Raw genomic sequence first — 71,587 nt, 5'->3', positions numbered from 1 at the left:
AGTGTTCCTCACTAGCAACTGGTGTCTTGCTCTTTGGGTCCCACCCCAAACCAATTTGCTTCATAAGATCGGTAAATTCCCGTTGTCTTCGTTTGAGACGAGCAAGTTTGCTTTGATCAAAATTAATATTTTTTGGCCCAACGACAGACAACTTTTCAGCAATCCTTACATGATCACCGTTTGTGATCCTCCCTCCTCTCAATCTATCCATCAAGATGTCTTCATACAAAATCTCTATCAACAAATCCTTGAACGCATCTGCCCATAAGCTTCCATCCCGGGTCGAATCGATGGTATCATTGTCCATATGGTTCTAATATATGCTCAAATAAAACCAATGATTGCACATGCAGTGAGATGATATACCAATTGTGAGTAATATGAAATCTAGAATGAAGTAGATAAAAAGGTTAGACGGAACAAGGTAAAAAGTTGAAAACCAATAAATTTAAAAATCAACTAACTACATTCATACCTTTCGAGATGATAACCTGGATGTTGAGCGTAAGTAGTAACGCTACAACAAAAAATGGTATAAGTTAGGCCTCCAGCAAAGCAAAAAAAGGGACAAATTTTGTGGCTTCCAAGAGTGTGGATGATATAGAATTTAGGGTGAAACAAAAGAGTTTTAGACTATAAATATAACAAAGGATTGGTTACTTTCATTTCCTTAACAAAGCATACTATGGTTGGAAAGACTTCAACATACCAAATAGATAGGTCTGTGTGGGTCTCGGGATATAACTTTAATTTTTCACAAGTTTATAAGTTTATAAACTCAAGTTTAGAAAATGTCTTGTCTTCTATGAAGATATACAAATGTTTGATGTTTGTATATAATAAAAATGTATAATATAAAAAATCCCAAACGTCCATTTGTTGACAAAGGTTTATGGAAGAGGTGAATCTAATTAAGTAATGATTCAGTTTAGGTCAATGAATTCAACACTTCGGGGCACATACCATAAACCTCTTAAGTAGTTAGGTGAGATGAGACTCCATTATGCATAGAAATAGAGATAATGTATGACAAAGGTAGTTTTATCAATATTTTTATTTGCTTTTGAAAATATTCAGGGGTTTTAGATTGTTTTCAGTTTGTATGAGAAAAATATCTTTTGAGTCGAAAATTGTCTCTGAGTTTAGAGACATGGCCATAATGTAGTATATAGACATGCAAATATTTGAGTCTAACCAGTATTAATAGGAAAATGGCCATGGAGAGAGTTGAATAGACAAGCAGATAAGAATGAAAAGTCTGTATAAAGTGGATGTAGTTTGTACTAATATTGGTGGGGTTTTCAAAGGCCTTAAGGCAAGGGAGCAGATTGGTGATTTGAAGTGCAAGTTGGGAACTACAAGTGAGTTGAGGTGGAAGATAAACATTCTGGGTTATGAGTTGGTGCCTATATCACCTGAGATCTGTTGTTTTTGTGATGAATAATAATCGAGAAGGAATGTGATATTTGCTTAAAGGTCCAATTTGGCAAGACCAAGTTTGCCTTCTACTTTGCATTACAGATTGTTTAGGGATGGCCGAGTAATGCATGTCCCAAGGTTTATTCCTAGAACAGATTGCAGCACATAAGCATAGCACATTTCAAGGCCTCAAAACATCCTATTTGAAATTCCTCAAACTCAGGTCCTCTCTACCAAGCCTTGATCATTGACAATACAGACCTTAACAATACAAAAACTAGCAATCTGCATTTCATGAATATAACCTATTGAAATGAAGCCTAATCATGTGAGCCCTAGACAAATACACCAACATCTGTAAACTACCAACTCCAACGTCTGAAAATTTTTCCAGACACAACACGGATTGACAATAATATTGTATATTTATCTTAGCTTGCAAGAACTTGTCATCCAGTTAAAGGAATTTGAAATATGATGCAAATATACCTGGTAGGAGTGTGTCTTAGGACTCATGGTGGTCGAGTTATGGACGGCCAGACATCTATTGCGACATTTGAGGATGGCGTTACGAGACTTGCACCGGTTCATTGGGGTGCATTCTGTTGGAGTGCAAACTGTGACTTTATACACCATTTTAAGTGGGCAATGAGACAGCTAAAGTCAACAACGACAGTGCGTTATTACAATTTCAAACCACGTGAGCCCACGGATCTCTGTTGAGGTCACCTCTCTTCGTGGTAAGGATGCAGAACAAAGGCTATGGTTTAGGGCCAGAGATTCGGCTGGGTAGGGGTACACATTACACTGCCAATGCACAGGTTAGGGCAAGAGATTCTCCTTGCAGGATGATTTGAGGTTGGAAAGGGTTGGAGCACAGTGCCTGTAAGGGAAAGGGAACACAAACGACGTCAATACAGAGGTTGCAGAGATGCGATTCGGAGGTAAGAGGAGCTGATTTTCACAATCAGGGCACGAAGGAGAAATCGGTTTAAGGGTTTGGGTCGCCACTTGAATCGATGAGATTTTGCTACTACGTGATACATGAACTCATCAATGGATTCATATGTAGTTCATGGGTCGACACATCAATGAATGAGAGTTTCATTATAGATAGAAGGAGGTCGTTGAAAGAGGGAAGAAAGAAGTAATGGTTAGGAAAAAGTACAACCAGAGTAGGGACAACAGCTACTAGCTGTCTGTATATTGTCATGTCTATGAACAATAAAATAAAAATTGAGACACAGATATCTTGGTTGTGTTTTTGCCCAAATGTGCGTTTGGATATTTGATCTCATCTCAAACTTGAAACAGGATAAAAATCTTGGGTTGCGTCCTAGCCCCCAAACCAGACATTATTCACAAAATTTTCATCTCATCTTACTCTTTAGTGGTCATATGTGCGTTTGCTTCAACTGTTCTTTCAGCAACTACAAGCATTCATATGTTTGGTTTACTCAAAAAAATAAAAAATTCAAGAATTATTATTATTATTTTATTTCAACAAGTAAAAAAAAAAAAAACTAGCAAATTAAAATTCCGTGACCAGCATAAAAGTTGGTTAAAATATAAAGTGTTCATTAAAAAAGATAACAAGCTTATGAAATAGTTAAACGGAAAAAAAAAAACATGGTAATACACCTCTAAATTAGGAGTGTGTGGCAGGTCTTTGCCCCTCGCGCCCTAGTGTCTAGCCCTCTCCTGGGGAGGATGGGGTCCCTCGTCTGTCAGGTGCATGTATGCAAGCGGATTACTGCACGCTGTGAAAAGGTAGGGATGGAACCTAGGCTAAGCTCAAGCCTGCTAGGAATTTTCCCATTCGACTTGCATATATATAATTGGATTTATATTGAAACGTTGGGTATCTACAAAATGACATCGTTTTGTTATAGATTTATATATATATATATATATATATTTATATCAAGATAAATCATAATAACATTTATATTAAAACCAAAACAAAACAAAATCTTAACTATAAATACCACTTCTCTCTCCTCTCAAATCTCTACTTCCCAGCCAGTCCTCCTCCCTCCCTTTCAGGCTTTCACGCCTCAGTGCCAAACTGCCAGTGGCCACAATCCTCTATTCTCTCTTATTTCTATTCTTCTCCCTCTTCCATTCTTCTTCTCCTCCTCCTCTAAGCCAGTAGAAAAATTCTCTCTGTTGTCATGGGTCACGACTGGCGTTAGAGACCCACAACTGCGAGTTCTAGCTTTTGTATAGCTCTCCATTGTCGTTACAGATCCATAGCTGGCAACTGCGACCGTGGGTGACGTCATGACGGGTTTGTGAGTTTAATTAATGACCCTATAGCAGCAGCCATGGGCCATACAAATCTACCCACAATCTCTGAAGATTTGTTCACAAAATTGTATGGCCCATGACTATAGTTGTGGCTCGTGGGTTTGACCATATTTGAAGATTTGTGCAATTCGCCGATTAAGACTTGGTTTTGTTTATTTCTTTCCTTTGATCTGTAATTTTGTAAGTTTGTTTTTGTTGGATTTGTGAATTTTTTTATCTGTAAGTTTAGTTTGGTTTTAGTTTGGATTTGTATGATATGTAAGTTTGTAACTTTGCTTTGTACAAATTTGTTGATATTTTTTGTAAAAAAATGTAGTGTTAAGGACGTGTTTCATATGCTTGGGCTAAGTTCATGCGATCACAAAGATAAAGATGAGCTCGATGGTAGTCCGGGGAACCTCTAATGCCAAAGTTAATAGTTCACCTAAGAGAATTGTTGGAGAATAATAGGGTTCAGAGAGATTCATTCGTACATGTATCATGGCCTTTATACGAGCTTTTGGGAGGACATTCTCCTACCTTGTGTTAGGGTTTTGTGTCACGCCTACAATTGCCCCAGCCATAGTCTTTAATGAGGCGTGGCGTCTGAAGTGACGCCATTAATGCAGCGTGGCTTCTCGAGTGGTGTCTTGACAATTGGTAATTATTGTGGTCATTTCTTGTCCCCATCGTCAAATAATAGAGGGTTGCCCATGCTTTCCATTCACTTGCCAGCATGGATCATTCAATGCTGATCATCATAGGTTGGACAACTAGAGGGCCAATCCGTTCCCAACATCTGGACAGGAGCACCTGCTCGAGAAGTGGGGCCATGGCCAGATGGCTGGGGTGGCCCCTTGAGGCGTGGATAACACCCCTACTCCAAATTGTCACACAATTTTCAAATTGCATCATAAAATGGTCTGTCAAAGAATCAAAGACATTACAAGCGACAACTACATACAAACAATATGATTAGGGGTGTAAATTTTAATCGGGAAACAGAATCGGACCGGCCTGAACCAGTGGAACTGGTTCGGTTTTGGACCGGTCCTGGTCCAGAACTGGTTTCCTTAATTTCGAAATTGGTTGGTACCGTTCCGATTTCGGTTCTATACTTTTTAGGACCGGATCGGACTGATTCACTATATTATATATTTTAAATTAATTTTTTAATATTATATATAGATTTTTTAATATTATATATAATATTTTTAATATTATATAAAATTTTTATATGTAATATATAATAGTATAAATTATAATTATATATAACATAATGTTATTATAATTTAATAAATTTATAATATAAAATCTTAATCTTAAACATGAAATTTTATTTGATCATATACTTTAAACATAAAATATATATATTAATAACATTTTATATCAATTTTTTTATAGCAGATTTTTTTTTTTACATAATAGATTTTTTTTATAAAGCAGATTTTTATAAATAGTAACAGACTTTTAATAAAACATATATTTTCAAAACAATTGTTTTTTCTTATAAACATATTTTTTTATGACAAATTTACATTTTATTAAATTTCTGTTCAGAATCTTGGTTACACCAAATCAAGAGGAGAAAATAATTTCTATATGGCAAGTTTATGAAATCAGCACGATTGGCTTATAGTAATCGACAGACTTCTCATTGTCTTTGATAGAGAAGAGAACAAATAGATGGAGAATATTCTATTTAATCAGATGATGAAATTCTTATATTTATAGTTACTATTTAAATGACTTGCCTTTTTACAATATAAACTTTAAAAAACAAGGAAAAACAAAGAGCATGAGTCCTGTAGGCCGTTTAAATTGGTATTAAAATTTTAAAATAGTGAGAAATTTTTGATCCACTCTCCCCCCCCCCCCCCCCCCCCCCCCCCCCCCCCCCTTTTTTTTTTTTAATCACTTTTTGTTTATTGGCAATCATAGCCATGCACTATGCTACAAAAACAGTCTCTTGACATGAAACCCGATAAAGGAAAGTACCGCGGGGTACATATTGATCGATCCTTCGGACGAAACTGAGGGGCAAGCAATGGCCCCAGAAATTGAAGGAAAAAAAAGAGAGAAAGAGAGCCGCAATGTGGAACTACAAATAGGAAACATGTCACTGGTCAGATGTGGTTTCCACTGTGAGGTACAAGCGCACCAGCCACAGAATTCTGGCTAAAGTAATCATGAATTCATGACCCACCATTTGTTTTCTATTTGTTTACTCTGTTTTTTCTTTTCAAATTTGGGAGGCTTGAAAAGAAATCATCTATCACCTTTTCAATCTTTCTTTGGTAGTTCTTATCAAGGCCCCAAAACCGAACACTCGGACATACATTACTCGTCAACTCACAGTTTTAGACTCTGAAAAGAGAGATGGAGATACGAGGAACAACAAATACAACAAAAGAGATCCAAAGGAGAAAGCGAAAGAAGAAACCTTTAGAATAACAAAGAGAGAAACTTGGGTTTTTAATCTTGTGTTATATGTATGTATGATCGCAATCTTCGTTGGTGCGTCTTCTTTTCAGATTTTACAGTCCTCCTCCCCTTTGGGTTTGTGTTTGTTATTGCATCTTTATATGACTGTGAAATCTGAGGAACAGGTTTGATGTCTTGTACCAAGTAGCAATTTTGTGTATTTGATGTTTGCAATCTGTTTGGGAAGTAGTGCAACGGTTGTTATCCTTCTTCTTGTTCTGGTTTAAGATAATGAAAAACTTGACAAAAAATGAATAGTTTTGATGAGCTTTTTTTTTTTTTAATTTATTTTTTATTTTTTTATTATTATTTTTTATTTTTTATAAGTAAAAGTTTTGATGAGCTTATTTAACTGGGGGTTGTTAGTTTAATCTTCTAGGCAATGATGAAACAACCAAGTTTGGAAAAAGATTTTTCTTTTCTTTTCTTACAGTTTCTAACCACCAAAAGCTTCCATAACGAAATTCCAGCAGGAGATGGTTGGATAACTGTTTTTTCCCCGTCAAGGAGATGGGGGGCTCTTTGATTTTATGCTTCGATTTCAATTTTGATTACATTGTTTTTAAACATCATTATGTTGAGAGCATTTAAGAATTTTGTTATTGGTTTAAAGATACTAGACGGGTGTGGCATAGCATGAACCAATACCGATGAAATTTGATTATTACTATTATTAGCAGTTGTATGATGAATTGTTACTTCTAAGGATTATTACCCTTTAGCTTTACATTATAGGATGAACATTCTATTTATAGTTTGTATATCCTTCTTTAAATGTTTTTTAATTAAAAAGTGATAATGAAGATTGCAGATGTATTTCTCATGCTCCCTGTGTTTTATCTATCAATAAAAACTTATGGAGTTCATTTTCTTTTGAATGTTATTCCAGGACAGTGCATTGATGTTTGGAAAACCATGAATGGCACTTTGCTCTTTTTCTTCCGCACATGACTAACATGTTCTTTTCAGATTCTTTTGTTTTTACCAAGTTTAGTTGATGATGATTTTCGGTTTCTGGTCTACACAAGCTGTTGAAGTACCACAGTTGAAATTGGGTGCATTTGGTAAATACACTTGGTAGTCTCCCTTCTAGAGATATATGGATATGAAAACTTATTAGACAAACTTGCATCTTCTATTCATGGGATTAGGGCTGTGAAGTTTTAATTTTCTTTATTGGCAAACATAGATTGGGACTTTATTTTAATCGTTCATTGGGAGTTTAAGGTGGAGTTGGATTCTTATGCATGGATGAAATTAGAATGAGGGAATAACTCATATATTAGTAGGTGGAACAACTGTAAAAGAAGACCATCTTTAATATTCTGGAGAACATTTACTCAACCGTGGAATGGGCTTTCCTCAGATATCCTGTGGCAGTGTTGCCGAGGAAGTAGCAGCATCGCTGAGCGCATTAGTGCAAAATCCTCCAAGAATGATTAGCTTGAGAAGTTGTGACATGAGTGCAATGCATGGAGGAAATATGGGCAACCGAATGCAAGTGGATATTCCAGGTGCTTCTTTTGGAGAGTTCCAAAGGAGAACCATTCCACAGTTTCTAAAGGAATCAGATTGCACAAATATGCATAATGATGATAGATCCAGCATGAGTAAGTTGAAGATTAATTCTATTGAACAAAATAGTTGGTTGTCTAGTATTAATGGACGAAACATTCAGACACTTGTCCCAAGGATTGTTGGTTTTGAATCAAGGACTTTAAATTCTTCTGATAATGTGTTTGATGGAAATAAATATTCTTCTACTGTGGTTAGTATCAAAGATTATCCAAATGAGGCTACTGGGTTGGTAGTTAGGAAGCGTTTAATGTCAACTTTGGATGGAATGTTTTGCCTTGATCAATGTAATGGTGATTCTCCAGACATTAATAGTGGTGCTTATCAGAGTAATTTCACAAGTGGCGATGATCCTGATAATGTTTATATGTTACAAGAACATAAGAGGCCTCATAAAGGTGAGTCTAATTTTATCAATACTCCAATCTGGTCTTTGTCATGTTTCCCACAATTGAAGAATTCATCGGATGATAATTGTGGGGGAGGGTCCATATTTCTTGCTGATGGCCCGTCGCAAGAAAACCGGGAGCAACAGTGTCAACACCATTTTCTGTCATCATCTGAACTTAATTACTTTGGAGAATCAACCAAGGTAAGGTCCAAAACAAGAGAAATAGCCATGCCTCCAACTCCTAAAAATGTATCACCTCCTCTATCTTTGTCTCCCCTTGGCCCAAAACTTCCTGAAATAGTGAAATCTTCAGGTGGATATAAGGACAATATGGCAGTGTTAAATCATGACAAAGAAACTTTGAAGGGCATGGAACAGTCACTTGATGGAACTAGACCAAACCATTTACCTTCCAAGAAAATCAATTTTAGGCTGCCGAGTAAATCATCAGAAGATATCGATAATTTGCAGAAAGAATTTAACTTGTTAATTCCTCGAAATACCAGTGGGATGAGATGGCGTAGGAATCTGGATTCTGACTTCACTTCCCATGTGAAATTGATTAGATCTCTGAGTAGACTGCCAATTAGAAGATCCTTGGTTGGTTCATTTGAGGAATCTTTGTTTTCTGGTCGGTTATTATCCAACAAATTTAGTCAGGTTGGCCTTTGTACATTCAGTCTTGTGATATAAGATCTTATTTCTGCATTTAGAATGATTCACTTGGGTTTAAAACAAGGCATTGCCTGTTTCTAATTTGGTCCCTGTTTTCAACTTATGATTTTCAGAGAATTGATGGTTTCCTTGCTATTATGAATGTCACTGGAGGGAAATGCTCACCAAAATCACTAAAACTTCCATTTGGGGTAACCAGCGTGGATGGAGATAATTGCCTATTGTATTATTCAACAATTGATCTCACTATGAATATTGCAGCAAACAAGTACAGAGGCATTCAGATGAAGAGGAACCTTAGCAATGATGAATCACAAGCAGACAAGAGTCGTCTGCGTATACCTATGAAAGGTCAGATACAACTTGTAAGTGGCTGTTTCATGAAATATTTTGATTATCAAATATTTCATGAAATCTTTCTCATCCCTTCATCATGTATGAATGGAGCAGCTTCTGACCTCGATGTAAAATTACCGCTAACATCAACTATCAGATAGAAATAGTATTTTTGAGAAAAAAAAAAAAAAAACAGTTGGTGCCAAATATTTTTGCTAACAAGACTTCTATTGCCAAGACGAGTGAACACGTAGCTCATATAAGACAATTGCCATTCCTGCTTGAAATTCAGGAAACTCAATGCCTTGAACAAACATAGTCAACTACGTAGTTGTATGTTAATGCACCGATTAGTTGATATATGATGGCAGTATAGCTCAAGAGAAGGTTTTCGCACACTGACAAGCAGGATTTCTTATGTCAGGTTCTCAGCAATCCAGAAAAGACACCTATCCATACCTTCTTTTGTAATTACGACTTGAGTGACATGCCAGCTGGTACCAAGGTGGTTTGCCTTAAAAAAGTCTGCAATCTTTTAATTTTTTTCTATCTGTGTGAGCAATTCTTTTGCATGGTTGATGATGCGATTTCTACTTTATTATTTTTTCATTATCTTTGCATGGTTTAAGACCAACAATATTGAAAAGTAGTTGTGTAGTGATGGTAACAATGATCTTATCAACAAATAAACAAGTACAGTTGATATAGTTGAGGCTCAATCAAACTATGGTTTAGAGTAGAATTTGTGGTGTCAACCTATAGGGATTATCGCTTTACTAATTTCTTCCCTATCATAATGGGAGAGATAATTTTCACGTCGTCAAAGAGTTAAACAATGGGTTTTTTGTGTTGATAAAGAGTTAAAGCAATGAAAATAGACGGCGAGTAATTGATCGAATTGATCGGGTCATATGAGAACAATATGAAAGTCTACCGGTATGTTAGGATGCCTCAACTGCATATCTCAACTTTTGACATACAAATGTATTTGACCTATCTCCTTCGTAAATGATTTCTCCATAATGGCTATGAACAATTGCTCTCATAGTGGCCAAATAAGGTTTAGCTAATCTTATTACTATAAAGTGCCACAACAAGCACAACCCTTGTTTTTAGTTGCCACCATAGGCTTGGAACCCTACACATCACAGTTTTAAATTTCGTACCGTACCGGCCGGTACGGCCGAAATTTTTCGTTTCGGCCGTCCGGCCGGTACAGGTACTATACCTGTTCCGTACCGGCAAAAATACCGGCCGTACCGGCCGGTACCGGTCATATCGGCCTAAATTTCGGCCTGTACCGGCCTATATTTCGGCCGGTACCGGCCGATATTTCGGCTTGTTTTTTTTTTTTTTTTTTTCGTTTTTTCAAACTACAAACTTATTTTTTAACCCTCAATTCAGACTAGACTATTTATAATTTATATATATATGTATTTGTATATAATTTATTTATATATAGACTATTATTTTAGAATATAATTTATATATATATTTATATATATAATTTATTTATAGATCGACTATCCCGAAATATTATCCCGAAACGCTACCCCGAAACGGTACCGGTACCGAAATATTTCGTTCCAGTGCCTTGACCGATACGGTGTCCGGTACGGTATTCAAAACATTGCTACACATACTGCAAGTTAAGCTGGAGGAAGGTGAGGATGCAAGTCATCATGCCCCTTGTGCCTTGGGTGACACAAGTGCTACAATGGCCCTCATCAGGCCTATATGAGATTCTAACAACGTCATGACATGCTGAGCCACTCAAGTCTGTTTGTGGTTCCAAACTCAACTGTGGCAAGTCTATAACCTACATTATATTATATGGTTAAAAATTGGGCCTGATCTTAACTTGCACGTTTCAAACTAAAGCGCATACTTTTGTGGTTGAAAGTCTGAAGTGCCATTTTAGACCAATATGCACCCCTAGAGTTGATTAGAAACTCTGACAGATATGATGTTTGATTTTTGTATACTACTATTTGTTTCTATAATATTTATTCTTAATGATGGATCATTTTTCTTCCATGTTCTTTGAATGAAAGACATTCCTGCGGCAAAAGATCACTCTGTCTCCTTCTACACCAACTTCTGTGTGTAGAAATGAAGGACCTAGAGATCCTAACTTGAAAACTGTTGCCAAGCCCTCTTTGATCCCAAACACTAGTCATACCATGCAGCTTAGTGATGGTGATGCTAACTCAAATGGGTTTGATGTTGTTCATTCAATAAGATCGATGAACCAGAGGATGACAATGATGGAAACTGGGGTTTCTAGTTATTGTGAGCATGTTGCTTCTGAAATGGAAAGCAAAGGAGAGGACTCAGAGGAGAGCAGAGTGGCCTTGCATTGTAGTGGGTTTGACAGTCATCCGTTTGAAAATACTGATAGGGAGGACTACTTTCCATCAAATAAAAGTCACGTAACTGAGAACAAGTCTGCACATGGCCCTCCAAAGATAAATGAGAATGCTTCTGCGGTTCTGCGTTATGCTCTTCACCTCCGCTTTTTATGCTCTTTACCTAAGAAATGTTCAAGGTCAATCCAGAAGTGCAAATCTGATTCCTTACATGAACAAGTAACCACAAATATGGATGTGGAAGGAGGGCGGCGCTTCTACTTGTATAATGATTTAAGGGTGGTCTTTCCACAACGCCATACGGATGCTGATGAGGGCAAGGTAAAACACACAAACACATATTCAATGAATGTATACGAATAAAGCTTGTTGAGTTTCACTTGTTGCATGTTCTTATGACAAGGTGTCGTTTCTGCATTGCAGTTACATGTGGAGTATCATTTTCCTTCAGATCCAAAATACTTCAACATCAACAACTAAAATGCTCAGTGCACTAGATAAGTACTTGTCTGTTGTCCTTGTACATCTTGATTTGGATAAGAAATGCTGGTATACTTTTTGTAATATAATTCAGGGATCTTATCCTTGGGGAAATTTCCCAATTCAATTTAATTTTATAAATGAATTTATTCAGGAATTAGTTGATGTTTCGAAAGAATGCAATGCTCGGAACTTTTAAGATTGTGAGATGATGATGATGAAGTTGAGAGCCATTATGTTCAAATCTATTTATATTTGGATGGCTGCTCATAAAAGTTCCCACTCTTCTTATGGATCTATGCTCATCTTTATCTCTAGTTGGGCATTTTCTCTTGTATGTTTATTGTGTATTCAGATTATACTCTCCGCTTTTTAACACAGTTTGATTGCTCACCTTTTTTTTAAAAAAATATTGTTTCAAAACTTGTAAAATGATGGATTTTTCTTGGAGTTTGAGTCTTCTAAATATGGAGAGCTCGCTTGCTTGCTTGCATGCATAAATGATAAATCCATACCATCAATGCATGAAGGAAAAGGATAAAAGAGTATAATTATAGAAGTAAATGTAGCAGTAGAAAAGATAAAAGGAGAAAAGAAGTTTTCCAAGTATATATATAGATGTGAGTTCCAAATAAAAGAAGGTACTTGTACGTATTAAAGAAAGAAAAGTGCCACCTCAAGCTTTGTAACTTCCACAACAGTGACATTCAATGTAGGTAAGGATTGGATTCTGCCTCCAAACTTGCCGTGTCCTCCTCATTTCACTTGCATCCTTTGCAACTTGCGTGAAGTTCCCTTCGAAAGCAACTATCTTTCATCTGAAAAATTTGAAGAAATCATGTACAATTTGCATACATTCGACCAAATTAGCTGAATGTTTTGAGATATTTGGGCTATCCAATTCTAGAAATAGTTTTGGCAAGAACACTATGACTACATATGATATGAGCGCTTCAAGTTCTGGCTTTACTTTTGGACGATAAAGCTATTAACAGACCAGATTTGGGGCATTAATTACACCCACAACAACAGCAAACTGTCCATAATCGAAGTGATTTGTTAATGTTCTTAAATGAGATTTGTCATATGAATGCATGAGGGACATCCGTTACTCTTTTCAGGTCAACTCCCCATTTACTCACTTCATTTATTGGCTTCCCTTTTCCTTTCAAGGGAAATCAAGAAATAATGAATCCAATCTGCCCAAATTTAAAGCATATTTTTTAAGAACTCATCATATGTCAAACCGTTTAATGCTGTATTTAATCCCTGATAATGCAACATGATCACCATTGTGCATATATATCCCAAGTCCGAGTGGCTCTGCTTCCACTCCAAACAACTTAGCAAAATGGGATTTTATTGAGAACCCCGTACTCTTTCTGCAAGTGAGGTAATCGCTCACATCATCATCGTGTCCTCGAAAGATTCCTACACTCTCTCTTCTATAAATACTCCTATTAACTTCACGCTCTTTCTCTCCATCCTTTCCCGTTTGCTTCATCACTCCTTTCCCTCCACATTTCTTCCCTGCTTCGTCTGTGGTTTCTTGTATCGTATTCTTTGTTTTCTTCGCAAGAATCACACAATGGATGGCTTTGAAGCCAAGTTTCCACAGAACCCAGCTCTCAAAACCCGAAAGATAGTGCTTGGAGGTCAAATTTGCTTGAGAATTTTGGCGATTGCGACTGCACTGGCTGCGACATGGGTGATGCTCACTAGCAAGCAATCGAAAGAGATTATCGGCATCACCTTTTATGCTCGATATAGCTATTCTTCTAATATGAAGTAAGACAAATATAATATTATAAAGAAAGAAAAAAGAGAAAAACGTTAGTTTTGGATGAGGTTGTTTATTTATTTAACCATGTATTTGCAGGTTTTTTGCTTTTGCAAATGCTGTTGCATGTGCCTTCTCTGTGCTGTCCTTGCTGTTTGTTTTATTTTTATGTCGTCCAGGCCTAAGTTCTGCAAACTACTTCTACTTGTTCTTACATGATTTGGTATGGCTGGTGACTGGTGTTGTTGTAAATGCATATAATTTCCATTCACAATTAATTAGAAGAATAATTGGAAATTTTGTTGATTGGTTTTGACAGTTTATGATGTCGTTGGTTCTTGCTGGATGTGCGGCTGCAACAGCAGAGGGATACATCGGACGGTATGGGAACGGCCATGCGGGTTGGTCTCCAATTTGTGATCACTTTGGCAAATTCTGCAACAAAATGACAAGTTCTGTGATACTTTCATACTTGTGTCTCTGTTTCTTACTCATGCTTACAATCCTCTCTGCTAGTAAGTCCAGACAGGTTCAGGTTTTTAATTAGAGAGTTTTAGCGTAGATGGATGATGTGCTATCCCAGGAAGAGGAGATGAAGAGAGAATGACAAAGAGGTGATGCAGGGTGGGATAGACGTATATGAATGAATCTGCTCTTGTATTAAAAACAAGCCCCTTTTAAAATCAATCAATCAATCAATCAACCAACTTCTTCCTTAATTTTTCTGATCTCCTTTTTATTTTCTGTTTGCATCATGTTTCTCTTATTGAGCAAAACAGAAAGATACAGATCTGATAGGTCTTGCAGTTTCAGATAACGAGTTCCTTAAAAGGAAATTAGGATGGATCTATGTGACAGCATACATTAATAATTATAAAAAATTGCAGTAAAAATCTTCATGGAAGTCTATTGAAAGTAGTCACAACACCATGCAATCATGGATGGCCATTGGCTTGCTTTTCGTGTGGCTTCCGGACCACAAGTTTAGCACAGAAGTGCACACTCACGTAACGTAACTAAACACAAGTTTAATTAAATGGTTAAGATGTTTCTGATTCATACATTGTTTTGGAGGGATAACTATACTTGATGCAATTCAATTTATGTCAATTGGATTAGAAAAGTTGAGTGTAATATTTGGTATCTTGAGGATTATTGGGATAAGCTGAAAAGTTGTCTGGATCAATTGGAGTATAGAGTGAGCCATATTTTTTGCGAGGGAAATGCGGTTGCAGATTTTCTTGCTAGACAGGGTGTTGAGGGTTAACTGCGGATTGGTTGGGTGACCGGGTCCCGTTGATCAGTAAATTAAGAGATTTTTTTCACACGGATAGAATTGATTTTCCTTATTTGAGAATTTCCTCATGAGGTTGTGGCTTTGGTTTTATTTCTTGCAATCATTTTGGCAAATTGTACTGTGGCTGGGTATCTAAGAATTTTTGAGGTGTGAGTTTTGGTCCTTTTTGAATATTTGTAACCCCCAAGTTTCGGATTGTAACTACGATTTTCCTCCGCCACAAGTGAGAACTATCAATAAAATTGGGGTACTGTTCTTTTTTTTTTTAAAAAAAAAAAAATCAATTTATGTCAGTTCCATGTCTCAAATCGAGTAATCTTTAATTTAAACACAATGCCAAATGTTGTAGATCATCAAAGCCGATAATTAAAGGGAAAGGTGGGCATTTGCCATTCATTGGTTCAGTTCAATATTCGAAACCCCCAATCTCTGCGTGTGTGTGTGAAAGACCTTCAAAATATCGGAGGATCTAAAGACAAATTTACGAATTGGCAATAGCCCATGTATATATGTGTCATATAATACTCTTTTCTTATTTGAACACTTTGATGCAGGGGATCCAGGTTTTATTATGCTAAGTTAGTAAATTCTACGTTGATAGCATTTGACTACTTTGAGAGGACAGATAAGCGTAAGTATGGCAGAAAAATGTGAAGATTCTTGAATTTGGACAATATTGTGCACGCGTCAATATTTTGATTATAATTTTAGCTACGGATATTAAAATCACGCATATGATCCTAATTTGGAAAACTCTTTTCAGCGCGCACATCGTGTTCATCGCGCTTTGCTTAGCAGTCCCTATTTTGAACCCGAAACCAACCATTTATCCCTCTAAATCATCGATTTAAGTTTTTTTTTCCTTTTATGGTAATGTTTTGTTGTCACTCTTAGAGATGGTTATTATTCTAGTTTGGGCCAAATTTTTTACACAATACTTATTTTATTTTTATGCAATAATTGAGATTTTGACTTTTCATGCAAACTTCTTAGAATCTCGAGTTTCCTTAACTATTTAAACTGGGCTTATGGGCTTCAGAACTAGTTTTTGACTTTTAGGAATAAACCCTAATCTTAGAGTTTTCTTTTTGTTTTGCATCCTTTCTCAATCCCAATCCCAATCCCTAATTTTTGTTGATTAACTAACCGCCATAATAATTCTTATTCTGCCTAGCGCCAGTTGGCATTAGAGCTTTGTTGTTTTCCTAGGGTGATTTACCATCATTTATCATGTATGGTAGTAGAGGTCGTGGGCGGCATGGGCAGGTTCCAAATGAGAAAGCCCCTCATTGCAATTGTAACTTGCAGGCCATGATGATTGCAAATTTGCACAAGCAGATAGCATAATTAACCTAGCATTTAGAGGCGTAAAACCTGGAGGGTTTAAGATATATAATCATGATTTTGACTCCAGTTTTGAGAACCTGTATCATAATCATGCTTTGTTTTGGAGTAACGTGGTAGGGAGGAGCGTTAGGGAGACCTAGGCTTTAGAGTTGATCGACCAGAATTTTCTAGCATTCTGCGCGTTAAGGTCTTCAACAATTTCTTTTGGAGTTTATTTTTTATTACAAGGACATCCCAAATCGTATGAAGGTGAAACCAGTCACCATCAAGTTGAAGGGCTGATCATCTGCCTGGTGGGAGTAATTAAAGCAGTCTCAAAAGCGACAGGACAATGCCAAGATTGGCAATTGGGAGAATATGAAAAAGAAGATGAAGGGTCACTTTTTATCCTTTGGATATACTCAAATCTTATTCCAGTGACTTCACACGTTCAGGTAGGGAGTGAGATCTATTGATGATTATATCGAGGAATCCTATTAGTTGGTGGTTCATAATGATCTTTTTGAGACTGAAGAGCAAATGATGGCATCGTATTTGGGTGACTTGTAGCAGCCTTTGCAAGACGTCCTCAACCTTCACTCTCTATGGATTGTTTCTGAGGCCTATGTAACGACCCGACCCAATAATTCTAAAGTCAGAATATTGATAATTTTTATTAGGCCTAAATTATATTTAATGGGTCATATTGGATAAGCCCGTGAATGATAAATTATTGTGTTTGATTATGAGTTTTAAATAGGCTCAATAACTAGGTTAAATCTCATTTATTATTTATTGAACGAGTTAGAATCATTTTAGAATTTAAAGATCGACCATTAGAAATTTATTTCAATTTAAAATTATCACTGATTGAAGTCACATACGCTGTCTCAGTCACTGCCAATCCTACATTGAATGAACTACTAGATCATGTTTTTAAATTCAAACTCTCTTCTTAGATACCGAGTGTTCAGCATACTAGTGTCACTTCATGTATTAACCGAGTCCAACTTAAACTCATCGGCACCCTCTCCCAAATCTCTCTATAAAGTATAAATATCTCCATTCCATGCATTATTTGGAAAAAACCATAAATGTTCGTTAGTGCAGCGGCCGAACTCAAGATATACAGTCCAGAACCGTGCATATCCCACATTCACCATGCCAAAAGCCGAATGCCTCATTCCACTCACTGCATCCCTCACGTTTTCTATCTCCTTCTAGTTCACGTGATCAATTTCATGCTGGAAATATTGGATTAGCGCTACGAGGTAAGTAGCTTGATCACAAATTAGGATTAACATACGTTAGCTAGTTATATATTATTATTAAAGCTAATTTTTTGGAAGCTAGTGTTTATGTACCACGCATGTCATAATATTTACAAGCACGTCATTCATCATGTTTCATTCTACATATAATAGTTATATATATTGTGCATCTCATGCATCTCACGTTGTATAAGAATTACAAGTTTTCATAAGATCAAGTGTAAGATAAGCTTATAACAGTTAATCAGGTGGATATTTAGATGTATCGTACCAATGCGATTTATAGGTGGATGTGCAAGCCATGGATATAAGTATAGTCCACCAAAGTACGCTCGAATAATATTAGCGGCTCCCCTTGCGACTATGAGATGTAGGGTTGGTGCACAACTTTGCACACATTATTAAATGTGTAGACTAGTATAATAAATAAGATAAGTCAAATAAGCCAAGATAAGTCATGCATAAGCATACATATGAATGATCATGGTTTTAAGTTCTCAGCATTAAATATTTTATGAAAATCCTTATATTAAGTATGTTTACGTTATGATGGATTTCTTATTGAGTTATCGACTCATTTTAGTTGTTTTATGTTTGTAAACTAGCTCAAGTTAGAAGATTTATGAAGGTAGAGCTGTAGGATGAGACTTAGTCCAGGAAGACGTGACAGTGGCCTAGATCATGTTCTTATGGTACAAACTTTGAGAAATTTTAATAAAGGCTTCCACACACTCTCATTGATAATTTTAGTATTTTAATACAAAACGACTCTATTTATTATAAAGAATCTTTGTACTTGGTGTTTCCTTTAGGAAAAAAAAATATTTTTAAGTCAGGTTCAGTAGTAACACTTCGGCTTTCTTGAGAATTTCTAAAAGTGATTTTATTTTTAAACTTGGGGAGTAGGGTGTTACAGCCTACAAGCATGTTTTGGTCATAGAGAAGTAGCAAACTAGGCAACCTGAGCCTAAGAGAGATCAAAACACACGAGGGGTTCATCTGTAGGAGACTTGGCCTACTCTGCAGCCAACACAATGTACGAGTTCGAACGCCACTAATGTTTGATGTTTTAGATGCAAGGATCCCGGTTTGGGGTGTAATCGGTATGGTTTGGTCTCGTTTTGGACATGTTTTAGAATGTAATTAATGTGCACCAGTTTTGAAAATTTAAGAACCGATTACAGACCTATTCACCAACAAAATTAGAACTTCCAACTTTTCTGGTTTCGGTTCGGTCCGGGTTTTCCCATTTTACAAATAAACAAAATCATACTTAAACAAAACTTTAGCAAGTAATTGACCCAAAGTAAGTTTATATTAATAACTTAATATTAATATTCATGTTTAAAATCAAAATTTTATATTATATTAATTTTATGTTATAAAATTAAAATTTATATGTTATATCAAAATTCAAATGTTATATTAAAAGTTTTAAGATTAATTTAGTTTATATCATAATCAAATGTTATATGAATTTTATGTTATAAGATTAATAGCATGAATAATAAAATTTTAAAATTTCATGTTATATTAATTAACAATTTATCATATAATATATAGAAATATAATATAAAAATTATATATAATATACATAAATCATATAAAAATATTTTATATATAATATATAAAATTAAAAAATAATATATATAGGTACTGGTCCGGCTTGATTCGAACCGGTGTACTAAAATTCAAAACGAGAACCGGACCGATTTTCAACTGATTTTGCTAAATAGAAACTGGTTTTGGACCAGACCGATTTGGAACTGGACCAAACATACCAGTTTAGTCTAGTTCATTCTGGTTCACCAATTTTCTAATTTTGTTTACAGCCCTAAGCCCAGCCATCGAGCAACTGATTATAGAAAGTCTGCTAATAAAAAGGATAAAAACCTTATAATTAATGATGATGACATGGAAGACGTTGAGGACATTATAGAACCTATTTATGACGATGTGGATGTTTTGTATGGAGATGGTAATGTGACATTCGTCGTCAACAAAGTTTATTAATTCCCAAAGGTGATTCGAGAGAAGACTAGTTGAGAACCAACATTTTTCACACACTTGTACTATTTCTAAGACTGTGTGCAAACTAATCATCGAAAGTAGTATTTGTGAGAACGTGGTGTCTGAAGAAGCGGTTCAAAAGCTTAAACTCAAAACAAATTTTCACCTGAAGCCATACAAGTTGTCGTCGTTGAAAAAGGGTTGCGAGGTCACAATCAACAAGCGATGTTTGGTCTCTTTCTCAATCGGCTAGAAGTATTTTGATAATGCATGGTGCAAGGTGGTGTCTATAGATGCTTGCACTTACTATTAGGTGGGCTTTGGTAGTATGATTAGAGCATGGTTCATGATAGCTACAAAAACCCATAATCCCTTAGCATCAAAGGGAAAATAGTCATTTTAGCACCTCGTAGGGAGGGAGTTGTTTTGGCTCCAGAGGCTAAAAAGGAAACCAACCTTCTATCTATGGCTAGATTCTAGGAGGAGGCTGAGAAAAAGGGCATGGTGTACGCCTTGATGCTATTTGAAAACTATGGCGGAGCTGATTGTGATTTACCGTCAGAGGTGTGACAAATGTTGTCTAAGTTCACGGATTTAATGTCGAAGGATCTTCCCCCTGGCCTTCCACTTATGAGAGACATACAACATCAAATTGACTTGGTGTCATATCTAGTTTGCCAAACAGGCCAGTGTATCGCCTCAGCCCTAAGAAGTTTGAGGAGTTGCAATGCCAAGTAGTGGAGTTGTTGGAGAAGGGTTACATCCGTGAGAGTATGAGCATGTGTGCAGTTCCTACCCTCTAGGTGCCCAAGAAAGATGGCTCGTGGAGTATGTGTTGTGATAGTGGGGCCATTAATAGAATCAAGATGAAGTATCGATTCCTAATTTTTCGTCTAGATGTCATGTTGGATCAATTGTTAAGCTCTAAGGTATTTTCTAAAATTGACCTTAAAAGCGTGTATCACCAAATCAATATATGCCTTGGAGACGAGTTGAAGATGTCATTCAAAGTGCAACATGGTTTGTATGAGTGGATGGTCATGCCTTTTGGACTGCTCAACACACCTAGTTCGTTTAAGAAGTTTATGCATTATATATTGTGGCCATTTATGGGGAAATTTGTCATTGTTTACTTTAACCACATCCTCATATATAGTCCCACGAGGGAGGCACATATGGAGCACCTCAGAGCTGTCTTTGAGATGTTATGAAAGGAGTGTTTATATGTTAATCAGAATAAGTGTTCATTTTTTACTACTTCTGTCACATTCCTTGGATTTATCGTTTCTGCATATTAGTCCAAAGTAGAAGCCATTTTGGAGTGGCCAACACCCAAGACCCGACACAATGTGTGAAGCTTCCATGGATTAGAATTCGTCTATCGTCAGTCCATTTGAAGTTTTAGTGCTCTGATTGCTCCCATTACATAGTGCCTTAAGGGTCGGACATTCTAGTGGTCTGAAGAAGTAGAGGCCAGTTTCCAGCTGGTCAAACAGAAGATAATAGAAGTACCAGTTTTGGTACTCCCTGATTTTAGAAACAAATTTAGGGTGAATTGCGATGCTTCTAGGATGGGTATTGACGGTGTTCTAAGCCAAGAAGGGTGACCCATTAAATTTTTCAGTGAGAAGTTGTTGGGTTCCAAGAAGAATTACTCCACATATGACTTGGAGGTTTACACATTGTACAGTCCTTGAAGCATTGGTGACACATCTGGTACATGAGTTTATTTTGTTCTTTGAGAGAGCATATTATATGGAAGTTACATGGAAATGGGCATTTTGGGTGAGACAAGACTTTGGCTTTAATCTCAACAGATTACTATTGGCCCAAATTGACCAGTGATGTTGCACATTATGTAGACAAATCTTTTGTATGCCAGAGATTAAATGGTGCCCTTACCAATATTGGGCTTTACATTCTATTACCTGTACCTAAAATCCCTTGGCTTGACGTCAGCATGGATTTTGTCTTGGGCTTGCCCTGATCCCAATGGGCCATGGATTCAATCTTGGTTTTAGTTGATAGGTTTTCCAAGATGACCCATTTTGTAGCCCGCAGAAAGACCATGGACGCTAGGGGTGATACACAGTCAATGTAACACCCCGTATTTTAGTGTATTTTTATTGAAAGATTATTTTTATTAATTCAAAAATTTATTCTCTTGTTTTAAAATTGTCAAATTTATAGTGGGTTTATTTTTATGATTTTTAATTTGTGAAAATTAAATTCGATATGTTTCCTTAATATTAATTATTGTTATGCATTTAAATTGTTCTTCATTTTAAATTAATTGATTGTTGGATTTAATTATTTTATTTTCATTTTATCATTACGTTTAAATTATTTTATTTGACTTGCTGTTTTAAAATCTTTTTCGTTGGATCATTTTTATGACCCAAGATGTGAGGATTGGACCTCATTTCTTTCCCCTTTTTCTTTTCTTCTTCTCTTTTCTTTTTCTTCCTTTTCTTTTCTTCCCTTCTCTCTCCCCGCACGCGAAGGCCTCTCTCTCTTCTCTCCCAGTCTGTTTCTTTTCCTCCACCCAGCCACCGCTGAGCGCCGCCGTGTGCCTCACCGCCCAGCCCACAACCTTCCCTACCCTCCGGCGACCACCCCCTCCAATCTCAACCTCCCTCGCCCCGCCATTTGTCTCCATACCCAACGCGAAGCTGCGGCCTTCCTTGTGCTCCAACGCTGCTGTCGCGCCACCTCCGGCCACCATTTCTTCACCACTTTATCCTCGACCTCCTAGCAACCCAATGCACCCATCCTCAGCCTCAATTTACCACCGGTGAAGCACATTTATGAACATTTTTGTTTTGGACTTTTTGGTCTTCGACCACCTTCTACGCGGCCACCCACGACCAACCACCACCACCATTAACTTCACCGACATCCCTAAGCCCTACCCTACAAATTTCGGGTCTTGATTTGTCCCCATTCAAAAGTGGGTTTTTGAGACCCACGGCCAGAGTGTATTTTGCACTGTTACGTTCCTGAGCTGCCACTTCTTGCACCTCTGTGATCCTTCGAAAATTATTATATAGCATTGTAAGCATTTTTCCAAAGAACTATCGTGATTTAAATATATTTTTGCACTGACTCATTTTATTGTGTTCTGGTTGGTTATGCCGGACTGAGTCCGAGGAGTACGGGAGTCGGATGGATTGGAGGACGGAGTTGTTTGTATGTTTGGTTTGTGTTGTGAGTTGTTGGTTGTTGGATATGGCGTCGTTCATGTACATGGCATATTTGCACGCATGATCATGTTTGTAAAGGAAACTGAATTTTCGTGTAATTGCATTCATGTTCATGTATTTATTGAAAACTGGGTTTTCATGTGTTAAAGAATGGGCTTTGCTAGATACAAGCAAGTTTGTGCACCATATCGTGTACTAATGATTTTTTTTATTTAAAAAAAAATGAAAAAAAAATTTTAAGAGAAGAAGAAAATCTCCTATATCATAAAAATTATTTTTATCTTTAATTCATATCGTTTCGTTAAACATATGTATTATATATCAATATTAGTGCACGAATTGGTGCACAAACTTGCTTGCAATAAGATTTTTCCTTAAAGAATTTTTGGGTGCGTGTGTATGACGACCCCAAGCCGAGATGGAGCATTATCTCAGTGGAGCTCCTTTGGTCACTCGGGAGCGGAATATACTGAGTGACGTCCCTGGGTTATCGCTTAGCAACAACGGGATCGGACGGGATGGTCTCGTGCCGATTCCGTGGCCCTTCTGCTGGTGGGGGCTAGAGGATGCTTGGCCATGAACGCGCTGGGTGTGGAACTGGGCATCACTATGAAGCCAGGAAGTGCAGATGGTCCCTAAGAAAGATTATGGTGCATATGGTAAAATAGATTAATGGGCTATTTTATGGGAAAATGATATTTTGGGTCTGTTGCATATTTCTTCATATGCATGCATGTTGGTTGCATTAATATGTTTTTATCTCGTGGTTATTTGGTTTATACTTACTTCGGGTACCGTTTTATGATAACGCAGATTTTGATGCAGAGGAAGATGAGGGTGAGACTGAGGATTCGGTTTCGCCCGAGGAATGATTGGGATCACTCGTATTTGTTTTGGGACTTAATTATATTTTATTTGGGATGACTGTATAACTCTTTTAATCATTTTACTTATGTTAGTTTGTATAAAAATTCTAGTACTTAGTTGACTTATTTATATTTATCCGCTGCGTTACTTATTGTACACTGTTGTCTGTACATACACTTGGCACTATCGTTGGGATGCGTGACCGTGTTGTCACCATCCTGGCGTCTCAATTCCCCTGTTTCCTTACATGGGGGTCGGGGGCGCCATAGTCAAACCGGATCGAGATTGAGACCGGTTGGTCTCGGTCCATGTTTTAGAGGACCAAAAAGTTTCGGTTCGGTCCTGGTCTAGGGTTTTCCCACCCCGGACTAGACCGAATGAAAAATAAAAATAAAAAATATATTTTATATATATTATTTATATAATAATTGTACAATTTATTATATAATTTTCATCTAACCTATCACTATTAACAATATAAAATTTTAAATATGTTATTAATATTTGTTAATATTCTATCAATTAACTAATATATAATATCAATTAGCTAATTATATAGTAATTATATAAATTAATAATGTAATTTTTATCTAATTTATTATCATTGACCATATAAAATATTTTTTTATTCAGTTAGTTAGATAATCCACATTAATAAATCATTTAATTTTAATTTATTATTTTAAATAATTTTTTTTATTAATTGATTTAAAAAAAGATAAAAAAATAAAAAAATAATTGGGCCGAACCTAATGGACCAATTGGACCTGACCAGATTGATAGCTACCGGTTCAATCCGGTCCCTATGGGTGTTCGGTCCGATCCAAAAAATTGATAGATCGAAAATATTTGGTCCATCACCGGACTGGACCAGACCGGACCGAACCAACCGATTTGCACCCTTTATGGACGCTCCACAGGTTGCCCATCGTTATTTCAACAAGATTGTTTGCCTTCATGGCATTCCTCAGTCCATATGGAACGAAACTAGGAGGTTGCAAATCGTAGCTTGGACAACCTTTTGAGGAGCTTGGCCTGTACTAAGTCGAAGCAGTGGGACTTTGCCTTCTCTCAGGCAGAGTTTGCTTACAACTGATTCAGGAATAAAACTATATAGATGAGGCCATTTTAAATGTGTATAGGCAGAATCCTTCGAGCATACTTGACTTGGCACCCATTCCACGTATTGGCTGGTTGCTTGATTGTAAAGGTAGAGGAGATGGCAGCACACCTTTAGGGAGTACACGACCGAGTCAAGCAAGTAATCCAGAAAAGTAATACTAAGTACAAGCCTCAAGCCGACGGTCACCGTCACCAAGTACTTTTTTATGTTGGAGATTTCATTTGGTTTGTGCTAACCTATGATCATTTTTTTTGTTGGCAATGAAGGATAGGAAGATTGGGCCTTGTGAAGTTCTCCAAAAGATCAATGACAATGCATACAGGTTGCGCCTTTCCGGTCGTCTGAGGACCTTTAATGTATTCAATTAATGTCAAACACCTCAGTCCATGTTTTGTCGACGCTTATGTGAACTCGAGGGTGAGTTCTTTCCAACTTAGAGAGATTGATACAGGAGGATTCGAGTATGATAATGCTGAGTTGACATATTTTATGTTGATAACACTGGACTACCTAAAGATGACAAATTTACAAATATGGTAGAAAAATATGAAGATTCCTTGGATTGGCCAATATTACGCACGTGTCAATATTTTGACCATAACTTTAGCTATTGGTATCATAATCTTTCGTATAACTCCAATTCAAAAGTTCTTTTAGACGCACATGTTGTGTTCACCACTTTACACCTGGTGGTCCTTATTTTGACCCTAAAATCATCATTTTGTCCTTCCGAATCATTGATTTAAGTTATATTTTCCTTTTATGGTAATGTTAGAGACGATTCTTATTTAAGTTTGGGTGAGATTTTTTGCAATATATTTATATTATTTTATTACGTATTTCATTTTTATGCATAATTGGAATTTTGCTTTTTCGAACAAGATTCTCAAAATCTCGAGTTACCTTAGCTATTTAAGCTCGGCTTATGGGTTTTAGAACCAGGTTCTCAAAATCTTAGAGTTTTCTCTCTGTTGTACAGTTTTTCTCAATCTCAAATAATATTCCTAATTTCTATTGATTAACTAGCCGTTGGAATAATCATTATTTAGCCCAACGTCAAACTTCCATATGTGTGTGTGGATTGTCCATGGAGCAAAAAACATGTATACGTATCAAGGAAAGAAATATCGATGTAAACTAAAATCAAGCAAAAGATATATAGCCTGCAGCCAACTAAAAATGGTGAGAATTAAATACAATATTGAAGTGTATAAGTTACATTTCTTCTTCTTCCATCTTCTTCTTCTTTTTCTTTACTCTTTACTTCTTTTTGTGATACAGAAAGTTTCTTATATATACACGCAAGTCTTACAACTAATATATATATAAATATATATATGAACTGCAACAATTATCTGCTTTAATCAAAGAGAACCAAAATGAAATAAAGTGGAACGCAAGTGAAGGGGCCAGGATGGGACTTATGAGGCTGCTTTTATAAAGAAAAAGCTTGGAATAATTCATAAAATTCTCATTGCCAGATGGTCCAGCTATGAATTATCAAAACTTGATCTGATCAGGACTGAGGGTGACACGACCTCAATTAAGTCAAACCGATCGATCGAACGGAAAATAAAAGGTTTTCATGTGATGAAACTCCAAAAGCATTGACAATATATAATATTGTTGCTAGGTGGCCGTTAATACTCCATATATATTGCTTGGTGATCTTAGCATGCAGCTAGCATTCGAATAACGTGCGGGCTCCTAATTTATAAAGTGGTCATCAACTAAAACTAAAAGAACATTAAATATAGGCAATACGTGTCTCTAGCTCGACCATGCATCGATCTCAATTCCTATTATCTTCAAACCTTATAAAGGTCGATCTTGACTTCGTTGAAATTAAGCATTTAGGATCAGATTTTTTTTTCTTGCTGTTGAAATTCGATCGGTCCTAATAAGCTTTTCGGATCTGATATATATATATGCACGTAGTCATTATCAGAATGTCAGCGGGGCATGCAGCCAGGCCAAATGTTCCAATATTTGGATGCCCTAAACAACATGCAATGGACCACTTGTATGGATATATGATCTCTTGGTTACAAGTTAAAAGGCATGTAATCATGTAAATGCATGGACTCGATCGATCAAAGAGTACTATATATATTTTTTATGTAAGTGAAAGAGTACTATATATATATATATATATATATATATATAGATTGGATTTGATAGATTAGCATTTACCAATTTAATTTTCATGAACACGAGGACCAATTAATTAACATGATGATCAAATGGTGAAAATTAAGAGATTTATATATATATATATGCATGCGGATCAGATAAAAAATAGAATGGACTTTACTTATATATATAATTATATATGAGGAACAAGCTGTCCTGCCTGGGTTAAATCAACTGATCCAGTAGTATACTAGTACTACTGGATCAGTGGATTGACCAACATGCATATATATATAAATATATATATAATATGCATGATATATACGTCGTGGGTGGTAATAGATGCATGCAGTAGCAGAGTCTTTTAATTTGCAGCACCTTTTTGACCTTCATGTCTCTGATCATCTTTTCCCAAGTTTCAGAATTACATCCCGTCCATGCAGCAAACAACATGTAGCTAGCTAGAAGGGATCAACACTACTAATAGATGCGCATGCACGTGATGCATGGTTTTGGTCCCTTGTAAATCGATCGGGGGAGAATATATTCTAAATCAACCACGTACACTAGTTATTAGGTACGTCGCAACGAGATGACAAAAATAGAAAGAGACAACCAACCATGTTATCACATTGAGGCGAAATAATTAACAAGTTAAATTGCTTTCTGCTAGTTAGCGATTGGATGGAACCTAATACTCCACTTCTGGACATATGGCTATAAAATGAGGCTTGGGGAATGGAGCATTGGCATCCATCCCAGCAGATCCTGAGGAAGAGGGGTCTTGTATGAAGATCAAAGAGTTGTGTTTGATAGCCAAGGATGACTTGCCTAAATCCACTGTGGGGGTTTTCTAAAGGTCAGATATGTACGTTATATGCAAGTATATATCGTAATATATATGCATAAGTATGTGGGGGTAACTTAAGCCATTGCATGGCTTGTAGGCAGTCTCCTTGGGCTAGTCTGACTGGCTCTTATCTTTCATGCTAGACCTCCACTTCCGGATGGCTAAATGCATGTAGGTCTGGCGATGGAACTAGCACTTAATTATTAGCATCGACCCCATGAATGAGAGGAAGAGAGGTCTTGCATGAAGATCAAAGAGTCATGTTTGATAGCCAAGGATGACTTGCCTACATCCACAGTACTGGGGTTTCATCAACTTGCGATCGAGATAAGAATGAATGAATATTGCTAACTTTTATGTATAGCAAAAAACGTCACGATCTCATCATGACGTGGTTTATAGGCAGTCTCCTTTGGCTAGTCTGAATGACTCTTATCTTTCATGCTAGATCTTCATCTTCCATGTATCGTGCACATTTGGAACCAGTCGAATTAAATCTTTTTTTTGATAATTGAGTGGAACCAGTCGAATTAAATCTTATCCTTTCAAGTAATTCTGTACGTATGTGCTTGAGCATTCAACAAGCTGTTTTCTTAAAACTCGAAGAATATGATGCACAGATCAATTGCTTTGTGCGTACATACGTAGGCTTCGGATTCAATTCATGTAATGATCATCTATTCTTGTATATCCAGCTCACTACAACAAATAAGCTCTTTTGGGACCAAAAGTTTTATCCCAAAATATTGAATTTTCACTACAAGAAAAATGGGTATTTGTGACCAATTATTTGCAACGAGAAGGACTATTTGCGACGAAAACAAACTTATTTTAATAGGAAATAATCATTTTGTTGAAAAATTTGGTCCCAAAATATATTTTAGGACGAAAATAAAGCGTCTCAAAGTCATCCTAATATCACAGTCCCAAAAGGTATTTTGGGACGAAAATCAAAATTCGTCCCAAAAAATACATTTTAGGATGGAATATTTTTGCTAGACCGTTCGATCACGGTCGAACGAAATTTTTTTCTAAGATGATTGAATTTTGTCTCAAGAATTCGTTCAAACAATATGTCTGTTCGAACGGGTATTTCATGGCTGGTCGATCGATACTAATCCATTCGACCAAATAAACATGAAGAAACAGTCGAATGAAAAAATTGATGATTGAACATAAATTATATTAATTTTTATAATTGAATAAGCCGTTCGAACGTGTTTGAACTCTAACTTGTGAGGTTTGAATGGTTGTGTCCGATGTATATATGTTTGAACGTTTGATGATCATTCGAACGGTTAGTATTTTCATAGAGAATACTAATTTAAAACCGAATAGATATTTATATTTAAAAAATACATTACAAATTGTTCAATATAAATAAAACTAATCAATAAGTTAGAACTAAATAAATAAAAGTGTAATAATACTAATAATGTTATTAGTACATAATTTTATAAATCCTACAATTTATGGAAAACATGAAAATCAATTGCTTGGACGCCTGAATTATTGCATAAGCGTCTGCATTTGGAGTTGTATCTCTCTTTGTTGATCTTCTTGCTATTTTATGCGCATCTTCATGTCTGCTTGTTTCATCAATTGAGCTTCTAACTCATGTTATTTTGCAATCAATTCTTCGATCCTAAAATTTGCATTATCTAACGCAATTGCATTAGTACTTGACGTTGACGAAGAGCCTGAAGGCTACACACAGCGACCCAAACCCTTCAAATATTCTGAACGTTGACGTAGAACTTGTGTAAAAATCTCAACATTACTTGTTGATGAATTCTGATCTGATGTAGCTTCAGCACGGAGGGTAACTATTTTATCATACACAACATATAAAATTAATATTGACACAATAATTTAAATATGTTTAATTAAAAAAAATTATAATACTTACGTCATTCTCACGAGCATCATGATGTGTCCACTCTCCATTATTATTAGTATGTGATGCAGCATATAATTTTGTCAAATCATAATTGGTGTCTGACTCTTGCTACAAGAGACGTTGTTAAAATATAAAGTCAATATTAAAAACAAACTATATAGAATAAAAAAATAATACATTACCAATTTCAGAGAAAGGCAATGGAAAGATATTGAGCCTGCATGATGATGAATCTTTAACTTCGATCTATTTGTTTTGTTTATAGAACTTCGCTCCTGCATAGAAGTTGTAAAAATTAGTAAGTGAGAATTATAAATAGGACACATAAAGAATTCATTTAATTTACCTTATGTGATGGATCCTTAAACACGTCGCAATTTTTTTTTCAATTTTCAGGTTAGACATTCTGACAAGGAGGATGACGTGCATCTTCCTTGTTCTCATATTTCTTGTAATGCTCGTGACACATTGCCTTATACTTGCGGAATGTATTACACATCAGCTCATCTACAGTTTTACTCTCCTCTCTCCAACCAAACAATGCTTCTTTATAAGCTCTTCCATATCTTGCGGGACTTTATGCCATGAACTCTTAGCCAAAGGTGCATAAGTCTGTGTAAGAGCACCCACATGTGATGCAAGCCAAGCTGCTCATTGTCCCTGCCTCTGGTATGTTCGTTAGGAATGTTAATCTTAATCTTACTCACTTTACGATATTTATCCAACGTCACGCCTCTAGTAGTGTCTCGTTCGTAACGAGATTGCACTATTATCTCTATAAAATAATATTTAGTTATTTACCTCGTATCAATTATCTTAATTGAAAAAAATGAGTATTAACTATTTACCTTGTTCCATAGACTTAGTATCTAATGGTGAGTTAGACAGAGAGTTAGGAACAAGTAGAGATGCATGGGATGCAAACTTCCTTCCTCTTTGGTAGCATAATTGCGAGATACTGTATAATGTGAACAAAAAATCGGTAAATCATTTGCATCAATTTCATCTGTAAATTCACTCTCATCATCTGCTGATACTTCAGATGACTCAACACTTTGATCAACTGTCGCATTAAATATTTCAGCTTCAATATCTTCCCTATGTAATGGGATCATCTCATATTGGCTCAAGTCTACAAATAAGTTAAAAGCAGGTTGATTTTCTTGGTATGCTTCTTCGCCTCAAGGATAACATCATAAATATTTTTAGGAAAATACTTTTGTACTACTTGTTATTGATTGTCTAACTCAAGATCGTCTAAATAGAATACTTGAGATGCTTGGGAAGCCAAGATAAAATGATCATTTTCATACCTTTTTTTAATGTATTAATACTAAAAAAATATTCATCGCGGCATTTTTCCCTTCAAGGATTACTTAAAATCCCATCAATCACACTTAAATATATAAACCACAAGCTCTTCCACATATCTCATTCCAATTATATCTATGGTAACTCCATAAAAATCAACGTTGTCTCCTAAATATTAAGTGTATTTTAAGTATCCTTAATATCCTAAATATTAAGTGTATTGTAAGTATCCTAATTATTATATTTTTTTAATATTAAGTGCATTTTAACTATCATTGTAAATTCATATTCCAAGTATTACTTATTTTTTAATTATACATTATAGTTATGAATACTTAATTATCTTATAAGTATGTTTTTAGGTCAAGTATTAATAATTTTTATGTTTATTATTGTTAAGTTATTTATAACACAAGTATCACAACTCAGGAGTATAACCGTTTGAATACTTAAATGTCTGTTCGAACAGAATAATTCGTTCGAACGGAAGATTATAGTGTTCGAATGGTTTCAACCCAAAATCCAAACGAGAGTTAGAGAAGAAACACAATCTCAGAAAACTTCACAAACTCATTTTCAGAAAAAACTAAAAATATACAACATATATATTTCGAATAACAACTATATATACAAAACATGACAAACATACAACATATATTCCTACATAATATATATATATATAAACTATAAAATGAATAAACACCTATATTAAAGTATAGATTTCTCCAATAAACACGTACACAATATAAATATAAAAAATAGAATCAATAATTGATTTGGAAATAAAATAAAAAATAAAACCATATATTTAATCAATATAAGTGTGCAACCCTCTTTGTAAGATGATAGAATGAAGGATTGTGTGAAAAAAATGAAGGATTTTAGAGAAAAAATGGAGAAGAGAGGAAAGGAGAATATAGCAAAATGAGGGACTGACGGTGCGCGGAAATGTTTTAAGCTCTAATTTACCGTTCAAACGGAAATAATTGGAGGTCAAACACGAAAAATTTCAGCACGCAAGTTTTCTCACTGCAAAATTTTTTGGCGAACTATTCGAATGGTCATAAAGTACAATTGAACGGTATTCCACAAGTCATTAATTAGCAAGATATTTTCCCACTACTGTAATAAACCGTTCGAATAGTTTTTCATACGTTCAAACGCAAAATATAGCCTTCGAACAATTTATGGATACAATTTGAACGTACGTACCTTAATGTTTAAGTATATTTATTTTTATTATTATACATATTAAATGATAGTATACTATAAAGTATCATATATATTGTACTATACTAAAGTATAAAAGAAAATGTAAGATCATATATATAGTAATTTATACTATACTGTCATATATATAGTATCATATATAGCATAGTAAAGTGTTATAATATATTACTATTATACTATAATAACAATTATATATAATAGTAATTTTCATTTAAAGTATTATACTATCATAGTATATATATATATATATATATATATATATATAATATAATATACTATAATATTATATATATTACAGTATATATAATCTACTATAATAGTATATATATTATACTAAATTATAGTATTAGAAATTTCATTTAAAACAGATACTAATTATAATATACATTTTTACTAAATTTGAAATATATATTGTTCGATCGGTAAATATTACCGTTCGAACTGTTCTTAAAAACAATTTGAATGGTTAAATATAGTGTTCGAACGGTTCTGCACATATAAATTATCGCGGGCAAAGGCATTTCAACGCCGCCATCCCCAACCATTTGAAAATCTAGAGAAAATGTTTGAACGTCCATAAATCGCCACCGTCTACTGCCGTAATCAACACCCACGTCGAACACTCATCCTCCTAAGTGAAGGTATGCTCTTTTTAAGTTATTTTACTGTTTATTTTTATAATTTATAATTTTATAATTTTATTCGTTTTCTCTAGAAAAATTATATTTTTTCATCAATAGGCATCGTAGAACACCACAAATCCACCGTAGGATGTTTAGAAATAAAGTGTAGTATGTATTTTGTCATAGAAACTAACTGAATCGATGTATTTCATGTGTTTTCATGGCCGTTGAATTGATTCAGCCATGGGCAAGCTCGATCTGTTTTCCTTTCAAACGGGTTTAACCTGTCCAATCGAACACTTTTGTGACGTTCGAACGGTTTGAGCCAAACAAGATGTTGTCCGTTCGAATGTTATAGTATCCGTTCGAACGTTACATATATCGTTCGACCAATAATTTTATATTAACTTATTACTGTTCTATCAATTAATTTATTAAATTGCTATTACTATATAATTTTGTGAATATTTTCTCATATTAGATTTTATCATTAATATTGAATATATATTTTATTTTTTAAATTTCAGGTTTATAATAATGTATTATAGGGGCCATAAACGTGACAGATCAGACGAACCTTCCATCTAAACAATTTGAGAATAGACTGTTTCACTAGAACGGCAAGTAAAAATGTCTGATTTTGTGACTATTATAGGATATATGATTTGTTGTGCAGCTGGAGGTGATATAAATATTGCATAAAGATTAGTTACACAAGCATACCTAAGATATTGTACAGTCTATCACTTCAGTCATGTCTAACAATTCAAAGAACTACCATCTGGTGGGACATGCACAAAATTGTATAACTTGCAATAATTTATTTTAATAGATAACGGAACATTAGAATAGTCACCTTACATCTGTACTTCAATTTCTAAGTGAATTCCCCTAGTAAAAAGGATTCCTACTAGTAAACTATTGAATTTAACTATATTCTATATAATTTCTAGATTTTTTAAAAATATATATGATTAAATGTGTAAAAATATATTAATGAGAATAATATATATTATAATTTATTATGACAAAAATTATTTATTCTTTATATATATATATATAAAATAAGATTATATTAATAACTTAATATTAATGTTCATGTTTAGATTAAAATTTTATGTTATATTGGTTTCATATTATAAGATTAAGATTTATAGATTATATCAAATGTTATATTAAAAATTATAAGATTAAAATTTTATTTTATATTAATTAGAAATTTAGCATATAATAGAATATCCAAAACACTCTCTCTTTCTTCCTTGATTTTTCCTTCTACCAAACTCCTTTTACCTTTCTTCCTCCTATGTGAATTTCCTCTCCATTTCTCATGTGTTTATTTTCTCTTCTGTTAGGTTTTATTTTCTTGCATTTTCTCTGATCCCATTGTTGAAGCCCTTGTAAGATTTCAATCATGTCCTCATGTTTTTCACCTCACTATTGTTGTTTCCTTCGCACGAAAATGAGAAAATTGCAAGTTTGAGTTTTAGACAAACCTTCGTCACAGCAACACCACTCGAATCCCTTTGCTTTTAGGTGGTCTTCATCCTTCAACCACATCTCTCGTGAGTTTCAAATCAAAGGTAAGTATGTGACTATTTTTTTATTTTTTTTTTATTTTTTTATTGTGGATTGATTTCGAAGTGGTGTGTGAGGATTTTAACCAAACAAAATCCAAACTCCCTCAAAGATTTTTTCCCCATTTTTAAAGAAATCTCAATTTGAAAATTAAACCCATAAATAGGGCTTGGATTGGTCAATTCAATCCTCTATCTCATTGAATTTTTGATTTGTCAGATTTTTATTTTTTTTTAAGTTGCAAAATTCTCCCTCGCGTTTTCCTCTTACAAATCTGTCGTTGTTTCAGAGGTTTGGATTCGTAGGGAAGGTGGCCAAAATGATAACGATCTTGTATTTGAACGTGTTGACCACCTGCTTTAGCTACGACTTGCTCTTGTTTTCCCCTGACGGCTACAACATGCCCCTCATTTGGTCTTGCCTCATGTTCAACCATCTCCTAACATTATGGGATTAGAAGACCAATGCATTGAGTTTGGCTCACCTACCTCCCCTCCAGCACTAGATAGGCGATTTCACTTCCTTTTAAGGGATAGATCTATGTTCCCTCTTTTACTAGAGTAAAGATTTGTCACTGCTTTCTTTTCCAAGGATACGGAGAGAGCATCAAAAGTTCTATTAAGGTTCTCTAAGTAATCAAGGGGAGGGGATAAAATATCTCAGACCCATAATGGGTTTCCAAGTCCAGCCTAAGGGGGGATCATATCAGGATGGAAGTGGGAGAGGAAGAAAGGAGGGGGCAAAAGGTTGAGAAAAGAAAATGTGTCAGGAGGTAAAATAGGAGATGTGACATAAAGGAGAAGAGATGTGACGTAAAGAGGACAACGGATAGAAGATAAAAGGGAGGGAACTTCATCCAGACTGCTACTTCGACTTTTCCTTCAGGTTTTTCAACCTAGCGACGGGAGCTCCAAAGAGGGGATCTCCATCAAAAAATAGATTTATGATCTCTATTGTACTGCGAGGAAAAGTGAGCATGAGAGACTGTAAAACAATCATATTATAGTAGATTTTTCATCTCCAAACGCCTGTAGATATAGGCATTATGCCAAACTACGTAAATATGTGTGTCTCACTCTCTTGTATTTTTTCTGCATTTATTTTCCATTCACTGTCATAGATGTATGCACCGAACTGCCACCAAAGGCTCCAAACCATCCTAATCGAGGTTTGAATTGTCGTAATAGGCAGGAAATGATTCTTTCTCCCCTTTTGACTTGTTGCGCTATTTTTGGGCATTAACAACAAGTTTAATGCATCATTACCTATTGCAGTTTTCAACTGACCTGAGCTATATTATTGATATTATTGCTCTTCTTTTTCCTTTTTTTTTTTTTTTTGTATTTTTATGTACTGAATTTGTTGTAACGGGATATTTGTTGACACTTTCCATCCACTCCTTTTGTATCTCTCTTTTAGATTAACGAAATATGTGAATGATCGTAAGATTCATGCTTTATGGATCAAGTTGGCTAGCAATAGAAATAATAAATGGCCTATGACTTGATGGTGGATATTTCCCCAAGACGAAGAGGATCTCATCTGAATCTTGTTAGAAAATCGAAGGTAGCAGCTACATAAGATCAAAGACGTGGTGAGGGCATTTTAAGGGTGTAACTTTTTAACCATAACATTACTAATCAAATTTTAAAAAATTATGTGACAACTTACAAACAACCGTACCCGTTACCCTCACTCTAGGTTTGTCATTTTCAACATGATATATAGCAAATTATGAAATTGAGCCTCCATAGATGGCCAGATTTCTACATCGTCAATATATATAGGAAAAATGTGATTTACAATATGACTTGATCAATGTACTGCTACCTACTTACTATATGTGTTGATGGTCTAAAAATCACACAACAGACCGGAATGGGAGAAATAGTCATTCCCAGCCCACTAGGGTAACTTGGGCCTCGATTGGTGTTGTTAGAAGCCCTCGGCAGCTCGCCGGTGCAGTTATACGGTGTCAGTGCATACGTCCATGGCAGTAAAATGCGTAGAGAAAATAAGAAAAGATGGACTCATGGGTTTACGTGGTTCGACATAATGCCTATGTCCATGGGCTTTTGGGGTCCACTATAATATTTTTATTTATAGTCTCTCATGGCCTCTTATGGTCTCTCATTCCTCACTGTATAGTGGAGGCTTCGAATACATTTACTGGAGAAAAATCATTCGTTGGAGTTCCTTGTTCCTAGGTTGAAGGATAGGTCGAAGAGGAAGAAGAAGAATTGAAGAAGAAGAAGAAGATGATCCCCCTGGGAGTCGTCCGGACCCCTTATTTATCTGATTGCTTTTCCCGCGTGTGCCCCAGTAGTGACAAGGTCAAGTTTGTCTTGCGTGTTTGCACAAGGCTCATGCGAGTCTAGGGACTCGGCTTTGTTGAATGGGAGTCGGCGAGTCTAGAGACTTGGTCTTACCCTGCAGCGAGTCTAGGGACTCGACTTCTTCGTGAGTCTAGGGACTCGGATTTGTTGAACGGGGGATCGGCGAGTCTAGAGACTCGACCTTACCCCGCAGCGAGTCTAGGGACCCAATTTCGTGGCGAGTCTAGGGAACAGCTTTGTTAGATGGGGGGTCGGCGATTCTAGGGACTCGGCCTTACCCCGAACGAGTCTAAGGTCCCGACTTCGTGGCCAGTCTAAGGACTCGACTTTGTTGAATGGGAGGTCGGTGAGTCTAGGGACTTGGCCTTACCCAACAACGAGTCTAGGAACCCGACTTCGTGGCAAGTCTAGGGACTCAACTTTGTTGAACGGTGGGTCGATGAGTCTAGAGACTTGGCCTTACCCCGTAGTGAGTCTAGGGATCTGACTTCGTGGTGAGTCTAGAAACTCGATTTTGTTAGATATGAGGTCGGCGAGTCTAGGGACTTGGCCTTACCCCTCAATGAGTCTAGGGATCCAACTTTTTGGCGAGTCTAGAGACTTGACTTTATTAGATGGGGGTTGGCAAGTCTAGGAATTTGGCCTTACCCCGCAGACCGAGTCTAGGGACTCGGCTTTGTCGGAAGGGGGGTTGGCGAGTCTAGGGAGTTGGCCTTACCCCGTAGTGAGTCTGGGGATCTGACTTCTTAGTGAGTCTAGGGACTCGACTTTGTTGAACGCAAGGTCGGCGAGTCTAGAGACTCTGCCTTACCCCGCAACGAGTCTATGGACCCGACTTCGTTGAACGAAGGTGAACGTCGGTGCAAAATTGCTCTGCTAGAGCGCGGGACCACATGACCTATGTTCCACACTAAAGGAAGTAACGAATAAATAAATTCACACAAATTTTGAGAAATAATACTGAGAAGTTTTTAGTTACTGTGATCAATTTTTACTTGACCGACAATTGTTCGTAGCTGTCTGTCGCTTCTCCCTTGTTTGCCCCTATTCCCCTCTTTCTCTCTTTTTTCTCTCTTTTTTTTTAGAGTTTGTGAGCACCATTGCATGGGACATGTAGGTTTGACTCAACGTGGGGTCTGACAAGTCTCGTGCAAACGAGGAACCGTGTCTGAGCAAGTGAGGAATGGTGCGAACCGTGCAGGTGAGCCCGCCCGAGCCCTGCAAATGGGGCACTGTCCAAGCCCTGTACAATAGGGTTTGAGTCCTGTGGAAGTGGGGAGTCTGAGCACTGTGTAGTGGCATCTGAGTCCTGGGCAAGCGGGGAGTCTAAGCACAGTGTAGCGGCGTCCTAGCCTTGTGTAGTTGCGGTGGTTCACCCAAGCTGAGTAGAGTTCATCGGTTCACTCCCTTGCAACGAGTGGTTTGGTCCGAGTCCATGCATGCCTGTTCGCGTAGTCTCATGCGGTTAGTGATCTGGTCTGAGTTGAGGAGAGTTCGCAGGTCTGCTCCCGTTCGGGGAGTGGTCTTTTCCCAGACCATGCAAGTGAATAGTCCGGACATTGTGGTCGAGGAGCTGGGCAAGTGGGCACTGTGCTGAGCCTCATGCAAGTAGTGGGCTCGTCGAGCAAGTGAGATTCCCGAGCTGAGGGGAGCAACATGAACAGCCAGTGGTTCTCGACTGGCGACTGCCGAGTATATGACTTCCAAGCCGGTGACCCCCAAGCAGATGGTTCTGTCCAAGCTGGTGGGCTCCCATGCATGAGCTTCCTGTGTCGCTAGGTCCCATCTAGATTACTCTCAAGCGGGAGGGGCCTTCATGTGCAGAGGAGGTGCCGCTGAATTCTTGGGCTGAGTAGATCCTTGACAGAGGAGTCCCGAGGGGAATGGGCTGTGGAGATACCGAGTTGGTTGGCAACGATGAGGACTCCCAAGCTGGGTGACCGGCGTCCCAGCAGTGGAGTTCCGAGCAAAAGCTTTCTCATGTGGTGTTTCCTAAGTAATGGCTTTTTCTCATGCAGAAGAGGTGCCTGGCCGACGGAGTACGTCACTAGCGATTGAGGTTGCCGACTGGTTAATTAGAGCCCAGTGGTGACCTGGTCAGTAGGTGGGTGCCGTGAGAGGAGGAGAATCGGGTGCACAGCGTCGAGAGCCTGCTTCTTGTTGCTGTGCATGACGCTCCCATCCTCTGTTGACAAAGGATGCTTGTACCGGACATAAGTTATCAGTAGGCCACGCGGTGGTTGCCTGATGCCGTGCTCCTTGCTTCATAGGGTTTCGGCGGGTGATAGAAACTCCCGACGGCCCAAGTGGTGGCCGCTAGAGAGTTAGAAAGGCTCATGGTGGCCACCGTGAGCCCCTCAGGGGTACGAGGCAGACACCATGCACAACATGCACGGCATGCACCTGTAGTGACCTCCACTGTCGCGACAGAGAATGCAGGCGACCCTCGTGGGGGCCTGGGGAGCCTACCGGCTGTGCCACGGTGCGGGCGCGAGGCTTTCCACTGGTGCACATCTGTTTGCCGTGCATTGCACTGTGCACTTAAGTGCACAATGCCGTGCGTGACATCTGTGCATGCAATTTATTGTGCACTTATGTGCACAGTAATTCCTTACTAGTACCTGTGCCTCGAGCCTAAAGTACACTCCCTCGAGTCGGGAAAAAGAGTGGCTTGGGCATTTAGACTGCAAGCGCCATGTGCAGGCACTTACGGGTGAGCCCTAATTTTGTCATGGCGTCATTAATAAAAATAAGAGCAGAGCAACTGAGTGTACTTATCTGGAGTAAGTTTCGCTTGTTTATTCGAAGATTATCCAACGCACCAGAAAATTATCATCCTCGCACCTTCGGCTTAGAAAGTGATCCCATAGACGACGCCGTTGTTGATGGTCTAAAAATCGCACAATAGGCTGTAAGGGGAAAAAGGGTTATTCTCAACCCACTGGAGCGACTTGGGCCTCAATTGGTGTTGTTAGGTGCCTTCGGTAGTGCGCCGGTGGGGTTATATGGTGTCGATAGGTACGTCCATGGCGGTGAGATGCATATAGAAAATAAAAGAAGATGGATACATGGGTTTAAGTGGTTTGGCATAATACCTACGTCCACGGGCGTTTGGGGTCCACTATAATATTCTTGTTTACAGTCTCTCATGGTCTCTCATTTCTCATTGTACAACGGTGGCTTCGCCAGAACTCCTTGTTCCCAGGTTGAAGGAGAAGTCGAGGAGAAAGAAGAAGAACCAAAGAAGGAGAAGATGATCCCCCTGGGAGTCGTCCGGACCTCCTATTTATTTGATTGCTTTTCCCGCGTGCGCCCTTGTAGTGATAAGGCCAAGTCTGTCTTGCATGTCTGATCGTGCCCCCTTGACAACCCCATGCCTCATGCCGTCCTTCTCCCCTAACAGCCCCTTCACCCACATTATCTCCTGACCCCCTCATCCCCCTAACCCTTCTGGTCCCCTCTTGTTCTCTAGCTCCTAATCAGGTGGGCTAGCCCGGTCTTTGGGCCCTGGAGTTTTACCCCCTCACAATATGAATAAATTATTTGGAAGCCTGATCAATACATGCATTCTTCTGAATTAATCTTACTTTTTGTAGATCAGTTATAGATTACTTGGATCAACCAAATAATCGACTGCCTTGTTATAATTCGGACACCGAATTCAAAGTTATCGATTGAGATCGTTTAACTATGTTTTGAAGTACTTTAAAAGTAACTATTACTATATAACTACTATTCATTTATCAAAATTAGATGTTAGCTCGTGATTGTAAAATAGTGTTCAGATTGTGTATTTCAGATACTATTAATTTTGCAAATGTATAGTATCTTTGGTGCTTTATTCTATCTAGGTCCAACTCCATTTCCCTCTTCATCAGTTTTGACTTATCCAATATATGTTTGATGTCTTGAATTCTAATTGAGTAGAATTTATTGTGAGTCATCAAATCTTATTTCATAGGATTCTATGATTCTCTTAGGATGGATGAAATCTAATATACTACAAACAGATTCCATGCCAAAAAAAAAAGGTGATAGAGAAATTACTTGTTAATTTTGTTTATTTTTGATACTTGCAAAACCAATCACTCATTCACTAGAATGGCAAGTGTTTCATTATGGTGCTGCCCTCTCTTGTTGGGAACTTTGAAAATGTCATCCTGATAATTTGTTCACACTTCACTGGAGAGATACAAAAAAAAAAATAGAAGTCCTCATCTGAGAGTTTATCACCAACTCAAAAGTTGATATGCACTTATCTAAAGATAAATTTGGATATGCAAATCTGGAATGACATTACAACCATTCATCTAAAAAAAAATATTACCATAAATGTACCTATAAAAATTCATAAAGATTCATAAAAACTCATAAAAATTCTCAAAAATTTCCTGAAATACATTCAATACATAACAATAACATTCAATACATAAAAATTCCTTAAAATACATTCAATACATAAAATTTCCCTGAAATACATTTAATACACAAAAATACATTCAATCCCAAGGAATTATATTCAATACAAAAAAATACATTCAATCCCAAGGAACTATATTCAATATGCAAAAATCTTTTCCATCCCAAGGAATTGCATTGGTTGTAATTCATCCAACTCAAATTGTACCCGTTGTGATCCATCCAACCCAAATTGTATCTATAACAAATAATATAAAAATATTAACCGTGATGTCGATACTAGTATTAAAGTATAAAAATATTAAAAATATTACACTTTATTGACTCTCAAACACTTTTTTGGCTGCAAATGAGTTCATTGAGCTCTTCTGTGAATTGGTTGTGTCCAGACTTCCGATCATTGCCAAGCAAAGGTGAAAGAATTGAATTATCCTTACCACTTTGTAAAGCTTGAATACATGGAGTTCTGGTATGCATCTAATTATTTCAGGGAATACCCAGCAGATCTCAAAGAAGGGATTGCTAGTTTAATATTTGCTGCTCCAAGGTGTTCAGAAATTCCAGAACTAGTGGCAATTAGGAATATTTTTGAGAAAAAAATATGGGAAAGATTTTGTATCTGCAGCTACTGATCTGTGACCAAACAGTGGTGTAAACCCCATGGTAACTACCATTTTCTTTTTTTTTAATCTTAAGTCATGCAAAAACTCATTGATTAGCTTGTATGTGAATCAAACATTAGCTATCTTTTCTGTTGAACTCTGAATGTTATGTTCTCTTGTAACATTTTTCCTTCTTTATTTAAACTTGTAATTAAATTTTATATAATTTTAAGTAGTGTGATGGAAGACAACAAAAAAATTGGTTTTTCCTTCTAATAACAGCTACCAAAGCTTACTTTTACACAATGAGATGTAGACATCTTATGAACCTTGGATGAAGCTGCCGACGCAGAACACGAAGAACCCACACGAAGCTCTTACCAGTTTGCACCAACTGTTTGGACAAGGAGAGATCTACCCAGTTTGGAAATAGATGACGCTGAAGACAAAGACCGCTTCCAGATCCAGTTTTTCTCCACTTTGTTTCAATGCACAATGTGAAGAACACACGAAAAGATGACCACGTAGAAACACATGAAGCCATGGTGGTTTGTGAACAAACTCTGAATCTCTGTTTGACGAACAACTCTGTTTGAAGAACAAAACTCAGAACACACGAACGCAAGATGCGTTTCTATTTAACTACTATTCTATTTACATGGAAATACAAGCAGGACTAAAAAGTCTTCTAGAAGGTCTTCTATTTATTTGTGCTGGCTTAATCCCCTTCGTCCAACTCATCTACGGCCCATAACTTCATAGCGAACTTTCATCTCAGACTGCCTTCGAACCCTTTAGCCGAAACATACGCCCAGACTTGTCACAGAAGCTCTGTTGCCTCGTCGCCGTTGTCTTCATCGCTTTGTCACTCCATCGTCGACGTCAAGAACCAAGGTTTGTTCTCTGCATTTAATTTCGATTTGGGTCTATTTTGTTCCCTGTGCCACCTACTGTTTTGTTCTCAAATTTCAATTTCTTTCCTTAACAGATTATATGTTTTCTGTATGTATGGGTTCCTAAAAAAAATTCCGTTTGTTTGAAAATTTTGCCAATTTTAAGTAACAATATTTTTGGTGTAATATTTATGCTTTCTTTCACTATATATAAACCATGACTTGTTTTGGCCAGCTTGTATAGTTACAAGTTAATTTTATATTAGGCAAATTAATTTCTTTCCCATCTGTTATGCTAATCAAACTATTTTTTTCAGCATTTTCATTTTTAAGTCTTAACATGGCTGTGTTTTTTAAAATTGTTGCAATATTTAGCCTTCCTCACAGGCCTTTACTGATGGATGCAAGACCATCCTACTGATTTTGTAATTTATATATTGTAATTTTATATTTTATAATGTAATGTAATGTATGAATACCAAACAATTTAATATACAGTGAATTGCATTGGGTTGCATTCATTTTACATGATGGATATTGGATTTTTTTTAATTCTTTTACATGCATTTAGTTAAAAGGTATTTAGTTATTTCTAGCTTTAGTTATTTTTTACATAAAATTTAGTTTTCTATTTTGATATACTTTTATTATTATGGACAATATTTAATGCATTAGTATTATGTTTTTCAACATTTTTTTTCTTGAAAACAAATTCATAACATATGGGCTTTTATGTAAAAAATAAAAAATAAAAAAAAAATTGGGTACAACCCGAGTTTCCAAGTTTTTAAAAATCGGTCTCATCTGAGTTTGGGCCCGGGTTTGGAACTCAAGTTCCAGTCCGCATGTACCCATATTCCTAAGTCGGAACTTGGATGAAGAGTCTTATCATCACGTGGTTTATAGGCAATCTACTTTAAAATGGCATGGATCTCCAAATAAAACTTATATAGCTGATATAATCCTAGCTAAATTTATTATTTAACTCTCGTAAGTAATATTTTGGGGAAACATAATTTGGTCACAATATTATGTGAAAAAATCTTCTTCAAAGGGCTAAGGAGTACTAAACTGACAAAAATATTACAGTAACAACACTAATGATCCAAGCTTTACAAAATATATGATGAGAAAAAAGAAACATACATAACAACAAAGAGAGTAATTATGACCAAGCAAGCAATTAGGGGCATGACATCTAAAAGGGTCTTGGATATATAGCTTCTTGCCCTCCCTCTGGCTCTCTCTCTCTTTTTTTTTTTATATAACCGTGGTGTCCGTACCATCTTGAGCGCATCTTGATTAATCTCATGGGGTCTTGAAGTTAACGATCAGGTAAACCTCTAGTGGCATTAAGGGGACTCGAACTGGTGACCATTGGAGAGCAAACCTAAGGCCGAACCAGTTGAACTATCCCTCAGAGTTGGCTCTCTCTCTTCTTCTTGACCCTTTTTTTCTTCACATTCTTCCCCTTTGTTCACCTTTGTAACAAAGAAAAAGAAAGCTTGTAATATGCAAATATTTTATCATGAAGTTTCTCTCCTAGATCCTTCAGGAGTTATGTCCCAATGCCAAACAACCTAAATTCTTGCATCTTTCATTAGTTCGTTATTCTATCATGATGTGTCTATCGACATTATCACCTGATCATTTAACCGAGCGGTGAATGTTGAATCCAAAATCAGTAATTATCACCATTTTAATTTCAATATGCTAGAAATAACTAGCCACTCATTTCCAAAATCAAGAACCTTTTGATTTGACACTGCCACCAAAGAGAAGTTGGCCTAAGATGCTGAAGAAAGTAAGTAAAAGCAGCTAAATTAACATGTATTTTTCATGAATCTAGGTATCTTTATGGTGACTGACTGGAAAAAAGAAAAAAAAAAACACTCAGATTTGGTGATTGACAGTAAGATCGGTGGATGCTGATGATTGGGACTGGCAGGCATTATGGGCTCCCCAACACCAAACTACGACTCGAGTGTGAATATTATTCCACTCTTGAACTTTTGGTCTTCAAGTGGGTTCTCTCTCTAGACCTAGCCCGTTTTATTCCTCTCCAAGGTCCGAATATTCTTATTCTTAACCAAACTACGAAATATTCTTATTCTTCACCAAACAAAATCCAAAACCCACGCCTAACCCCTCAAAGATTTTTTCCCTTTTTAAAGAAATGTGAAGCCCAAGGTCTGAATTTATAAGTGGATTTTTTTCTTTTAGTATGTGTGAGTGCAGCAGGCCCAACCCAGGTAGAAGCCCACTCTGTGAATTAAAGCCCAACCCTAAACCCAAGCCCAATTTTTCTTTTATCGTGAGCTTGCTCGTGTAGAAGTCCAAAACAAGAACAAAAACTCACCCCATCCACGGTCCCGTAGGTTAGAAAATAAAAAATATATTATGTGGCTATTATTTATTAAAAAATAAAAAGAAAAACATCATTTTTGTTCTTCCTTCTCTGTCTCCCTTCACTCCCGCGCCCCTCCCTTCTCTCCCATCTTTTTTATTAAATTTGCAAGATCCTCCCTCACGTTTTCATTTTGCAGATCCGCCGTTGTACTGGAGCTTTGGATTTGTAGGGAAGGCGGCCAAAATGATTACGATTCCGTATTTGACTGCCTTGACCACCTACTTCAGCTACGGCTTGCTTTTCGCCTTCGGACAATTCCGTGACTTTTTCAGAAAAATCTTTGATTGGTGGCGTGCTAACAATCTTCAGGTCCCGTTAATGTTTTAGATTTCCATTTTTTTGACATCTGAGATTGAACGTCCGGCCCAGATTTGATTCGTATGTAATTGATTTCTGTCCGTTCTAGGGATACGCGCCCATCTGTTTAGGACTAGAAGATTTCTACACTCGTCGACTGTATCTTCGTATCCAGGTAGGCATTTAGATTAAATTATTTTCATTTCAATAAGATATCTAAGAGTGGTTTGGATTGAGAGATAAATTGAGACGGTTTATAAATAATAGAATAAAAGTTATTTATTATATTTTGTGTGGAGATTTGGGAAAACTGTTTTGGAAAAACTGTTTTGGGATTTGAAAAAGTTGAATTGTTTATTATATTTTGTGTGAAAAATTTTAAAAAATTAGAATGATGAGTTGAGATGAGTTGAAGTGGGTTTTGAATGCAAACGAGACCTTAAACTTAGCTTCTTTACATGCCCGTTTTCTATCATGCGAACAAAATTGGTTATATTTGCACTAACCATGAGACGATATTGACATTTGCTTATAAGTTATTTCTAGGAGTTATTGGAATTGTATTGCAAGTATGTGTACAAAATGAATAAAGTACCTAAATCTATCTGTAAAAACTATATCCTAATAGATAACTACAAATAAAGGTACTTATCAAAAAAAAGATACCTACAAATAAAGGTTAACCAATTTATGTCCAGTTAGGGAAATATTGAAGCGGTGGTTTGGGAAACTATGCACTCCAGCTGATAGCTCTATTCTAAAGTGGCACTTATGAGATTTAGATGATTTTTGGTTTTCCTTTTTGATGTTACATTGTTAATGAAAGGTTAATTATCTTCCATAGCATTGTTCAAAGGTTCAACAACTTAGTCTCAGCCGCCGCTGAGCTTTGGCCTCCAGTACTAGCTCCAAAAAATGTTTTTTTTGGGGTATTTTCCATTGTTATGTAGGTCTTATATAGGAAGCTTGTTCTACCGTTTGCAGGACTGTTTTGGACGACCAATAGCAAGTGCTCCTGATGCTTGGTTTGATGTGGTTGAGCGTTATTCCAATGACAACAATAAGACATTAAAGTGAGTCATTTTTTATGTGCTTGGAAGCTTGTAGGTTCTTGTTTAAATCGTGTTTTTATTAGATGTAAACTTACATACTCTCATGTTAAGCACGAGCTCTTTGTTACACATGCATGTGTGTGTGCTTTTCTATTTTTTGGGCATTAGCATCTAATACATTTCAATATCATACAATGAATGAAGCCCTCAGTAATTTTTTTGAGAACTATTTGCTAAGTTGCAAGTGTTTTGGGAATTATCTACTGATATGCAGGCGAACCACGAACATAAGTCGGTGTCTCAATTTGGGATCGTACAATTATCTAGGTTTTGCTGCATCGGATGAATATTGCACACCACGTGTGATCAAGTCTTTGAAAAGGTTCTCCCCAAGTACCTGTAGTGCTCGTGTGGATGGAGGTATGCAAGTACCTTTTTGCAATATGTACCCTGTAATGTAGATAAGCAAGAACTGATGCAATTTTTGCATCAGGAACTACAACATTGCATACCGAACTGGAGGAGTGTGTTGCAAACTTCGTTCGAAAGCCTTCTGCCATAGTCTTGGGCATGGGCTATGTGACAAACTCTGCCATTCTTCCAGTCCTGATTGGAAAGGTTTCCACATTAACATTTTAAGGGTACCCTGTATATAAGGTTGAAATAGGAATCGTTTTTGTTAACTGCTTTCATCCAACAGGGAGGATTGATAATTAGTGATTCCCTAAACCACAACTCAATTGTGAATGGTGCTCGGGGTTCAGGAGCTACAGTTCGAGTTTTCCAACATAATAGTAAGTATATGGCACAGGTTTTTCCATGAGCTCATATTCTGAAATAAATATGCTATTTTTTTCATTTTAATGATTCTCTTCTTTTTTTTGGTTGTAGCTCCATTGCACTTGGAGAAAGTTTTAAGAGAGCAAATTGCTGAGGGACAACCCAGGACCCATAGACCTTGGAAGAAGATTATTGTTATTGTAGAAGGGATATACAGTATGGAGGGGGAGCTCTGCAAACTTCCAGAAATTGTTGCTATATGCAAAAAGTACAAGGTGATATTTTACAGTGTAAATGTTATAACCTTTAAAAACCACATGCCAATTAGTATTCAACGCTTGATATATTTGTGATGAATGAAGCTCTAATTATTACTTGTAGGTTATCGTGAATTGCTATACTCAACCTTTAAGCTATTATAAGTAGTTACCTGGATTTTTGTGAGGTTTCTTTCTTATTCTTGTAATGGTTTAATGATGCAATTTGCTTTGTGGGTTAGCAAATGAGGACCATGATTAGCAGTTTACTGAATTTTATCAAACTCTTTTAGAGATCTGTTCTACTTTTTTTAACCCCCAGCGGTTGGCTCAAGTGGTAAAGGCCTTAGTCTTGGTGGTATGCTCCTTCCAGGTCTAAGGTTTTAATCCTCTTGGATGCAAACAAATTCTAGGGGCCATTGGGCTGGGGGAACTTCGTCTTGAATTATCCAAGGTGCACTTCCTAGAAACTCCTTACGAGGGTCTGTGCACCCTTGGGATTATTCAGGACCTTGTTCTCGGACAGCCAGTGCCAATTAAAAAAAGATATGTTCTACTTTTTTATTTCCTTTTTTTCTGCGTGAGGGCATGCCAAGTTGGGACTGGAAAACAATAGATATTTACGCCATGTTTTTCCTTTTTCAAAAAATATATTATTTTTCCTTGTATTATTTGCGGTCACTTTTTTGTGCATTTTTGTCCAGGCCACTGTTATCATAAATAGAAGTTGTGTTTGACTTTTCGTTGTATTTGTTAGGCTTATGTCTACTTGGACGAGGCTCATAGCATTGGAGCAGTTGGAAAATCAGGGAGAGGTGTTTGTGAACTCTTGGGAGTGGACACTGCAGATGTAGATATCATGATGGGAACATTTACAAAATCTTTTGGGTCATGTGGTGGTTATATTGCTGGGTCCAAGGTTTGATACTTACCTTTCCTCGGTTTTGTTGACAACCTCAATTAATACAATATAATTCTTTTTGATAAGTAAAAAATTATATATATAAAAAAAGAGTAACCAAGTACACTGAATGTATACAAGAAAATTATATTGTATACATTCTAATGCCATGCTTCTTTTTTTTCTTATTTGTCCTGGTAAGTAGATAGGGTAATGTCAGGAGTCCTCTGGCGTGCTACCCTTGTTTATGCCAAATTCATTATTATATTTGGTTAGGATTTCAAATTAAAATGAAATTATTATCGCTAATGGTAGGAATCCTTTTTTTACTATGTGAATTTACTTAGAATTTTAAGTACGGATGTAAGGGTGATTGTTTTAGGCCCCATTTGGATACAGAAACGGTTTCATCTCATCTCATCTCATCATTACAATTTTTCTAAATTCCCACACAAAATATAATAAACAATTCAACTTTTTCAAATACCAAAACAATAATAATATTAAAAAATAATATTCTAACAATATTTTATTCAACTTTCAACTTTCATCTAAAATCATCTCATCTCATCTTACTATCCAAATGAGACCTTAATGTTCCTTTATCTGTCTAAATAAATTATTGCAAGTTATACAATCTTGTGCATGTCCCACCAACTAGTAGTTCTTTGAAGTGCTAGACATGATTGAATTGATAGGTTATTCTCCCAGAAGGATCAGAAATTACGGGATTATGCTCTTTGCCATGCATAACAATATGTTGGAATATCACTTCTCGGTTTTTTCATTTCGTGTTGACATCTATAAGCCTTGTACTGTGTGGATCAAGCGACTTAATGAAATTACTCGGACAGATTAATGAAGTCTTTTTTTTTTTTTTTTGGGGGGGGGGGGGGGGGGGTATGCCAATTTCAGGAGCTTATACAATATCTTAAGTACTCTTGCCCGGCTCATCTTTATGCAACATCCATATCACCTCCAGCTGCACAACAAATCATATCTGCCATAAAGGTTATTCTTGGAGAGGATGGTACAAGCAGAGGTTTTAAAGGATTCTTACGCTTTCTCTGCACTTGATTGTTTTTGTCTTTTCATTGCTGGACTTCAAGTGTACACTTTGCATTCAATTACTAATGACTTGAATTTATGCGATATAGGAGCTGAGAAACTGGCACAAATACGTGAAAACAGCAACTTTTTCAGATCAGAGCTACAGAAGATGGGCTTTGAGGTTCTTGGAGACAATGATTCTCCTGTAATGCCTATAATGCTTTACAATCCAGCAAAAATTCCTGCCTTTTCTCGGGGATGTCTCATGCAGAAGGTGAGTTTGTCACTAATATTTGCATGACTACCATTTTCAGATTTGTTCTGCAATAGTCTGTAACCGTGGATTTTCTATATATTGCTATTTTTTTTCCCTTGGTGCTTATGTGTGTTTCTTTTCAATTATGCTTATGACGGCTAATCAACATTATGCATCACAGGTCGCTGTTGTGACGGTTGCTTTTCCAGCTACCCCTTTATTGTTGGCCAGGGTACGTATTTGCATATCAGCCGCGCATACCAAGGAAGACCTTGTCAAAGCCTTGGAGGTAAATTTCCATCTTTTTGTCTGAAATGAATTTTCTCATTTTTAAAATACTCCCTAGATACATCTGTGAAATCAACTTTTAAGTTAACTAGTTCTAAACCTGTGTGATGTGCAATAAATAATTACATTTATACAATGAAAAATGCCATATGTAATTAGGTTAGCATGTCTTGAGTCACTATACAATAAATAGAACCTTTAATAAAGTTAAATGTTAGTATTTCATAAACTTTTGATTGAGCAACTCAATCTTCAAACCTCACAAACTTATCTTTTTTATTTTATAAATATAACTTTATTGGTTATGTGGGATGGTTGATGTGGTTTTATAGAGTAGAATCCCATATTTTTTGAAAATTATAGTATTTGATTTTATATAAAATCATTTTTTAATTTGTAAGTTTAACCTAACGAAGATATTTGTATTAAGAGGATAATGTGGCATTCTTCGATTATTAACAGCAATAAAATAGTTATAGAGGGTTATAAAGGAAAGCAGACAATGTGTTTCAATTCCAAATTGTCTAATATTTATTGATATGATATTTATAATTAATTGAGAAGTGTTATGACCACAAAGTTGCAGCATGCAAGGTATTAGTGTGCCATTAAACGCAAGTTAAATCTCAATATATTTAATATAACCAGCGGGGATGGGGAAGCGGAGTTATTAACTTTTGGTCGAATAGAGTTAGTAAAATATGGTAAAAAGTTGTGTAGCCGTAGCCTGCCCAGCGCACGTAGGGCTGAATTCGAGGCTTTATTGATATCCCTTGAGCAGCAGGAACGTGTTTTGACCATGAGTACTGAATGTCGCTGTTAAATCTTCAGACCAATCTAGAGGTAAGTATATAATTAATCGGGCATCAAGAGGCATAACCAAATGCACATGAAAGGGAAAATTTAAGGATCACCTGAGCATACTGTGTGAAGCTCTCTTTAATTGAGGCTGGTCGTTATATGCATTGTAATTATTATCAAAGCTAAGCTGTTCAATGACTCTTTGCTTTCTTTGGAGGGGGCAGGTTATAAGTGAAGTTGGTGATTTGGTGGGGATTAAGTACTTCCCTGCAGAGCCCGCGAAGCTGGAGCAGCAGAAGATGATCAAGATGGATTGAATACTTCGAAGTTGTTTGTTTAGCCGTTTGAAGGAGGATCAAACTAATGCTTGAGAGTACCGTTGTTCATGCCCCGGAGATAAGGGGCGTCCTACTCTTCTCGTGTTCTTAAATGGATTTTCTTGGTAATTTAATAATGTATAGGCACTGCTGTAATTCTTATTTATCTGATTATGCCATCTTTCATCGATTTATATCCAGTGCTCAGGTAATAGCCTGGGTTATATAAATTATTTATTTCTCTAATTATAGTGGAGGTTCGGACAACAATTCGTAAATTATTTCTCGTAATTTTTTAAAAGTCAATTAAATTTGATATGTAATGCTGTGGTTAGAAGGTTGCACCCTCAAGGTGCCCTCACCACGTCTTTGATCTTATGTAGCAGATACCTTCAATTTCCTAACAAGATTCGGATAAGATCCTCTTCTTCTAGTTTTACTTTTTAACAAATTTATTTTCTTACGTGCACATATTTCATTAATCTAAAAAAGAGATACAAAAGTAGTTGATGGAAAGTGTCGACAAATATTCTATTAATAACAAACTCAGTACATAAAAAGTGCAATAGGTAATGATGATGCATTGAACTTGGTTACTTCGACAACTTCAATAGAACTTTTGATACTATCTCCATATCCTTTAAGAGAAGTGAAATCCACCATCTAGTGCTGCAGGTGAGCCACACTCAATGCATTGGTCTTCTAATCCGATGGTGTCAGGTGGTTGTTGTGCGGGAGGCAAGACCAGAGGAGGGGCCTGTGGCCGCTGTCAGGGGGGAAACAATGGCAAATGAAGGAAAAACAAAAAGAAAAAGGATTTTAAAATGAGCCATACGCTACCCAGCAGGGGAAAGTCTACCAAAGGAGCTCCAGAAGCTATGGCTTCATGTAGGCTTTGGTGTGAAGGGGACTTCATGTAGGCTTTGATAGCCGTGGATCTAGCTTCAAACTTGCGAAAGATACGAGGGAAAAATAATAAGACTTCGTTTGGAATTATAACTCATCTCAACTACTTTTTCAAATCCCAATATAAAATATAATAAATAATTCAACTTTTTCAAATCAAAAAATAATAATAATAATAAAAAATAATATTCTAACAATATTTTATCATCTCAACTCACTTCAACATACAAACGCAACCTAAACCTCTCTCTCAAGAGTAGAGTTAAGAGGAAATAGGAAATAGTAGGGAAGACCTGGATTTATTGTGTAGGAGTGAGTGGAAGCTTCTCTCCTTTCCTCTGGTGGGATTGTTTTCCAAGGGTAGTGTTTTTGTGTGGATCAGAGCAACATTATTAACAAACTAAGAAGTTAATGCAAACCTACAGCCTCTGCCAGTGCCAACAATAATTAATTCATATCTCCTATTTCAAGAAGTACACCAACTGCCTCCATCACGATAACAATTAGTTCCCATAAAAATTTAACTATGCTTGACATCTTATCCTGTGCAATGAAACAATAATTCATGCATTCCCAAACACCAAAAAAAGATGATGTACAAAACAAACCTCTATCTGAAACTTTACCCCATACCAATGATTCAGAGACCACCTCTAAATATTATAATAAAATCTCAATGACCATTACCCTACAACACGAAGATAAAACCTTAGTTCATTGACATGCAAACTAATATAAATTAAAATCATAATGAGCGGCAAATTCCGGAATAAAAATAGTAGTTGCAGTTAACTGATTTCAAGTATGGACAGTTTTGCTTTTTTCTTTTTAACAAGTATTTCAGGTGAGGATAGTAAAAAATTAAGATGAAAGACGGACCTTCCAAAGAAAGATAAGGAAGCAAGAAATTTGAGGAATATGGACGGCTTCAGATCCAAGACTCTTAAGCTATCCTATTCAAGTTCAAAATGATCAACATCGGAGAACCAAAAGGGCTCTAAAATGATAAGTAATTGCATAAACTCAAGGGTTATTAAATGAAAACATTCAAAATTGACTTGATAGTTTAGACATTTTCTTTCTTTCATTCTTTCTGAAAACCAATTCGCACAGAATATTTCCACATTCTATCTCACACTTATCAGTAAAAACCAGGAGTACCCCTACAGAATCAGAGCCAATATATACCAGAAGAATTGCACTTGATTAAAAGGCAGATAGTGCAACAAGAAACAAACTAACAAAGCAGCCTAATCATATCTCTCAAGAGTCATAGGGGAAATACACTAATAGGATCAAAAAGGTTCGGAAGCAATCTTACACTGCCATGGCTGAGAGTCTTCCTACATTAACCCACACACACACACAAGCAAAAAAGAAAAAAAGAAACTCATGAAAACCCCTTTCCAAGCTTTTGAATTGCGCAATACATTTTTCTTCTGGACCCGACCGCATTGATCCCCATATCCTTGAGATCATCTAAAGTCAACATGGGCAAAACCTCGTCGTCAACCTCGTGAATTTCAAACACCGGCGCATACCGACCTAACCCTAACCCATTGAGCCAGATCCTCACCCCATCTTCTCCTCCGTTATTCCCATTCCTATCACCACTCGTCCCACACTTCCAATCTGTATCGGACGGCCCTGATAACTCCACTCCTTCATGGTGGCCCTCCGAAACAACCCCCCTAGCCCTAATGGGTCTCCTATAAATCAAGTCTCTCTCATTTCCATGCCCGTCCAAACCAAGATTTTCAAGGGAATGAACCGGGCTTTGATCTTTCAACGGACTTTCTGAGTTTTCAACATCGAAATCTCGAAACCCGTTATCGATATTTTCTCCTTCACCACCACCATATTTGTCATCCCCTTCAGCACCAGCAGCATCATCACCCTCATCGACAACCTTAGAAACCCAATTGGATCGGACCCTTTTAGCCGTGGAGGCTCGCTTTTTAGAATCCTTGACCTTCCAGCTCGAAAGCGCAAGGCCATCGAGGTTTCCTTCCTTGTCCTCGCCGTCTAGGGTTTCGGAAGAACTCAGATGAAATAAAGTTCGAGTCTTGGAGGTTTTACCTGAGGCACTAGAGTGGTTGTTGGAGTCCTTCATCCCGAGCTTCCAGTGCTTGTTGCCGTTGTTGTGGAGGTGGAGGTGGAGGGGGTGGGGGTGGGGATGGGGGCTCCTCCGCACGTGAGAATCGTAGGGTTGGTCGCCTCCGATGTCGCCCAATCGGACGCTGGGTCGGCGCTGGCGCTTGGATCCGACGGTCTCGGAAGAAGCAACCAAAAGAGGTCCACCACCGACGCCGTTGAGCTGATTCTCTGCTGAAGAGAGTATCTCGGGCATTATTTGTAGATACACAGAGATAAGGATAGAAAGATCCGGTCCCACCCACCAAGCAAACTTGTGTTTGTCTCTCTCTCTCTCTCTCTCTCTCTCTCTTTCTCTCTCTAACAAACCAATAGTTTCTGTCCCGCTCTAGGGTTTGTGTAGTTATTAAAGGGTATGTTATGTATGAAAATGCAGAGAGAGAGAGAGAGCGAGAGAGAAGGAAGCAGGAAGCAAATTTTCGGAGGAAAGAAGACGGTAAATGAATGAATATAAAGGAAGGAAAGGATGGAGGAGAGTGACTGGGACTGTGTGCGTGTTACGAGTTTGACGCGTGTGTCCTTTGTGTCCCCAGGCAGGAAGTAAGAGCGCCAGGGCGATTCTGATCCTCACCCTCCCTCTGCCTCTGGGCCACGTTCCACGTCCTACGTGAGTGGCCCTCTCTCAGTATTTCTTTCTTCTTTTTATTGCGTTGTGCTTTCAGTTTGTGCAGTGGAGAGGAGAGGAGCGGAGCTGACGGGAAGGAATGCTTGTAGTTGTAGTATTGTATGTGATCCATAATAAAACAACTACTACTCTCTTCTCATCCATTTCTAATGTCTGGCTCAGATTTGCGGCTTCCCCTTGTGCAACTCACATTACCAGTTTTAACAATCAATGTGTTGATTTAACTCCACTTGTCTCACCTACAACCATCAACCCCAATTTGTTAATAAATATTATTGGAGAGTATGTATGTATTCTTCACACGCACCATTTGGTTCATCCAAATTTGTCGTATTTGGCAAACAAACAGCAGCAGCCCTATATATTGTTCACAAATTAAACTTTCAAATCAAATATAACCCAATACCATTGAAAAATAATAATGAATAGGACTTCCAAATAAAGAAATGGACGCTGCCGGAATTAGAAAAAATGCAAAATCTATCAAAACTTGTGAGAAAAAAGCCGAGCCTTTTAAAAATCTTCACGCCCTAACCAAACTCTTTAACATGGGCTGCCAGATACTTGCTGCTACCAGATAAATGCTCTGCTTGCGGCAATTTCTTCATCCAATTTTGCTAATTGGTAAACAAATATAAACTACATGTCAGTCAGCTCCGCAGGATTCTGTTAAGCTGGCACTGTGCAGAGTACCCCATCTCCTAGACTGTGCTCCAAAGGGTACATGGTTACGCCCTTCACAAATTTTTTGTGGTCAGCAGCAACCTTTCTGATGTTTCTCAATGCTCTAGACTTTCTCTGAGCTTGCTTTCCAATAATTGAACATGCGGCTAATGGATCTGCAGACCCAGCTCCAACCCTCCTACACAAAATCATAAAAGAACATGCCAATTGCAAAGGTTTCTAAAAATTTTCTCATGACTAAACATCAAGTCAATCCATTATAGCAGCCTTCTCAACTTATATGTTCTCATTTCTTTTTTTTTTTTTTTTGTTTGATGTGGAACCTCACCAAGGGTGGGCCCTTGGCACCCACCCTTGGGGAGTAAACCCCAAATACACGATCCTATATGCGAGAACTATGTATCACATAATCCAAAGGAACTCCTAGTGCAGAATCGAACCTGAGATGTCCACAAGTCTACAGCTCAGCTCAGCTCAGCCCAGCCCGCCGTTTGACCACTATTATATTCTATATTCTCAAATTTAGAAACGTAAAGAAAGTTCACTCACCTCAATAATTTACCTGATGCGATTCTAGCAGCTCTAATTGTGTCAAGGCTTGGTACCCATTTTACAACACGGTTTGGATCAGCTCGCATGGGAGAGTGGATTTTGATCAGCTTAACAAGCAGAAGAAAAAGAAAAAACTGAAGTTAATGATAAAGTACATACACAATGAGAAGATTTCACACAAATCAAGAGGGAAGAGTGATTAAGCACTTAAACAAGTTGAAATGGGGAAAAGTTCTATTTGCAAAAATGGCATTATAATTCAAATATCAATATTTAGCAATCATCAACATTACCACACAATAATCAACATCAATTTTTTGCACCATTATTGTAGGTCATAGTCTCTGTGCACCACATAACTGGAACAAACAAACCTTAACCAGCACTACACGACCTAGTCAGTAGACCTTCCAACTTCAAGACCCATAAAATGAATTGAGCACTGGTAGTTTTTGTTTTTTCGAAAAGAAGAAAAACATATTTGGCTACAATCTTCCTAAGGTTAAGATCAACACAACTATTACACGCATCAGCATATATAGAAACAAAAACTGTTTGACTTACTCCCAAACACTCCATCATTTGATAGTAAGCCCTACCATGCAAAGGAGTATGACCTTGTCGAGATTCGGAGAAATATCTAGTCCTGAAAGAGTATTACAATGCTTCCTAATCAGATAAACCCGATCAAGTATATAAAAGCATTTTATTTAGAAACACTGACTGCTGAAAGAAATTTTATACCATTCTTTATAACCGGGATCCACAGTGAATCCATACATATCCACTGATTCACAAATAGAGAGAGCAAATTCAAGAGCCTTGAGCCCAGTTCCTTTAGCTGCTGAACCAAAGGAAGCACCTAGCATAAGATATACAGGATTTTTTATCGGAACATCCTGTATAAAGGCCCAAAAAAGGAAATTCAAGCTTTCAGTAATATGATTGTCCCCAAAAGCAAGGAAGAAAAGTTATCAACCAGAATCTGAAGTGAGCATCTATTCAAGAGAGGATACAAACAAAAAAAGTTTCCACAAGTAGACGAGCCAGCTTTTTCAAGAATTGGTTTCCTTTCAGCAATCAAATTTTCTTTCTTCATTTTCCTTGTTGGGCCGAATTTAGCAATTAAGAGCAGGCTCCTTTTATATAGAATCCATGTATGACTTTTAGGGAACGAAGAACAAATAAATATCATTTTCTTTTTATAAGTAAAATAAGTATCGTTTTTAAGTCACAAAAAAAAATTGATTAATAATATTTAAGCAGATGATTTACAGCAAGAAATGTTAAGAGAATAAGATCACAGTTACACAGCTAATATAGGAGACCAGCTTTTGTTTTCTAGTGAAGCAAGCAGGACTCTTAAGGAAAAACATACTAACCTGTATCATTTTTCTCATAATGTCATGAATTGTCGTCTTAATGATCAGGACCTCCTTCCTTGTTTCTGCAGAAACCCCATCTTTAGTGTGCTTCTAGTAAAATGTGATAGGCTTAACACGTTACAAGAAAGTATGGTGCTCATACCATCTAACTCCACAACTTTATCAAGAGCTTTGGCAGATCCCCTATTAAGAAGACGAAATGTACTCTTCTTGCCCACATAGTCTGAATAGTTCTGCAATAAAACAAATAACAGAACAGGCAGAACATTTATTAAGTAAAGTAAGCACCAGAATTCTAACATCAATAAAGAAGCAGCTTAACCTGAATTGGAGCACCATTTTCTCTAATGACAGCATCATAACCATCTATCTCGTTCCCAAAACTTGTCTTAAGAAGATCTCCCGAGTTACCAATAACAGCACATCGACCAAATTGCCGAGGAAGATACGGTGGAGTATCAGGAAGTACCAGTGAAAGTTTCTCCACACATAGAGTCTTATTCTTGCAGCGATTGCTGCAACGGAGAGATGAACTAGATCAGCTTGCATGTGGATATGAAATTTCTCGGCAACTTTAAGAACCAGATTTACATTAGACTAAAAACAGGACATTGAAACAAAGTTACAGCAAGGTTCTGCATTGATACAGTTTTTTTAACTTAGAATTTACAGGCAAACTAAGATTCTTTTATGCACAAATGAAGAATGAGATATTCTCATAATGCATATAAAAGTCTCATGCCAATAAAAATAAAAAAAATAAAAAAGTCCAAAATTATGCACATCATAGCTTTACTAGAAATAAAAAAATCCATGCTAAATATGTGTGGCCCATGGGAATGGGAATGCTTTCGTCATTGTTCAAATACTCATGGCTAGCTTAAACAAAAATAGATGAACTGTCATTATTATGTGCTTCACACAATGAGTAGATAGTTTCCTTTTACTCCCAGTCAATTACGAATAGGTGTTTCTCTTGTAGATGTCCTATATACTTGGGCTATGCCTACATTCTATCATCAATAAAATTATTATATACCGATAAAAAAAAAAAATCCTTTTACTTGTCAAAAAGGAGTAGATAATTCCTTTCAATTCCTTCTCATTTATTATTCAGTAAATTGAATAAAATAATTAATTCTAGTCCCAGTCAGTTGTACAACTACTTACAGAAGTATTCCCTTATTGATCCTGTGCCAGGCATATTCCTCCCATCCATTTGGCAAAGCATCGATGAACTCCCTGGTGAGTATTGTGGTACTATTGCGCACCTGAGCAATCAACTCACTATATGCAAATCAAATGAAAAGCATAGATGGGAATCTAAACAAACAAACAAATATAAAAAATCACAATAAACTTGCCCATAATCAAGGGCAAGAAAAATGGGAACATCGTTAACTTTATTACAGAAACGTGTCAGTTAACATGTGAAATAGAAATTACAAAGATATTTCACTAAGTATATTAAGCACATCTCGTTTCACTCAAAAATGGTGCATACAATTTTTCTTTTATAGGTTCTTTTTATTTTTTTACAATTGAATGATAGGATCACCTATTTTGGAAAGCAGAATAACAAGCTCACCTGTTCCCATGTAGCCACAGCTTCACACAGATTAAAATCAAATGACAAACCTTCTAGTTCACCAGTTTTAGGATCCTTCTGTTTACATTCAAAGATTTCCAAGGAACTAAGTCAGAAAAGAACAACATATAGTTAATCCATGTAAAGAAACACCAAATACCATGAAAATCATCTAAAAAAAAAAAAAAAGATTGCAGACATTACTCGCTTGTGCATACCATAATTTAATTACTTTTTTATAACTCAAAAGCATGTCAAAGTATGTGGCTGTTGAGTTCCGAACCAAAAAAGAAAACAAAGTATGTTATATCATAATTTATATTCTCATTATTGAATTATAAATATTATCCTATCATAATTTATATACGCAAGCATCGCCTGAACATAAAGTAGAAAATATGTGCAAATCTGAGAGAAGACTTACCCATTTGGGGACAGTGTCACTAGGGAAGTAAATCGATACTTGGCAATAATCTTTACCACTCACAGCTTGCAAACCTAATCCATTTGCTCTCTGCACCAAAAATATTAAATTCAGCAACTACATGAATATCACACAAATAACTTTCCTACACTCAAATCATGTAGCTCACGTGGTTACCATATCCACAAACACAAGTCAATGAAGAGTGCAGCCACTTAACTCAAATTTCATACAATATCTGATAGATTATATGCTTCAAGCTACCATAATTACTCACATGTATGCGCTTCCATAATTAAACACGCTAATTAATCCAAGCACAATTTAAAGACAAGGTAACCATATTAGAAAGCTATGCCACGGAGCATCATAATTGAAAAAAATGTGCAATATTTATAAACAATTGCCAAAAGACAAAATTTCTCACCACACACTTCTGGAAGTTGCGCTGCAAAGACTGCAAGGCTTTCAAGTCTTCATTCGAGGGCTGATAATTATCATCTGTAGATAGCACATTCATTAAATTAGCACACGAAATTAGCATGCAGGTGTATAAGGATCGATTGCGTATAAATAGACATAATATACAGCATACAGAGATGAGTGACGCCGGTGATGTAGACGAGGATTGCAGCGAGTCCAGACGCTAAAGATACCAACAAGCCAAACTGCAAGAGCCTCATCAAATGATGAATTCACTTGCTAGTTTTAAAAAGCATAGAAAATGAATCTATTCGACGAAGACGTAGAAACCCTAATTACAGTTTTCTGAATTGAAGACGAAGGAAGAAATCCAGCACTTGGCAGGTGTAAAATAACAATGGTTTACACTTTGTAGGGTGTGCAGCGACTCCAACTTAATCAGGAGGGCTCGAAACCAGAATCCGCCTCCGCCTCCGATTCTGTAAATCCGTTCCGCTCCGACTTCACCAATACAGAGTGGATGTCGGGTCGGTGTATCGGATTTGGGCCGGGCCTAGCGAGCTTCTTATTCCGCAAACTCAAATTTTCATACAAGCTACAAATCAATAAAGGAAAAAAAACAATCGAATCAAACATACGAATCAGAATCAAAATATGTAAGCTTCAGCCGAAGTCACAAACAAACAAAATTAGCATACAAACTTCGAGTTGAACTTAGAAATTTGCTTTCAATTTCAGATATAAAAACACAAATCAATCAAAACTCAAAGTATCAGAAAGAGGAAAAAGATTCAGGACTTCGAACAGAGTTTCGAAAGATCAGGACATGAACACAGGTATTTATTACTAATCAGAATTTAAACTCGAACGAAAGGTGTATATAAACAAAAAGGACTTAAAAAAGCGAGCTCAAAGACGAAACAAGCAATAACCGCGCAAGGCAGGAAAAAACCAAAATTTACCACACAGGAACGTGATCTAAGCAAACTCAAAAGGCCATATAAAAAGAAAAAGGAATCCAGAAACTCCGCCGGAGGTCAAGTCCAAAGACTATTGTCGCTATTCACAGAGAGTTCAACAACTCAGATCGAGAGAGAGAAATCTAACTGACCGAGTATCGGGAACTGGAAGTGTGTTTATGATCACTGATTACAACTTGGGTTTGGTTGGGTCCATGGGCTGCTGGGCTGAGATTTGGGCAAATGGGTAGCAACTTTTTTGATTTTGTTCATTTCAATTAAACTTTTTTGTCTTGGACCCAATCATGAACTTGGACCTTGGCTCGCATTATCCCGAATTTAAATCATACTAGAATATGGATGGTTATAAGATTACCATATGAGTAAATTACATGATAGATAGAAATAGATCTAGAGTGTAGATTATGAGCATATATATATATATATATATATTGTCCTAATGTTTGCATAAGTACTAGTTATAAACTTATATAAAGTCATATGGCTTACAATAGATACATAGTTTAAATAATTAAAGGTAGAATTACAAATTTAAGTTACAATATTGCGATGGACAACAATATCATATAAACACGAGTCTATTTCGTATTCTACGATGCGTGTGTGCGTGCTCTAAGTAAATTGTTATGGAATATCTTTAATTTTCGTTTAGGTATTAATTATTGTTATAATAACGTTATTATATGGAAACTATATATAGAGGAAGCCATGGAAGGTTGAAGGAAAGCGCATTATCCCGAATATAATCGCAAGAAACACAAGAGACAAGAGGAATGCAAGAACCCTGATAAGGGAAATACAAGAACTTGAAAAAGCAGAGAAATGCAAGAAACGTGACAGAAGACCAAAAGAAGAGGAAAAATAGACAATAAATAGGAGTTGAAATGAAGTGATAGTTGACATGCCCGAATAAAGAAAATGAAGCGGCATACTAACACACCTCGAAGAAAGAAACGACACCTAATAACTAAGTCCCATCAGGCCATGCACAATGAGACTTCACGGAGTAACTGGAGAGGACATCCCAACTGGTTAGCCCCTAAAATGGACCTGGGCCCTTATCAACGACTAAAGCCCATATTATAACCGAGAGGTCCAGCCCAGTACAAAGAGAACCCAGCCCATGGCCAATAACGACTGGATAAGCCAATACCGACGAGATAGCTATTTAGTCGATGACAAAAGATAAATGAGGTTATTATTTAAATTTACTAAGAGATGAATCTTCATTTCTAAATTTGAATTCAAATAAAGGATAACCACTATCCAATAAGGAAACAAAGATAACTCATAGAGTTTTATATAAAGGAAAAACCTAGGTAAGTAAAGGGATTGAATTATTGTGATTATTATTGTTATCCTCAAATTACTGATTTAGGCATTGGATGCGTTCCCTCGAACCCCCTGTGCTCTCTACATTTTAGTTGCAGGTGACTGAGAAGTGGTGGCGGTGAAACACGTCCATAACAGTATTTATTGAGAGAACTAATTAATTATGTCATAGGTATGGAATATAATATTATTACGTACTATAAAATAAATAAATAGTACATGATGATAGAGTAGTATATTGAATATAAGTCATTATATAAGTTGTCGTTTAATTAACGTTAATATAGATGTATAAACTATATCTATCATGATACATGTGTCTTAGGCTATAGTTATACTAGACTAGTACTCTATATCTATGATCATGAGGCATTGTGATATGGTGGTTTTCATGTCGGACTTACACCCTGGAGGTACGTACGCACGTAGTACTCCATATATGGTTCGGATATTGGTAACCTTTATGTTTCGTAATTGAGTTAGAGAAGTATCGTATGGGTATATATATGTGAAAAAGCAGTAGTTCTACCCAACACAACACCTAGAGGGGGGGTAAATAGGTGTAGTTCAAAATTTTCTTAGTTTACTAAACATATTGACACCCATACAACTAATCAAACATATGCATCACACAAGTAATCAAAGTAGAGATTTGTTCACGGAGTGGAAACTCATTTGAAGAACTTCTTCAAAATATAAAACCACTCCGGGTGTACGTCACCACCACAAATCTACTATAGAAATATAAGTTCGTTACAACCAATTTAGAAACACTCACAAAACCTTTGTAGTAGCTAAATCTTGGCTTGCAACTCTATAAATAACCCTTTCTATATTATCTCACGAGAACCTCTCGATCTCTGCAGCACGGCAGCTCCGGAAACCTTCCGGCCAATGAATACGTCCACTTCAATGGACTCTACAGTGTTTTTATCTTGAGTGTGTTTTGGTGACGGTAAATCTTCCAAGAGATTCAACTTTGAATGAGAGAAGAGTTTCTCTCAAATGCTCTTGAAAAGAGATTGTGTTTTTGCTCTGTTTTCTTCACACAAAAAACAGAACTAACATGTTCTATTTATAATCCCAGCAAGACACGGCGCCCAAAATTAGGTTGTCTTGAACATTGGCTCGAGCAAGGTGTCGAGCGAACATTGTCTTCTGAAACCGCTTGAGCGAGACGTCGAGCACACCTTGAGCGAACCTCTCTGGATGGGTTCTGCTCGAGAGCCACGTTGAGCGCATCTTGAGCGAACCACTCTGTATCGTTCCGCTCGAGCGCTTCATCGAGCGCACATCGAGCGAAGCACTCTATATGGGTTCCGCTCGAGCGCTAAGTCAAGCGCAAGTCGAGCGAACCTCTCTGGAAGATCCCGCTCGAGCGCCAGTTGAGCCATGTTGAGCACACTTCAATCTTTTTCATATTACACTGCTTCAACACTTGTTACAACTCAATTTTACACAGGTTTTCACAAGAATATGCCAATCAACTAATTTATTCCTCAACAATCTCCCCCTTTGGCATTTCTGTGACAAAACCTCTAACCTATACATAGGACCTAATCCTGACACACCCCAAATAGGATTCCCATGATTTAGACAAAATCTTGAACATGTTGAGAAATTTCTGCAAACACTTAGCAAACGGTTAAACGAACCACTAAAAATATGCAAGAAATAATCTCATAAGCATAAACAATGTCAGTTGCACAGTTTTCATAAAAAACTTTTCATTAAGAAATTAATCAGACATTGAGTTCAAGAGACAAACAATAGCAGCATGCAATTAACAACAAAAGCTGCTCCCCCACAAAAACAATGTGATACCATTATTAACAAAACAAAAACTGCCCCTACAGCTTTCTTGCTACTCCCCCTATATCTATACCACTCCCCCTGAATATGTACTACTCCCCCTTTTTGTCACGACAAGCCAAGGGTCTCAAGTATCACCATGAGGCTGACTGCCATCATCATCACCATCAGGCTGACTACCATCATCATCAAAGCGCTCCTCTATATCGTTGAAGCGTTGAGTCACAAGCTACTGCAGGCTGTTAACTTTAGCATCAAGGCTATCAAACCATGCATCAAACCGGGCTTCAAGACGGGCAAGGTACTCAACGACCTGCTGAAGGCTGGGCTCGGTCAATCCAGGTGCCGATGTGGATGGTACCGAGCTATGTGGCTGTGAGCTTGAAGGCCGAGAGCTCGATGGCTGAGAAGAGGGTGGTGGAGGATGCTCAACATCCAGAGGTTGAGGGGCAATGTGAGCCCGACTCAGTTGCATGGTCCTACGACCAATATGAGCTTTAAGAGGGACTCTAGGCTCATGTGGAAGAAGCGTAACTGACCGAGAGAGGGCTAACCTAATGATGAGGCAAGCGAAAGGCAAACCAGTCCGTGTTTTAGGGGAATTAAAAGCCTCAAGCATAACCCGGCACACATGACTCCCCAGGTCTATGGAGACATTGTTGATCAGTGCATACAAAAGAGTGGCACGGTCAGGACCCACATCACTCTGACGACCAGTAGGATAGAGATTTGTAAGGACTATCCTACTGAGAATGAGAAAATCAGGTGGAAAACGTGCCGTTAGAATGGGTGACTTACCATCCCTGTGGCGCCCTCGACCCCCACATGTTATTTTTGTGGAGTTCGTGACACCGGGATGATGACCACACGGATCACACACCCCAACGACCAGTGCTCAAAGTGTGTACAACATACAATAAATGTACAGTAATATTCGCAGCGGAGAAAATAAAAGGGTATTTCCTTATTAAGTACCAGAATTGTTCAAAAAGCAGTAAAATAACTTTACAAATATTTTACAGTCTTCCGTCAGATAATTTAAAGAAAGCAAATAACATAAGGGAAACAAGTCCCAAACGCTGAACAACATAACAGCGACTTAAGCTTCTGGCGAAGTCGGTCCTTCAGGTTCATACTCGAGCTCTGCGTCAAACTCTACGACACCATAAAACGGAACCGTAGGGTAAACACCACTATGAGATTATGACATCTCAGCAAGTAATTAACCAAAATAACATCCAAGAGATTTAAAACACATTTATACAAACACGTGTTCCCATGCGGACAAAATAACAACTTACATTCCTTTTCCCAAAAATACCATTTTTATTCTTACACCCAAAAATCCCATTTTTGTCCCAATCATATTTATTATGAATTTACGCATGCACCACGGTCTCCCCTATGGACCGTCCGCACACCCTGGCTCTCTTCATCACATCACGGGTAACGTCCGTGCATGAGACTTCGTAACGAGCGATGCTCAGTTCCGCGCCCAGTGCGTACATGGCCAAGCATCCTCTAACCTTGCCAGCCAAAGGTCACGGAATCGGTACGAGAGCGTTACCGTCTCGTCCGTTCCCGTCGTCGCCCTGCGACAACTCAGAGGACGTCATGTCAGTTTGTTACGCTCCCGAGTGACCAGAGGAGCTCCACCGAGATAATGCCCCATCTCGGCTTGGGGTCGTGATACACACGCACCCACTCCATTAATAACAATAGTCTCAATTTCAACAGACCACATGACATCACAGCACAATTTATTATAAACGATAAATATGCATTGCAACAGTTATTGGAATAAATATTAAATTTTTCATTTACAAAAAAATAAACTTCCATTTACAATTATACAGTTTCACAATACACGCGTAATCCCGTTCATTAATCCGGCCCAAGGCCCAAATCCAACAACTCTAATTTTAACAAGCCCAACACTTCAACGGCTCAAAGCCCAATTTCCAACAAAACCAACAGTTTAATAATTTACAATGAACAACAGTTATAAAGTCAATTTAAATCACTTGAATTTTCGATAAAAAATTACATACACACGATGAAGGGTATATCTGAAAGATCACTCAAAGACGATGCTAAAGGCGGCGGCTCAACGGAACAGTGCCCAAAAATTGGGTTTTTATTACACAACAACAACAACCCAACAGATAATTTTTTTCTCTCAATTAAACAAAACCAAGTACAACAGAAATTCAAAGCTCTCGGATTAAAACACCCAAACTCATGAATCACCCGAATCACCCAAACTCACAATTTCAGATGTGAAATTCTCGGATTCAATTACCCAAACTCATGAATCACCAGATTTGCAGCTCTTGGATTCAATCCAAACAACACTCGGGTTCAACCAAAACTCACAAATCAATTCACAATTTAGAAAGAGGTGAAATGGCTTGAAAGAGGATGAGTATTTTCCAAAATAATCTGAGGAAATCCATGGACTATATATATAGACTAGCAATGGCGGTTTTGAAGAGCTATGTGTCACACGGGTAGAGAAAAATGAAAACGGCATCAAGCCGTGGAGGACAGAGATGAAATCACGCGGATGTGTGGAGCGGCAGTGACGACAGCTCATTCGGAGTCCATGCCTAACGCCATCGAGATGCTATGGAAGAGTGAGGTGGTGGCGTGGGGATCGGCAGCTCGACAGCAAAGTTTCGGAGTCACTACCGAAAGACACGGAGTGAAAGAAGCAAGGTAGAGGTGGCGGCTCGGGGCTGGCTTGCGGATTGAAGTCCCAAAGTGGCGTCGGCAGCAACTGCGTGGAGAGTAAGCTGCAGGTAGAAGAAGAAGAAGGAAGAAGAAGAAGGAAGAAGAAGAAATAAGAAGAAGAAGAAGAAGAAGAAGGAAGTCGAGCGGCGCAAGAGAGAAATGATGGAACCCTAGCCCCCAGATCAAAACGGCGTCGTTTCGGAAAGTGAGAGCTGGGTCTCACGGGCCACACGGCTGGGCCGTGTTTCGCACAAAGCCTGGGCCCCTTGCTGGGCTGGGCTGGATCTCGAGTCACCAACACACACACACACACACACCCACTGCCCACAGAAAAAATACACATACACACACACAACCCAAATAATAATACAATAAAAATTACAAAAAATTTACTAACACAAATATAAAATAATAAATAAAGAAATTAAAATCCCAACATACATATTTAATTAAAATAATAAATTAACCCAATATTATAATTTTAAATAACTTAAACCCTTAAAAAAATAGGGATCTCACAATCCCAACTAGAAAATGGAACAATTAGACACTCAACAATGACTGTCGGACTAGGAGGAGAAGTCCGTGTATAGGGATACACTGGATTTGCCACACGCGGGGCATTTAGCAAGTCCGCTAACATGCCCGGAGTCACCCGGAAGACAATGTTCTGGAGACTAATATCAAAAGAGCCATCATCAGAGATGACATGAATGTTGGAGTAAAACTCCTTAACCAACTCCATAGAAGGAGTGGGATGACCAGTGGTCAAGGCCAGCCACTGGCGGGACTCAAAAATGTGTGGGATAATAGTCTCAGAAAGCTCACCGAGGGTGACTACCCGCTCGACAATAGGAGAACGGTTAGAAAAGTTCTGAGCGTAAAGTTCTCTTGCACGAGCATTGTGGAAAAGTGCTTGAGCGGGGGCAGGAGGATTTTGGCGTAGACGAACACGTCGAGACATGTTTTTGGCTGTGGACATAATCAATGACCGTTAGACAAGACTAAAGGAAATGTGAAATGTCCAATGCATGTCTAAAATGCCCAATGCATGATTCAAACCAATGTATACTTAGCCAAAATTAGGTTATATAAAAAAAATTTCAAAACCAAGGCATGAATATTGTCAAAAACCATTTTAAAATGCACAATGCACATGCCCAAAAACACAATAACAACCCATTTGGCATTTTGAGCACTTCAATGGCAACTAAGCCAATGTTGGGTTTTAACCCCAATGGAGGTCCCAATCCTCAATGTCAAACACTATCCCAACACTAGGATAGACATGGAATGAACAAGGGAACAATGCAATACCAATGCATGATGAAAATGAGAAGCCAAATATCATTGAGGTATTTCACCGAGCACTTGGAGTGCATGCAAACAAAAACCAAATGAAAAACACATTGGGAGTTCCATGAACCTCCTCAATACAAGAGTGAGAGAATCATTCTCTACACCCAATTCACAAACTAACAAACGACCCCAAATGAAATCTCCATTTCAAAATCCAAAAACAAAAACCCCAAATGCAGCAAACCAATGGAGAGAAAAAAAAAAAACAAACCCTAATGCTGAAATTAGGACAATAAACCCAATGGAAGGAAACTTACCGTGAGGGAAGAGAAAATGGTGCAAGAATCGCACGGAGAGGGAAGAGTCGCACCCCAGTAGAAGAATCACACGGAGAGGGAAGAGAAAAACGATGCAGAAATAAAAGGAAATGCGGGAAAGAGAAACTGTCGCAGGTTTTAAAACGATTTTCGCTCGAGCGGAATTTAAGTTTCGCTCGAGGGAAAATCCATAATTCACAAATATAAGCACAATTTCTCATTCAGTGATTCAAGCATTAATGAAGTCAATTTTGAAGCCTGAAAATCACATCACATGTAAAAGAGTATCATATTATCACAATTCACGCAGGTAGTAGAAACAAAGTATTACAGGTAAGATGTACATGCGTGTTTATAGAATTCCTACTCAATCAAGAAGTTTCAACCAAAATATGTGAGTGGGGTTAGGCTGAAACATGAAACCATAAGTACTTGGAAAGCTTTTCCAGGATACAGAAAGTAAAACCTAATGCTGCTAGGACCTAAAAAAAATTCTGTTTTAATTCCTGTATCAGTATTGCCTATCGAGTAATATGCCCCATTTTTCTTCTTCTTCTTCTTCATCTTCTTCTCCTTTTTTTTTTTTTTTAAAGCAAAGATTGCATAAGAGGAATTTTGATATAAAATCAAGAGATCATCTAGCCCGTGGTCAATTCTGTATACACGTAGAGCTCCCTTACACCTTTGATTGCCTCCCCAAGAACTCACAGGTGGCAAAGCAACAATTGATTGAGCTAGAAGTGTAGTGTGTGATGCAGGTCACAAAATACACATAGTACACATGTTTTAAACCTTTGTAACTTGTAAATGTACATGATACAATTCTCAAGCGACATATGTCTACAAAAATTTCAGAATTGACATCACTAACCATCTTTATCACACACATGTGCACTCTTTCTATATATAACAGCAAGCAAAAAAAATTTTAATAGAAGGGAGGAGCAAGAGGAGAGGGAAAATACACAAAACAAATAAAACGAGAATGGATGTAATGCATGTAATGTATGTTCCAGCCCTTAGGTCAATGCACAAATACCAATAGCCTTTCTAAAACATTCAAATCGAAGCCCATCCAAAGGTTTGGTAAGGAGATCAGCTAGTTGATGTTCGATGGGAATGTACTCAAGGGCTACGATATGTGTTTCCACAAGTTCTCGAATGAGATGATGTCTAATATCAATGTGTTTGGTCCTAGAATGTTGGACAGGATTTTTTGAAATGTTTATGGTACTAGTATTATCACCAGATTTGCTCATTACACCTTGAGTAATGCCATAATCACATAACATTTGTTTCATCCACAACAATTGTGTGCAACAACTCCCAGCGGCAATGTACTCAGCCTCAGCTGTGGATAAGGAAATGAAATTTTACTTTTTGCTCATCCAAGCTACAAGATTAGTGCCTACATAAAAGCACCCACCAGAAGTACTTTTTCTATCATTCGCATTACCGGCCCAATCAGCATTAGAATAGCCCGCAAGCACAGTATTAGAGTCTCTAGAGTACCAAATCCCATAATTAACTGTCTCATTCATATACCGAAGTATACATTTGACAGCTACAAGATGTGATTCTTTGGGATTTGCTTGAAATCTAGCACAAACCCCAACACTAAACGCAATGTCAGGTCTACTCGCAGTGAGATACAATAAACTCTCAATCATGCTCTTGTACAAGGATTGTTCAACATTTTTCCCAGACACATCAGTGCTAAGCTTGACAGTTGTGCTCATGGGGGTTCTAGCATGGCTATTGCCATCTAACCCAAATTTTTGATCAAATCCCTCGCATATTTTGATTGGGATATAAACATCCCATCGTCCAACTGTTTCATTTGGAGTCCTAAAAAGAATGTCAGTTCTCCTACCATACTCATTTCAAATTCATTTTTCATTTCTTCTGCAAACTCAAGAGCAAGAGCATCGATAGATGATCCAAACACAATGTCATCCACGTAGATCTGAGCCACTGTTATGTCTTTCCCAGCTTTTCTTAAGAAGAGTGTCCTATCAACACTTCCTCTCAAAAACTTATGATCTAACAGATATGAAGTTAGCCTTTCATACCAAGCTCTGGGAGCTTGTTTTAGACCATATAGGGCTTTCTTCAACCTATAGACATGATTCAGATGTTGGGGATCCTTGAACCCATTTGGTTGCTCAACGTACACTTCTTCTTGAAGAATCCCATTCAAGAAGGCACTCTTAACATCCATTTGATACAGTTTAAAACACATATGACAAGCAATGCTCAACAATATCCGGATTGATTCAAGTCTGGCAACTGGTGCAAATGTCTCATCAAAATCTATTCCCTCCATCTGGGCATACCCTTGAGCAACTAATCTTGCTTTATTTCGCACAATCGTACCATGCTCATCTGACTTATTCTTGAAAATCCACTTGGTACCAACCACATTGTAATTTTCAGGTCTTGGAACCAACTGCCATACATCATTCCTCACAAACTGATTTATTTCTTCATGCATAGCATTTAACCAACTCTCATCATTTAAGGCTTCTTCAACTCTTTTTGGTTCAATCTGTGAGATGTAGCTTGAATGAGCCAGTTGATTTATCACTTTCCTCCTCAGTCTCATTCCTTCATCTATCTTCCCTATTATGTTATCCTGAGGGTGATTTAATTTCACTCTTGACGATGGCTCCTTGTGGACAATTACCTTTTCACCAGAAAAGGTCTCTAAGTTTTCATTGTGCTCATCAATACCCATTTTTTCAGTTTCACTAGGTATGTGAACTTGTTCTTCACTGTTCAATTCCTCTCTAGGAGCATCATTCACCACCACATTTATTGATTCCATGACAGTTTGGGTGCGTAGATTGTAACTCCTATAAGCACGTCTGTTTCTGGAATACCCGAGAAAAATTCCTTCATCACTCTTAGGATCAAATTTAGCCAAGTTTTCCCTATCTCTCAAAATATAGCATTTGCTTCCAAACACCCTGAAGTACTTCACATTTGGTTTCTTCCCTTTTCACAATTCATATGGTGTTTTAGAAGTGCTCGGTCTTGGATAGACTCTATTCATAATGTGACAAGCTGTGTTCACAGTTTCCCCCCAAAAATGAGTAGGTACACTTTTGCTGTGCATCATAACACGAGCCATTTCTTGAATGACTCTATTCTTTCTTTCAACTACTCCATTTTGCTGTGGAGTGATAGGAGCA

The 71,587-nt window shown here is 37.2% G+C and overlaps 5 protein-coding genes and 1 long non-coding RNA gene across 13 annotated transcripts; 4 read left to right on the top strand and 2 right to left on the bottom strand.

The window, feature by feature from the left end:
* The first annotated feature begins 5,776 nt into the window (after nt 1-5,776).
* On the top strand, nt 5,777-12,270 carry LOC121235251. 4 transcript variants are annotated; one of them, XM_041131579.1, is made up of 6 exons: nt 5,777-5,857; nt 7,082-8,818; nt 8,947-9,198; nt 9,594-9,674; nt 11,224-11,859; nt 11,962-12,270. In XM_041131579.1, the coding sequence occupies exons 2-6, from the start codon at nt 7,544-7,546 to the stop codon at nt 12,016-12,018; spliced, it is 2,301 nt and encodes a 766-aa protein (XP_040987513.1). In that variant the 5' UTR covers nt 5,777-5,857; nt 7,082-7,543; the 3' UTR covers nt 12,019-12,270. The 4 variants fall into 4 exon arrangements, with proteins under 4 accessions (XP_040987513.1, XP_040987514.1, XP_040987512.1 ...); XM_041131578.1 differs by lacking the exon at nt 5,777-5,857 and adding an exon at nt 5,908-6,204; XM_041131576.1 differs by lacking the exon at nt 5,777-5,857 and adding an exon at nt 5,908-6,225.
* Nucleotides 12,271-13,318: 1,048 nt separating this feature from the next.
* On the top strand, nt 13,319-14,517 carry LOC121233961 (CASP-like protein 1F1). The gene is made up of 4 exons (XM_041129745.1): nt 13,319-13,411; nt 13,598-13,806; nt 13,898-14,021; nt 14,118-14,517. Exons 2-4 carry the CDS (start codon nt 13,607-13,609, stop codon nt 14,343-14,345), a joined length of 552 nt encoding a protein of 183 aa, XP_040985679.1. The 5' UTR covers nt 13,319-13,411; nt 13,598-13,606; the 3' UTR covers nt 14,346-14,517.
* A 13,255-nt stretch (nt 14,518-27,772) lies between these two features.
* Nucleotides 27,773-28,384, top strand: LOC121234062. Of its 2 annotated transcripts, none has more exons than XR_005934287.1 (2): nt 27,773-27,887; nt 28,022-28,384. It is a non-coding gene; the product is annotated as an uncharacterized LOC121234062 (long non-coding RNA). The 2 variants fall into 2 exon arrangements; XR_005934288.1 differs by having other exon boundaries at nt 27,976-28,384.
* Nucleotides 28,385-45,159: 16,775 nt separating this feature from the next.
* LOC121235883 (long chain base biosynthesis protein 2a) lies at nt 45,160-51,457 on the top strand. Its single transcript, XM_041132312.1, has 12 exons — nt 45,160-45,489; nt 45,587-45,652; nt 46,462-46,550; nt 46,804-46,949; nt 47,023-47,147; nt 47,230-47,323; nt 47,421-47,584; nt 48,324-48,485; nt 49,383-49,509; nt 49,625-49,791; nt 49,955-50,062; nt 51,087-51,457. The coding sequence occupies exons 1-12, from the start codon at nt 45,364-45,366 to the stop codon at nt 51,177-51,179; spliced, it is 1,467 nt and encodes a 488-aa protein (XP_040988246.1). The 5' UTR covers nt 45,160-45,363; the 3' UTR covers nt 51,180-51,457.
* A 930-nt stretch (nt 51,458-52,387) lies between these two features.
* Nucleotides 52,388-54,880, bottom strand: LOC121235886. The gene has a single exon (XM_041132316.1). The coding sequence runs from the start codon at nt 54,433-54,435 to the stop codon at nt 53,476-53,478; it is 960 nt and encodes a 319-aa protein (XP_040988250.1). The 5' UTR covers nt 54,436-54,880; the 3' UTR covers nt 52,388-53,475.
* Nucleotides 54,881-55,259: 379 nt separating this feature from the next.
* LOC121235884 (sialyltransferase-like protein 2) lies at nt 55,260-61,028 on the bottom strand. Of its 4 annotated transcripts, none has more exons than XM_041132315.1 (13): nt 60,952-61,028; nt 60,093-60,515; nt 59,925-59,998; nt 59,498-59,587; nt 59,074-59,151; nt 58,656-58,756; nt 57,808-58,000; nt 57,628-57,718; nt 57,483-57,547; nt 56,845-56,999; nt 56,665-56,746; nt 56,098-56,207; nt 55,260-55,726 (listed from the first exon to the last, which is right to left on the bottom strand). In XM_041132315.1, exons 2-13 carry the CDS (start codon nt 60,178-60,180, stop codon nt 55,534-55,536), a joined length of 1,320 nt encoding a protein of 439 aa, XP_040988249.1. In that variant the 5' UTR covers nt 60,181-60,515; nt 60,952-61,028; the 3' UTR covers nt 55,260-55,533. The 4 variants fall into 4 exon arrangements, 3 of the variants coding, with proteins under 3 accessions (XP_040988249.1, XP_040988247.1, XP_040988248.1); XM_041132313.1 differs by having other exon boundaries at nt 60,883-61,027; XM_041132314.1 differs by lacking the exon at nt 60,952-61,028 and adding an exon at nt 60,747-60,880.
* Between the last annotated feature and the right edge of the window lie 10,559 nt (nt 61,029-71,587).

This window comes from Juglans microcarpa x Juglans regia, chromosome 6D, assembly GCF_004785595.1.
Source record: "Juglans microcarpa x Juglans regia isolate MS1-56 chromosome 6D, Jm3101_v1.0, whole genome shotgun sequence".
NCBI lineage: Eukaryota > Viridiplantae > Streptophyta > Magnoliopsida > Fagales > Juglandaceae > Juglans > Juglans microcarpa x Juglans regia.
This window is presented reverse-complemented; position numbering and strand designations above follow the sequence as displayed.

Excerpts from the sequence above, each read along its gene's own strand:
- LOC121235886 (XM_041132316.1), bottom strand. The coding sequence starts at position 54,435 with ATGCCCGAGATACTCTCTTCAGCAGAGAATCAGCTCAACGGCGTCGGT.
- LOC121235251 (XM_041131579.1), top strand. The coding sequence starts at position 7,544 with ATGGGCTTTCCTCAGATATCCTGTGGCAGTGTTGCCGAGGAAGTAGCA. Across the intron at positions 8,819-8,946 it reads TATCCAACAAATTTAGTCAG|AGAATTGATGGTTTCCTTGC; the intron begins GTTGGCCTTTGT and ends TATGATTTTCAG. Across the intron at positions 9,675-11,223 it reads ACATGCCAGCTGGTACCAAG|ACATTCCTGCGGCAAAAGAT; the intron begins GTGGTTTGCCTT and ends TTTGAATGAAAG.
- LOC121233961 (XM_041129745.1), top strand. The coding sequence starts at position 13,607 with ATGGATGGCTTTGAAGCCAAGTTTCCACAGAACCCAGCTCTCAAAACC. Across the intron at positions 13,807-13,897 it reads AGCTATTCTTCTAATATGAA|GTTTTTTGCTTTTGCAAATG; the intron begins GTAAGACAAATA and ends ATGTATTTGCAG. Across the intron at positions 14,022-14,117 it reads ACTTGTTCTTACATGATTTG|TTTATGATGTCGTTGGTTCT; the intron begins GTATGGCTGGTG and ends TGGTTTTGACAG.
- LOC121235883 (XM_041132312.1), top strand. The coding sequence starts at position 45,364 with ATGATTACGATTCCGTATTTGACTGCCTTGACCACCTACTTCAGCTAC. Across the intron at positions 47,324-47,420 it reads TCGAGTTTTCCAACATAATA|CTCCATTGCACTTGGAGAAA; the intron begins GTAAGTATATGG and ends TTTTGGTTGTAG. Across the intron at positions 50,063-51,086 it reads ACCTTGTCAAAGCCTTGGAG|GTTATAAGTGAAGTTGGTGA; the intron begins GTAAATTTCCAT and ends TGGAGGGGGCAG.
- LOC121235884 (XM_041132315.1), bottom strand. The coding sequence starts at position 60,180 with ATGAGGCTCTTGCAGTTTGGCTTGTTGGTATCTTTAGCGTCTGGACTC. Across the intron at positions 59,999-60,092 it reads CACCGGCGTCACTCATCTCT|ATGATAATTATCAGCCCTCG; the intron begins GTATGCTGTATA and ends TGCTATCTACAG. Across the intron at positions 59,152-59,497 it reads GTGACACTGTCCCCAAATGG|AAGGATCCTAAAACTGGTGA; the intron begins GTAAGTCTTCTC and ends GAATGTAAACAG.